Here is a 68,910-nt window from a genome sequence, read left to right as displayed (position 1 = left end):
TCCAGTCTCTCGCAATCTATTAAATGTCAACATAAACACTCTTCGGTTTGGCACTCTTCTGTTTGGAAATCGTCGTGCATATTCTCGCACCGCCTTTAAAGCATTACCGTTGCAGAAACCGTATACAAAAACCATATCAGCATATTCACTATTAGAATACGTACGCGGCATATTGCAAAAGACAAAATTCATCTACTGTTAAAGGCTTTCAAAGAGCGACTGACAAATTCATAACAGAAAGTGGAAAATGTAATCAAATATGTCGGTGCTAGATATGGCAAGAAATGTAAACATTTTTTTTCGATTTCTCTGAAACGGAGCAAAAACGAGCATATGTCTATAGGACTTTTTTTCTTAGTTTTTTACTCCTCTACACGCTCCCGAAGTTTTGCCATTTAATTTGGAAACACCCTGTATATGTGGAATAAGTGATATAAATAAAAATGTTTTAAATAGAAAAGTAATAATACTTTTTTTATTTTATTAAAATAATAACAGCTTTTTTATTTTAATGTCTAAAATAATAAAGAAATGTAATATTACTTTTGTTTTTTTGTAAAAGGTACAGAAGTTAGTTAATGTTTAGCAGTTATATTTAAAAGTATAGTATGGCAATCATGTATTACGTAAATATTGTAAATATTGGATTTAACAATCCAATATTTAACAGCAGAGAAAATTAGTGTACGTGACTGGAAAAAAGGTTGTAAAATGCGACTAGGATTATAAAGATTAAATTAGCGGTGGCCAAAGAACCATTCGAGCTGCACTCCTCGACGTTATCAAGAAGCTCTTTATAGGCAACCACTGTCGTCTTCGTCGACGATGTAGAAACCAAGCCGGCCGAGGAATCTTTGAAGAGAAGATCTTTTTCCCCGTTGAATGGTCCGTAAATATGAATTGATCTTCGAGCGTTTACACGATATCCTAGCCAGTCTTCCAGCTTTAATAAAGCTAGAATAGTATTCGTCCTAGAGATTTCATTATCATCTTTCTTATCACCAACAACCTAAGAACATTACAGTTTATTCGATTTGTGCAAAAAAATATTGTTATTAATGCATATACTATTTGCATATAATATTTTTGATATCTCAAACTGATATTTTTGTTTTTGTCCTATATTAATATATTTTTTATTAATTTTGTATCTCTACATATATCTTTCGTATTCAATTAACGATAAAATTATACATATATAATAATTATTAAATCAATAATACTAAGAATTTTTAACAGAGATATTTGATTTCTCGATTTTTACATTAAAAATTGATTAAATAATATAAATTTTATAAAAAGTTACATAATTTTCTTTCATTAGATTTTTTAAATATTATATAAATGATCTTCAAAAAAATTATTTACCTCGCTATCAATTGTTACCGATAATGCACAATTTTCGTCAACATTAAATCCTGATTGTTCGGCCAAACTTCCATTTTTGCACAGAATACGGTATGTGTTTAATTCGGTAACGTTGTCTATGTAATAATAATTTAATAATTATTGATTATTAAATGAAAATTTTAAGAATAATGCATAGCATCGTTTAAATTTAGTAAAAATGTTTTCTATAATTACGAATGAAAAACTGCAAAAATAAGTATTACAAAATTAAATTTGAAGAAAACTATTTGCATTAATATTAAAAAAATTGATGTATTAAAAGCATTCTGTAAAATGATCTTTGAAATTAAAAGAATCGGTTATAAATGTTTTCTTAAGCTTCAATATATTTATAATAATACTATATTGCTTTTTATTACTGGGAATATTTGTCGTCTCAATAAATGCTATGTCGCCAGCTTCATCAGTTAGGCATCGTAAGGCTCCTTCGTCACGGTAATAACGATTAGTTTGATTCACTGCACAGGACGGATTATTTTGATTTTTACAAGCCGAGCAAAGTTTAGACGCTACGTCCGAAGGGATGGCAGTGCTCGAGTGGTCGGAATCTTCTATTCCAGGGGCACAAGCACCCGAAAACAGTTCGGACACCAATAATGAATAGTCACAGGATTTAGATGAGATGATATTGCTTCTTCTAGCAGCATTGATGAAACTCAACCAACTAAGTCCGCCGTATTCAGGGAAACATGCCTTTTTGCCATTTAAATCTTGGAAGTTCTTTATGAGATAATTATCATCTTTAGGCTCACGTATCACAGCGAGTGTCACACTATTCTTAGTCACTTCAGTTTCGCTGTACAGAATCGTTGACAAATTATAAACTCTGCAAGCAAATTAAAGAAACGTCAAGTAATGCCATAATTTCACGTACATATATATTCTTTTTCCCCAAAATTTCGTTGATACTTTAAATTTTCCGCTTACTTTCGTGCCAGGTAACCATAGTTGGAATCAATGACGATTATATCTGTTCGATTTTCTTTTATATCGTGGAAACATTGAAATGTGGAATTTGACATGATACAAGAAATGCTCGGTGCCACACCGAGAGCTTTCGCTGCTTTCGCCACCCACTTACACTTATTAGTCTCCGAATCGCCAATCGTGCACCAACGAATGTACTTGCCGCAGGTTTTAATATTTTCAACATCGATTTCTCTTCCCTGCAAGTAATTAGCTATAGTCGTTTTTACCATATCTACACCTTTGTTATCCTCTTGTATAATTCGGCTTAAACTAATTTTCCAGTTTTCTTTCGGATTATGTATCCAGTCCAATAACTGTGGCTTAAGAGAGTCTGCGACTTCTCTGAAAAAAGCGAATAATAATCAAGACACATTACAGGCGGATTATTTCAAAAAGAGACCTTGTGTGGTTTTCAGAATATATTTTCGAAAAATGTGAAAGAAAAGCTTTTTCTCATTTATCTTCACTACTATTCGCTTACTTTCTAGCTGCGACGACGCTCCACGGTTGTTGGAGCCACGTGCAAGCATATGAAGTGGATAAAGGAAGAATATTGCCATCTGGACATAAAAACTGGTACGATTCATTTCCCTGGAACATACAAAAAATAATTAATATAATACCATATAATAAATCAATATAAATAATTAATAATTGCTATACATGATGTTTCTATGAATTGCAATTGTAACTGTTGTTTTAAATAAAAATGAAACATCCTACTTACTTTGAGATAATCCTGAACGTATTGAAGTGCTACGTATGCCACTTTACCACGACCTTGAGTTAGACATTGCAAAGCTCCGAAATGTCCGTGGTTTTCCTTACTATTATAACTACAAGCCGTCGTGTTGTCACAAAGAGCACATAATTCTGGATATTTCTTCTCTGAGAAATATTATATTATTATTAATTATATATCTTTTAGAAACAGTGCAATTTTTATTCTTGAACTTGTGAAATCTTCAAAATAACTTTAAGTTGTTTTTTTTTTTTTTAAGTAGAGGTTTATAACAGGTAATTGATAGAATTGCATGTGATATAAAAAAATAAGTTTATTTTAACATAAAGAATTTTACTTAGTTCTTGATCGATGGACTTATCAGAAGCCCATTCGCCTGGTCTACAAGCTTTTCCAAAGAAATTCTTGAGATTTATGACCTCATTTTCAATAACGGTTACATTATCTCGGCACTGCAGAGGATTCACTGACAATGTGTTTTCAAAATACTTGAGAATATAATCACTCAGCTTTTGAGAGTGACTAAAACCAGGATGGCAAAATCCATTATCTTTCAAATGTTCAAGACGTTGGCGAGGAGTTCGCTGTATGAACGTTTTATTTATGGGGATCACTGCTACCATTTGGAATTCAAACTCATCTGTGGAAATTAAATTATGTTTATATATTTATTTTTATTGTTATACATACCTATAACCAAAGAATTTAAGAAAATATTGTGTTTATTTTAATATTTATTTTAACATTAAATTTAATACTTATTTAATACTCAATAACAAAATATCATTTTTAAGAACGATTTAGAACTTAGTGATTTTTAATTAATTTGGTTTTTAATTAATTTCAGAGAAGACTGTTAATGATAATTCATAGTTCCAAGAAAGTTATACTTTAAAAACATTTAAGCAATACGTTTTAATTAATTTATTATTAGTATTTTGTGTGTGTTTGACTCTAAATTATTAATTTTTAACTTGATAAAACTTCGTGTATTAATCTTTGATAATTTCATATTTATTACTAATCCTGATTTTTTTATTCATTATAAATCAAATTCAATTTTCAATCATATGTCTAATTGGCGTTACAATAAGTACTAATTTCATCGTATACATTTTTTTTAAAGTTTTCTACTACCTAATTGTTTGTTCCTATGCTTCAGTTGAATAATAGGTTCGATGTCAGATGGATAAAATTGATTTATTAACAACAATTCTTCTGCATTGAAAACACCAAAATCGGCTTCGCCTTCAGCTAAGCGAATAGCGCACTCGGAGCTGTCCGACACGCTCAAACACGACACTACAGAATTTCCTCGTTGCACAGCGTAGCACGAACTATTGCTCACCACATCACTGGGTGCGCAAAATTTGTCTGAAAAATTGTGAATCGATCGATATATAAACTCAGTTATCAGATTGATTAATACTTTGACGCTCTAGAAATGTCCGTTTATATATTAAAAGAAAAAAAGAAGAGAGAGAAAAATAATTTAATTAGATATAAATATATAATTTAATTAAATAATTTATGAAGATTAATAAGAATGAAATGATTGTCAAAATACTCTTTACTTTCTAATCTTTTTTATTCTAAATACTGAATACATTTTTATCAATAATTTTATTAAGTTTAGTTCAAGCTCTCTTTAATCGAGGTAATTCCTAAAGTGTTATCATAATCTTGATGTTTGATTTTATATGTTTGCACTGCATCAAAGTCTAATTTTGTCCATTTATGTATCAGGAGTCACAAAAACTTAATAAGATTTCCGAGAAGATTTATATGTTATGAAAAGATGATAGGATGACAATATATTTATAATATAAAATAATATTTTACATTGGTAAGATGTTACGTTAATTGCAATCAAATAATTTGATCATTCTCAAGATATCTGTTTATTTGATCCTTGATAATAATACAAAAAATAAGCGTTATCATAAATTGCTGAACTTCTCAAAAGTAAAGTTGAATGTTAATACATTTTAGTTAGATGAAAATGTCCGTTAATACAATAATATAAATTTTTCTCTTTCTAATATAAAGATTGAAAAATTCTTCTTTAGGACTGCGTTTAGAAACTTCACCCAGATCATGTTTAACATTCAATAAGCGGTAAAGACAAAATAAACTTGAATAGATGAACGTATTTCAGAATTTGTTCAGAATCACTGTTTGTTTATTAAAATTTGCATTTAAATATGAATTATTATACAAAATACCAAAAATTTATTACAACTTTTGTATAAATGGATGGTTTTATTAAAATATAATAAATAGATAATTTTTTTATATAAAATAAATTCACTTACATTTGATCTCTTGCGCACGTGCAGCTGCAACGAGCAAAATTACCCAAACGAGATTCCTCATTGCTGATCTGGAGACAATATCCAGCGAGAGTTTAATACGAACTGGAGCGATTGAATCGTTGGAGCGATTAAGTGTTTTTCAACATGGACAGCAAAGAGGAACTAGGTGTGCCTCTTCTCACGAACCGAACGATAAGAAACCTCCGATAGCGAACGCACACGCCCTATGCAGTATACATACATACGTCGATATATTATCATTATTTCTGTAACCATGTTGTCCTAGCCTTTGAGGATCAGATCATTGGTGCAAATCATCGATTGTGGAAACAGCGCGGCATTTATCACAAGTCTACTTCAAATGGTTTGTAGGAATATTAAATAACGTCACCAATGAAATTCTACATATAATTGTGAAATCTATACATAATTTTATAATAAGTACAACATAAATGTATTAATACGTTATGATATATGTGTAATTAAATATATAATTGTAACATAAACATGAATAAATTAAATAAATTTTGAGTTCGGACTCTTACGTTATATTAAACGTTATTTAAGAGATAGTTACGTAGATGCATATATTATATATACGTGATTGAAATTATTGCTCTGTTTGTTTTTATGATCAATTTTTAGGATCTATTATCATGGTTTACATTTTCGGAAGTTGTCTTTAATATTCTTTAATTACATCATGACGAATAATGTTGAGTCGTCAATGACGAGTATATTCCAAGATAAGCAATGTATTACTCGCTTATCAGATGATAGATTTCCGCGAAAGTATCAGCCAACTGATGACTAAACATCAATGATGAATATCAATTCCCTTAGATTTCCAATACAAAAAATACAAGTATATATTGTTAAAAATACAAGTATATATTGAGTCTGTAGTCTTAAGATTTACTTGTTCTGAGAAGTATAATCTGTAGCCAACAATTGTTGGTACTGGTAAACGAATTTTTAACAGCCAAGTAGATATTGTAGGACTTTATTTGATCAATAAATAAAAGATGGTCATCAAAATCTGAGATATACACAACAACGATAACAAAATTTTGAAGGATTTAGAGCGTTAATTAAATTTACAATTTCTAAGATTTATTTAGAATATTAAAAAAAGTCATATTTAAAATAAATTATAAGCTTATTCTATTCTAATTTCGAATCCTTCTATCGATTTACTTTACTTTTATCATTCGAGAATAAAGATAAAGAAAATAACGTAATCATATTTTCGTACATTAGAAACATAAAACAGCATAATGCTTTATTGCAGCTTGCACTTTTTTGTCTTTGGTAATAGTGAAACAGCATTCATACGGTATTCTATTGTGTCCAAACGAACAAAATATGCAATTTTTCATGCTGCTATGAAAATTATGCACGTACGAGTGTCAGAATAATTTGTCAGATAATTACGAGTATATATTAAACCGAAGGCTATGTATTTTCGCTTAAGTCCGTATTGAGAAGAGCAATCTTAATTTTTAGAAATAGTGATTACTCTTTAGGGATGATCGCATTAATTACAACGATTCTCGGTACGTTTGCACATAATAAAGTGCATGCATAATAAAGGACCGTAATGGTTGCGTATTATATTGAGGATATTTAATCTCGTATTAAAGAGTACATTGATATTGTGAACGTATGGTGCGTGGTGATGTAATCGTGACGGAGTCATTAATATACGCGAGTTTGCAGGATTTAGTAGGATACACGTTACCGCAGAAGAGAATAGCCAAGTGTATTCATCATTGACATTTATTTGCGTGGACGGCACCGTAATGCCATTAGCGAATGTTTGCGATGGTATCCCTCATTGTCCGGACTCGTCGGACGAAGTCGGAACACTTTGCCGTCATGTTGTGTAAGAAGATATTTTCCGTTAACTTTCCCTATTAGTCACTAAACCAGAAGTATCGCAAAAAAAACCGGATATTTTCCAACTAAAGATAAAACAGTTAAAGTACTGATAAGACTTTTTTTTACTTTACTATGCCTATCTCTATCATATTCGAGAAAGGTCTTAAACACATTTTACGTATTTGACTTTTTGTTACAACGTTGTGGCATTTTTTTGACTAAAATACTTTTAATATCTCAGAAAAAATGCATTTGCGGATTTAAATGTGCATTTCCGCTTCCACTCATGTGCGCCAGCATGCATGAATCACGTTTATGTTATCAGTGTATTCTGTTAATTGAAAAAAATTTCAGATAACATGTACGTTGCAGACGACTTTTAGATATTTTTTAAACATAAGACACCTAAGAAACATCTTTCAGATATCTTAAGCAACATAAATGTTATCTGGGAATGCAATTAATAGAATATGCTGTAATAATTTGAGAACAATAATATATATGCAATAATTTGAACAATCGTTATGAAATGTTAAATATTATTAAATCTTTTTTGCAGGTGTCCCACTTATATGTACAGATGCAATTACGGTGCCTGCGTGAGTCGTACGGTGCGATGCAACGGTCTGGTGGATTGTATGGACGCTAGCGATGAAATCGCTTGTGACCGAGGCGTTAATGATATTTGTTCCGACAGAGATTTCCAATGTTCTACTGTTTATCAAGAGTGCGTACCTTTCGTCGAGGTGTGCAATGGTCTGTAATTATCACATTAATTTAATCACATTAATTGTTAAGTTGTTCTGATATAAAATTATGCAATATAATGTAATATTTTACTTTTTGTACTTGAAAATTTTATCTTTATGTTCTCCCTGCTTTCTATCAGGCTACAAAGATTGTTCGGACGGGAGCGATGAGAATGCGACAATTTGTCGCGAATATACATGTCCCGAGCATACGTTCCGTTGTTCGTACGGAGGTTGCGTTCACCAGGAAGTGGTTTGCGACGGCGTGAAGGATTGTGTCGACGGCACCGACGAAGACTCGAGCATGTGCGCGACTGTCAATTGTGAGGGTCACGAATGTTTGCAATACGAATGCCGGTTGGTTAATTGATTTATTTCTTGTTGATTAAAAAATTAAAATTCGGATAGTTTATTTCCTATTTTTGCAGAGATCAAGAATTCACATGCGAGAATAGACGGCAGTGTCTACCGATGACTAAAGTGTGCGATGGTACTCGACACTGCGCAGACGCGTCTGATGAAAGTGCAAAACTGTGCGAAGCACATGAGTACGTATATTAAGAATAACTCGAGACCTGGATTGAATAATTTCTCTGTAATTTAATTTTATGATTAAAAGATTTTATATTAATTCTAAGAGATTAATTATTTTATTAAAAATTGATTTTTTTAAGTGAATATTCGTTATTTTATTCAAATAACGAGAATTTCTCTGCAAAGTATCTATTTCCAATATTTCCAGAATATGAAAACTATAATACTTTTCGTATCGACTGCATATTAATTAATAGAGGTCATTAATAACTAGAAAGGTCCTTTCAGAACCACACAAAAAAATTTGTGTCAAGTAATTCTAATCAAAGTAGATTTTCAGTCACAAGAAAACAATAATCATTGAAATAAATACGAAAAAATCAGGCCATAGGAGTCACACGCAAGTTATTAGTAAAGCGGAATTATTCACAGACAATTTTAACCTAGAACGTTTCGACTCTCGGTTTGAGTCATCTTCAGCTAATCATAGTTAAAAATTATTTAAACTAAAACGATTTCACGCATTGCAACAGTATAACATCGCCAACATCTGAAGCCCATCGGACAATGTTCAACAATTCAATAATCATTGAATTTTTGTCCTAAAAACAATTAAAATAAAGGGCATTTACCACGAGCGCTCGATGTCTAATGACGAATCTTCTTCCAAAGTCAATACTTAAAAATACATTCAATTATAATTTCTAACATAATCATCAACTATACATAGACGTTTCGACCTCATATCGGGCCATCATCAGTATATAACTAAAATTAACATACAATCCTATATGAGAGTACACAAAGAAAATTGGAAACAGTAACATGTCACCCACTGATGAGATTAAATACTCTAAGTTCTACTTATACACAGAATCTAGAAATTATGTGTGCAAGTACAACAATTAGATAACATCGGTTAACATGAAAAATTGTATGTGAAAAGGAAAAAAAAACAACGGATTATATGAACATGTAAAGAAAAGAAGATACTCGACATTTAATTGTAATAGGATTGTATGTTAATTTTAATTAACTGATTAATATACTGATGATGGCCCGATATGAGGTCGAAACGTCTATGTATAGTTGATGATTATGTTAGAAATTATAATTGAATGTATTTTTAAGTATTGACTTCGGAAGAAGATTCGCCATTAGATATCGAGCGCTCGTGGTAAATGTCCTTTATTTTAATTGTTTTTAAAAATTTGACCACGTATTGACAATTAATGTTTTGTCCTAAAATTCAAAATAATTTTAAAACTTAATGTAATAGATCAATTTAGCTCGTGGCATTGCTTTTTATGACCGAAAATCTATAAGAAATACCTGAGTTACTTGACACAATTTTTTTGTGCTCTTTAGTAGTCGTTATTTTTTATCTACAGATGTTCTGAAAATTGGTTTCGTTGCGCTTATGGCGGATGCATTCGGCCGGAGTTGAAGTGTAATTCTCAACTTAATTGTCACGACTGGAGCGACGAGGATGAGTCGTTGTGCGGGATAACGCTGCCCGAAGGTGCCTGTCGATTGCCCGCCGCAAAAGCGGGGACCCATTACAGCGTGAGCGGATGCTCCAGATGTCGACCGGGAGAAGTCGCTCCCGAGCTCACTCGTCTTGATTATGTCTGCGACGTCGAAGGCTCCTTGCAAGGTGCCAGTGAAATTTACTGTCAAAATAACCGATGGTTTCCCAATGTTCCGAGTTGTACCTTCAGTAAGTAACGTTCATTCTGCGATCGGAACGAGATTTGTCTTTTTATCTATCATATAAATTATTTTTTTACGATCGATCGCGCATATAATATATTCTAGAGAATGAGACGGAAGGAATAACGTGTCCAGCGCCGTCTGAGGCGCATGATGCGATTAGACGATGCGAGGCCATGTGGGGTCCTCACAAAGGGTGGCTGTCTTGTGATCGGGCCCTCCCGGTCGGCACGAGAGTTTTTCTTGAATGTCCAGCATTTTATGAGCGTCACAAAGGATCTTCCAGTGCCATGTGTCTTCACGACGGCACGTGGAGCCAATCACTTTTGAGTTGTGCTCCTATCTGTGGGATGAGAGACTCCACAGGTTTGGACAGGTTGCTTACTTTCAATGAATTAATATTAACACTAATTAAATATGTGTAATCATTTATAAATATTTTTTTTATAGCAAGTATTATATTTTTAAAATTAATAAACCATTGTTCAACGTTTTTGTTAAAATTGTTGTATTTAGAGCAAATGCACAAGTATTTTTAGAGGTAGTCTATAATGAAGATAGTAAGCCATAAGCTGTAAAAAATTGGTCAATCATAGTCCATTATTTTTTCAACATTCAATTGTGATTAGTTAGTTTCTTACGGCTTACGAGTTACTATTTTTATTATAGTCGGCTCTTTTGGAGTTATTAATGTGTCCTCTATTTTTAATCGTTATAATGTAAATAATTTTCTTATCAATATATAATATAAAATATAATATAATATAAATATAATATAATATTATATGCATTTTATGAAACACGCGGTAATCTAAACTTTTAAATTTGCAATTTAAGAAATGTTAATATTTTTAGCGGCAGCACTGATTGTAAAGGGTTGGAGCGTTGAGAGGGAAGAGACACTACCGTGGCAAGCTACTCTTTTCTCGCACGAGGATGGTCAGTGGAGATTCTTTTGCGGCGGCACGTTGATAGCAGAACACGTTGTGTTAACTGCTGGTCACTGCGTTTGGAAGACTGCTGCAGATACGATACGTGTCGCTTTCGGAATTCTTTCGAGTGACTTAAATCAAATAGGAGAAAACGCGCAAGTAATCGACGTGGAAAGCATTGAGCTGCAGAACGCGTATCAAGATCACGAGAGTAACTATGGCTCGGACATTGCGTTGCTGATTTTGAAAAAAGCTGTGATTATTAACACAGTTGTCGGACCAGCTTGCGTTCCTTGGGATTCCGACGCGATATTATTGGAATATCAGCGAAACAGTGGGCTTGGATTAGTTGCCGGTAAGTTTAAATTTTACATTAAAAATTTAAAATTAGAGAGTAAAGATATTGAAAAAATTAAATATTTTTGATTAAAAATATCGCTCATAATTTTTTTATTTAATATATTCAATAAATTATTTATGTACAAATTATTCACGTAACGCATTTCTTTTAAAAGAATAGTAATTAATTCTATAAGTTTAAAGCTCACTAATTAAAGATAAAAAGATCTATGTTGCTAACTGTGATTGGCAACAATTAATAAATGGATTTTTTAAACAGTTCCTGGAACTTGAGACATTTTTCAGGCATGGGGCTAACGGAGAACGACACATTTAGTTCAGTCTTGAGGGTAACTACAGTGAAAATCATTTCCGACGACGAGTGTCGTAAAAATCAAAATAGGGATTTTCGAAAATATTTGACTTACACTTCCTTTTGCGCCGGATGGGCGAATGGTACTGGAGTATGCAATGGAGACAGCGGTGGAGGTTTGGTGCTTCAGCGACCGAATTCCAGTGTCTGGGAAATTCACGGAGTCGTTTCTGTGAGCCCACGGAAACTGGGTACTAGCGTATGTGATCCAAACTTCTATACTGTTTTCACAAAGGTATAATAATATAAATGTACTTACAAATGATGAATATGTTAAGTCCCATCTGTAATATATAATTTGGTTATCTGCAAGTAATCCTTGTAAAATCTGCAATGCATTTTATTATATCTTCTATAATATTTTTCACGCACAATAAGTATATTAATTATTAATTATATTAATTTAACATTTATTACATTAATAAATTATGTTATTTATAATATTAATAATTTACATAATTTATATAATTTAAATTATTATAATTTACATAATTTATAATTTAAATTATTATTAGATTATATATTATTTTGTTTAATGTTGCTATAAAGGTTTCTATGTACGTCAATTGGATTCATGAAATTATTGCGAGCATATCTACAACCGGCTTATCTGATTTTGATCAACAACCAAACAGAGATAACATTATTATTTAAGCGATCATAAACTAAATTGATTTCAATTATAATACATATTTAAATAAAATTAAGTTATAAATGTTTGTTATATAATATATAACATATCTTAAAGTATACATACTACAAATACTGTATATGTATGCGTAGGCGTTAATTTAAAAAATTAGATTACTTATAAATCATTGATATCAGCACATCGTTTATTCATTAAATTATCACATCGAAAAATTAAATGCCGTTTCTATTAGTATTATCCACATGGTGGAAAGAATTCAGGTGTATTATGTTTAAATGTTTGGATAGAGAGTTAAAATTCCAAATTAATTTTGTTTATCATAGGATACTAAATATCTAACATAAAGATTGTAATTTTATTTCATCAAAAATATTAATTTAAATTATTTTATCAGTATTACTTTGTGCCAAACTTTTGCATTTCGAGAAGAGAGAGAGAGAGAGAGAGAGAGAGTAGAGAGAGAGAGAGAGAGAGAGAGGAATAACATTACGTTATTTTAAATAAATAAATTGAGAAAATTTAAAATGAAAAAGTAAAATGTTCGAATAAATTTATATTATAAAGAATTAAATATTTCATTTAGAATATAATCTTGATACGTATTTGTGGCGTACAATGCACTTTTGTTTACGTAAGATCGCCGACCTGTGCCGCGATGAGATTACTGTACGTGTTATCATTCACACTATGCTCAAACAAGAAGTTAGTATGTATAACGCTCAGGGTTTTTATTTTTCGAAATACGATTGCTAATAATTCAGTTCGCATGTATAATTAACTTTTGAGATTAATCATATGTAAGCATATCGTGGCAACAACAATGACGTATTGAAGCAAACATCTCGCACTACTTATATTTATTTGAAATAGAATGCGTACGCAACAGAATATAAAAATTACAAATTACTATTTTATTGCGATCAGTATCATCTTTTTAACTTGGTGCTTAGAATTCAACAAATCTCGCATTAGATTGTGAATTTGAATATAATTTATCTACTACTTTTTCCGGATTAAAAATGCGCAGAACCGTACGAAATTTATATCGAGAGACATCTATTTATCGAAAAAGTCGGAATAGATTCCGATCGGAATTATTCAACTATTTTCTATGTTTCTATTGTGTTTTCTAGGGAAAACGGAATAATTCCGATCGCGCGGAATTCATTTCGATATGTTCCATGATAGGTACCCTGATTTCCTTCCACCATATGTATCCTTTTTTTATTTCTTTTCCTCGAAAACAAAAGAATATTTTCTCTCGAACAGCAGAAATGAATAGCATGAATATTGACAATATGTCAAATCAGTAATATAAAATTTATAATTTTGAAAATATTAATTAAAGACGTGCATGTTTAAATAATTGATTTACCTGATCGGTGAACATCTTTTTAGTATAAGTATTACAATTCCGTGTTTTAAATCAATATGATGAATCTTTCAACGACTACCGTAAGTATAATAAAATTAAAACGAACAATATGTTTTAGCTAGATATACTAAAACATACAAAATAGAAAAATACGGATTTATAAACACGATCAACTTTAATATAAATTAGTTTTTTTAAGAAAAAATAAAATACCTTTTAAAAATTGATAAACTTTAATGTATTCGTACAATATTTCTATCTAATGCCATTTTCTGAAAATATTATTATATTATGTTTTAATTTGTATGTTAATATTACATCACAAAGTCGACTATTTCGATGCAAAAGGGACAGAAAATACAGATAGTACCCACTATAGATGAGTCAGCAACAGGTATAAGATACAATGACGTATACATCTCACCGAGTCATATAAAATTCAACGAAACCTTCGAAGGAATTACGCATCGACAGCGTATTACTATCAAGAATGTCGGGTATAAACCAGCGGTTATCAGAATCTGCCCGCTAAATTCTATAGTAAATATGCTTAATATGCGTTATAGTAAGTCATAATTAAGAATTTTAAGAAGTAAGAGAAATTCTCAATGATTATCATTTCTCGAAAGGCTTTTCAAGTAAAAACTTTGAAAAGTGGAATACGGGTGAGTCCTGGATTAAGTATAACAACATACGTGACTTACACGTTCAAAAGAACGTCTATATCGCGTGCAATAATTCCGATCGAGATCAATGGAAAGATTTTCGATTATCACGTGATATCTACCTTAGCCACCGAATATATCAGCATTGAACCGAAGTCAGTTGACTTTGGCACTATCGACATTGGCTATTCATCCGGTTTAAAAATAGTAACAATCCGTAACGAAGGAAACAAAAGTACCAGGTATTTGTGATATTTATAGAATTTTTTTGGACGTTAGAAATAAAACTGCATTAAAAAAAGGTAATATACACTTTTTTATTTTTATTAGAAAAATATTTTCATGCTGAGATTTCGGTTTTAACTTCTTTATTGTATAAAAAACATAATAATTTTATAATTTTAGATTATGAAAATAATTTTTATATAAATTTCTACATAAAATATGGATTAACTCTAATAAGATTTTTCGTGTAATTTATATTTTACTTAAATGAGAAATAAGCTTAAATATAAAATAAAGAAAGTTTGATATAAGATAAATCGATAAAAATTTTAAATTATCCAGATTCTTGATCGATCTCGGGCGAAATGACCTAGACTTAATGATAAAACCTCTTCGTGGAAGAATCAAACCACAAAAAGAAGTAATACTTCAAATTAAATTAATGGGCATAAACAAAGGCATCTTTTATAGCGAATTTTGGTAAGATATATTTTGCTATTCGTCATCGTAATTTTCGTCGTAAGAAAGATTCGTATAAACTTTTCCATTAGGATTAAGTCTACTCCAAATATACGCGTTCCCATCAAAGTGCGTGTAATCGTGCCAAAATTGGTAGTTTATCATTCGAATACGACTGGAGATTTTACCCTCATCGATTTTCCACCTACGGTAGAAAATACTTGTAGGTACGACACTTTTGTCCTGCGTAATCTTTCGTCTCGAGCATCCAGTTATGTTGTCCTTGGTGAAATTGGTAACGAAGTAAAATGTATTCCGGTACGAAACAATTGTTACAAAAAAATTAGAAATTTTAGCCAGTAGCGGATTATCGAAAGCAATGTTTAGAAGTTTAAGATGTAAAATAATGTTGGCACTCTACTTAAAATATTTGTGTTTAAAATTTATAGAAGATTATTTAAGTAGAAATGATAATAAATTTAATAAATTTGAGCAATTAAAATTATTATAAGAGTTCCTATTTAGAATTATTAAACATTTTGTTACAATATTAACAGATAAAAGAAACATATTGAACACAGGAAATTAAAGCTAGCGTAATTAAATTGGAATCTTTGAAATATATGTAAATCTTATATGATTAATTAATTTATACTCCGCCACTGACTTATGTTCTCAATCAATCTGACATAATGAGTAAGTTTTACTGAAATTATTTTTATAGGATATCGATCGCAAGCAACATCCGACTTATAGTATCTTTGAAATTCATCCCTTTGAAGGGCGAATAGATCCGTTTCAAGGTATCATCTTTGAAGTAAAGTAAGTCTAATTATCTCATTGTTGTATATTGAATAAAAGCTATAAAAGGAATAAATATTCCACACATACATTAAAAATAATATCTATATTAATATATAATTCTAGATTTTCACCAATAAATGTATTATCGCAACGGAGAAAAGAACAAGAGCGAAAACAGTGGAGAAAATGTGAAAATAAATATCCAAATCAGAAGAATACAGATTTCATGCAATTTATTAGAATAGTCAGGGTACATTGTATCGAATCGGAAAATATTACCAGTGTGTCTCTTTTAGTTTATTTTGCATCGAAGTCAACTGAACAAATCTTTATTTAAATAATGTTTCTACAGGGATTGATCCTATAAAAGATATTTCAATGGATAATTCATCATCACAAAAAATTTACATACGTGAGTAATTTTTTTATACAATTTAACATCTTATAAAGTTTTATTAATATAGCTCCATATGTTCATTTTATACATAAATAACATCTTTAGATCATATTTCTTGGACTTTTTGAATAACTTCTCAGATAATTATGTAATAAAACTAGTAATCAATTATTTTGTTATACATTTTAACAGAAGAATCAACGATGGAAATTTCATCCGTGTTAATGCCCTACACATTAAGTACTGAGTCAGAAATCTATGACATAGTAAAGCTTTGTCTTTATGGTGAAGTGGAAGCGATACAAGTACATTTTGAACCTGATATTCTCTATTTTGGAGACCTAATTGTAGGTCAGATATCGAAGCGCGTGCTTCGTTTGACAAATCCTTCTGCCGTTGTACCGATATATCTAGAATGTGCGCCGAATGCAGCTATACGCTGCTATCCGAAGTGGATGAAACTCATGCCAAAAATGTCGATCGAAGTTCTTGTTAAAATTTGCGGCAAAGAAAGCAGTAATTATTACTGCTTTTCTATTTTGTTAACATGTTGACTCATTTGTGTCCTCGAATCTCGATGAGTTGATCGAGCAAGACTCTAACTTATGAATTTATTTTTACAGTTGAACCTTCCTTCAAATTGTTCTTCAATGTCGCAGCAGATTCTCACGATTCGACTGCATCAGGACGATGTTTCTGTAGAATAAAAGTTGGAAGTTACTTTATCGTATGCACGGTGAATATTATTTTCAAGTCCAAAAAGGGACTTCTAAGTAAGCCTATGTTAAATAATTCAATCAATCAAAATTTGAATTCTCCAATATTTTTAAAATTAAATCGCTTTTTTAATAAAGGTAAAAGAAGTTTGCCAACAAAAATAGTAGACGACGACGAGGAAATTACGAAACGCCTTCTAAGTTTACCCAAATGGAAGCTGTTATATAAAGACTATTCGCAAATGTGTAAATTTACAGGAAACGTAAAATCTCCGCTCAAGAAATCGATTTTCGCAACCAAGACAGCTGTACTGATACCTTTATCGCCTTTACAAATATATAAAGTCCACATTTATCCAACCACTTTCGTCTTTGGAATGGTAAGTAATCCAAAATTTAATATAGAGACTCATAAAATTGATCAGATGTTTTAAAAATCACTAAAAAATTGCTTGGACACTTATTATTTTAGAAAGAGGTCTTACTTTTTTGCTAGAGATAATGTATAAGTCATAAACACTTATTTTTAATGTCTGCTTTCTCTCTCTCTCTTTCTCTCTTTTTCATTTATTCTTTCTTATTACATAAAAAGTTTTCGTAAAGACTTTCATATAAAATTTAAAAGAGTATAATCGATTTCGTGAATTATGAACGAACAAGAGTAATGATTCTAATAGAAGCTCGTTAAATTATTTTAATCATGGACATTGAGTGATTGGGGTAGGTAGCATCGAATAGTTTCAACTATCGTCGTTTGGTTGCAAAGAATACGAACGACATTCCAGTGATGATACAATTAGTAGCTATGTCAACCAAGAGTATCTACTTTCCGGAAGGTGATTCAATGATTTTACAACCAGGCTCGATGATGACAAAGTTAGTCGAGTATTTTGCGGACGAAGTTTGCGGCAAGTTTAATGGAAATATCAATTATGTGATTAATCATAATCACTCTTTCGAGCTCAATATTACTGCTTGCATTGTTCGCAAACAATTGTGTATCGATAAAAGAGAGATTGAATTTGGGAAAGAATGGTCGAGAGGAGAAGTTTATCAACCAATAGCTTCTATTATTCAAATTATAAATAAATTGAACGCGAAAATACGCTTCAGGTAAAATGTATTTCTTTTTGCGTGTAAACAACAATAATTTAAATGATATTTAACAAAAAAATTGTTTCAAAATAATTGAAAGAATTATTATATAAAAAGTTACTGATAATTAACAAGAACAAATATTTGAGAAAGTAAAATAGCAGTTTATTAAAGTGTAGAGTAAATAAATAGCTATAGATTTCTTAGATAGATTGTTGGTTTAATAGTAATGTATGGAGTTTATACATACGATATGACATTTCCCTGAATAAATATCTCAATAATAATGGGAGATTTTTAAGATGTTTAACTCTAAAGAATAATTTAATCGTTTTTAAGTGCTTATATATAATAAATCTTGTAGAATAATTCGAATAGTTAAAATGCAATGTAAAATGACAAATTGTCAGGTGGGAAGTATCAGCGATGTCTGGATTCTATATAGAACCGAAATCGGGTTCCGTGCGGGGTAACGCTACTTTATACGCTTACGTGTATTACGAATACGATAACATGAAGGATAATTACGCTCAAGCGATAATGATGTGCGAGAGTGGAAGTCGTGTGTGTCTGCAACTTAACGCACCGCGATTTGTGCCGAAGGTTGAATTCGTGAATGGTAACGCGAATCTCGGGCAAATATCCCTCAATCTGCCAACAAAAGTGACCGCAGTTCTCCAAAATTTTGAATTTAACGAGGTGACATACGAGGTAGATAGTGCTTCATTGATACGCGGTTGCAACGTTAATCCACTGCGAGGGAAAATATCTCCGCGCGGTATCGCAATTCTTGAGGTAAGCTATCTATCAATCGTAATAATATTTCGTAATATACAAACAATATTCATTACCGCTTGTTAGGTATACCTTACATTCGACGTTTGCTGTCGCTTTACTACCGTAATTGCCGTTACGATTCAAGGGTGCCTACAGTTACTGTATAGGATAAATGGCAATGTGTCATTTCCGCGATTGAAACTTGTGCCTCAACGAATAGACATAAGACGCCTTAGCATCGATGCTTTTCAAACTCACCAGATAACAGCCATGAACGTTGGGACAACGTTATTGAAACTCCAGGTTTTGTTGGAAGAGTATCCCGAGTTTCGCGTCTCTCTGTCGGCAAATGACCAGAGTTCGGAAATAGGTATGGATTCGGCAATATAAAAATAATGAAATAAAAAAGTATCTTCTATAAACGATTAGAAATGATGAGAGATGGTAAAAAATAGGAAATAGTTAAGCGGATTCGAAATATCCTAAAATGAAGCAAAGAATATCTCCAACGAAAGAATAACAATTACATCCAATTAGAATTTTTTTACAATTAGCCCTAATCTATTATACAATAGGTATAGTAAGATTTTATAGCTTTTTGCTTAAAGCTCTGAGCTGTGACGTTAATTGGCTTTAACTTTTAAATTTTACAATTAAAATCTGATCAGCCTGTTTAAAGCTTAAGGATTACGGCAACATCAGAAAATTTTTATTGAAAACGTCACAATTTAAAGTTTAAAGCAAAAAGCTAAAGAATTCCTAAGACTATAACTGTAGATCGCGGCTTAAGAAACACAGATTTATAACTTTAATAACTTGAATAGTAACTCGAAAAATTATGAATTTTATTTAATAAATTGGATAATTTAACTGCGATTTATATATTTAATAAACAAAAAGGTACGAAAGGGATATCCATCATCCCAGGTACAAGTCAAAACTTCTATTTGCACTTTCTACCAGTCGATTTGGCCAGTTACGCTTTCTATCTGCCGATTGTGATAAATGAGCTGCTTGGTCCAGTATCGATGTTAAATCCCAAGAGCATTCGCCCAGCAGAATTTTTGAAATCGCATGAGGCTTATTATATGCATTTATCGGGTTTTGCCATGACGACGTTACCTGATAAACTGCCAACTGTATCTATCGATTGTACCGTGGCTGGCCGCGTTATTTTCTTCAGCAAACTTTTGTTTCGATTCAACGCTTTGACTAACGAAGTAAGATTTTACATCGATGAAATAAAAAAAGAGTACAAAAAATAGAAACACAAATAGTAGTATAAAAAGATTCATGTAGAAATGTACTAAAAAAACATGCAGAAAAAATTTCTATGTAACGAGATAAAATATTTTTATTTTTGTACATAGATAGTAAAAATTTTATATTAAGCTATTTTATGTTACACGATTAAAAATTTCTACATCTAATTAAGGCATTTCAAGTTCATCTTTTTACTTTTAGGTATCTGAAGAGTTGTTTATAGAGAATCGAGTGACGGTGAGGGAAATAGTAATGTCGATAAATATCGAGGAATTTAACAAAGTTGATTGCCCGTTCACCATAAAATGGTCTCACGGTGCAGAGATCAGAAGAACAACAGATGCGATCGAGTGTACCTTACATCCTGGCGGTAACGTTTCCTTTATTCTCGAGTTCAAGCCGAGAAAACGCGGCAGTTTTAGTGCAGAGGCACCAATATACATTCGCGGTGAACTCGACGACGGTGTCTTCAATAAATTACGTCTCGACGGCGAGTTTCCCACCAGTTCGATCGACGTTGAGCCAACGGAGATATATTTTACGCCTGTTCCTCTCGACACGGCGATAGAGGAAAAGTTTAGGATCCGAGCAAAGCACTTTGATAACACGGCATTTATACGGTTGAACTTTTTGAGGACGCCGCGATGCAGCGGCGATTACAAAAACGAGTTGTTGCGCGTTGACTTTCCAAACGGTAACGTCGTCTCTCCTCAATCGTGAGTTGGAGTATTTTTTCTTGTTATTTATATCATTAAAAATATTAATAAATGATTATAATTTAATAATATTTAGAAAATATTAGCATATCACTGTAAAAAATAAAATGTTAATTTTAACTTAAAGACATTTAGTGCACTTTCTGAGACATACAAAAATGTTAATTTTAACATTTTTGCATGTCTCAGAAAGTCCACTAAATGTCTTTAAGTTAAAATTAACATTTTATTTTTTACAGTGTAGAATTACTTTTTTCTATTTATCAATTAACAAAAAGCAACATTCTATACGTAAACATATTTAAAATTATTTTTTGTTTGTAAGGTATGTGGAACTGGAAGCAAGAGTAACGTTTAAGAGCGATCAACCAGTATCGCTTTGCTTAACAATTGAATTTTCGGACGATAATCAACTTGCTGTGTGTTTTTTAACGGTATATGCAACAGCGGATAATAATTTGTTAACGACGTACATGTATTCTATAAAATCCCGCTTTGATAAGACATATGCCAAATATTTAGAAAAACATATCTCAAATCCATCAATATCATCGCAGAGCCTAACAAAGAACGGTGACATTGAACAAATTCCTGATATCCGTAGAGTATGTTTTTATTTTTTTACTTTTCGATTTGTCGTATAAAATATTTCAGAATAGGAAATGATTATTGATATAATTTCATTAAATTCAGATTTTTAAATAAATGAATAAAATTCAATTGTCAATTCTGTCATAAATTAATAAAAATAGGTAAAACCTGTTTTGTGTGGCATTGAAAATTTAATTTATCAAAACATATATCAATCCTATTCTAATTTTTATTCTTCAGAATTGAGGGATATAATTATAGCTTTGTTTAAAATCAGTTACTGTATATTTAACTTATATGTGTATATTTAATATATAATTTAAATTTATTTAAATCTCTAGAGCGAAATATTTGAATCGAAACTCAGTATTATGTCGAAATTATATTGGGACAAAAAAATGAATGATAGCGAAGTAGATATATATAACAAGAATACGCAAGTGAATGGAAAACGAATGCTGGATAAACGAATACCGATTCACAAGAGATCTTCTGCGTTTTCTGTTGCTTTTGGAGCGAGGAATCACAGATACTCTGAAAGATTATTGCTTTCTAGCTGTCCCGCCAACGATCGAAAGGAGTAAGTTTGAAAAAAATAAGAAATCACCATTATTTATTAAAAAACTTAAAACGAGTGGAATTAAAGCTAAATTGAAACAGAATTGAAGATAAATTTATATATGAGAATAGAAGAGTTTAAAATGATTTTAAATTGTTTTTCCTTAAATTTAAATTTAACATAAAGCAGATCCTTTTACTTTAATGAAAATTAAGGTAATTAGTTGATAATTAATTTTAGCACACAAACGATTATTATGAAAAAAATATAAGTTTATACAATAAAATATAATGATTTTACTGTTTAACTTAGAATCAGAGAATTTTTTGTATCCTTTCTAATTTTAAGGATTTTTTTAATATTTAGAAACCATCAACTTAACAGTTAATTAAAATTATGTAGAAGTGAATAATTTATTGTACAAATATTATAAGATGTAACGCACTTGTGTTACAAATATTTGCATGTATTTATTTTTGCCAGTGATTGCGAGAAACATGTGGAGAAAATAATAACGATTATGGAAGAATGGATGTATTCGGGCCCATTGAAATTTCGTTTTTATCCAAACATTTCTTATGGCATTACGGCAGCTTTTTCGTATTTCCGTATAAAGAAACGATCTTACGTGGGAAATTCTAAACAGGAAAGTGGTGCAATTATGCTGTCATTTATCAATATCCTCGAATCAATCGTAGGACCAAACATTCATACTTACTTGGGAGAATTGTAATATTGTAATACTCATGCATTTATACATATGTGCTTCTTTTCAAGTACATTACTGTTTTTTCATTCAAGATCAAAGCAACTGTTACCTGAAAATGACATCGAAAGAATAAATTATGTTCTTCAGTTGTATAACAAGATACTGGACTTTCTTCTGTCTCAAGGAGCATATTTAGTTCACGTTTCGTCACAATTTCTCCTAAATTATGATGATTATCTAATTAGCATTGACATCGTACAGAGCAATGTTAGTTATAAGTTACGAGTTATAATTTATTTTTTTTAGAATGATAATAAAAAATTTAGAGGAACCATAATATTTTTGTACATATAGAAAAAAAAGTTTTTAGCTAAACTACAACTCCATAAAGATCTATATATTGGTTAATTTTTATATTAGGTACAGACACGAAGAAAAAATTTAAATACAAGTTGTGTATCATGTGAACGGTTGTCGCGACAATTATTCGAATTGCGAAATAAACAATATTGGTTGGATGTGACTTTGCAAACGTATAAATGTCTCGTGCTCCATGGAATACACGAGTATAAATACTGGATGTCGCCGCGTCCTTCGAGGAGATCCACAGAGTATCGGGAATCGATAGTATCGTCTACATCGAGGTTCGTTATTGCGTTACGTAATTTTACAATTGCATCTCTAATTGGATATACCTTTCTCAGCTTGCCGAGGCAATATGAACTTCACAAGAGAGCCATTGAGAGTATTGCAAATTCGCCAAGCGGCGAACTCGCTTCCGATGACCGTTGTTCTGAAGAAAAGTTTTTGCTAGCTTGGCTACGATACCATTACGAACAACAACGCGTACGAGATTGGATGACCGATCGTCTTGTAATTTTGAATCCGCAAGAAAAACAGGATGTGGCCGAATATCGAGCGATTCAAAATTTTCATCATGATTTATCTGACAGCCTTGTACTAATTGCGGTTACCGCAGCCTATTGCCCCTTTCTCATCGACGAGTGCTTTAGCAATTTGTACATTTGTGCGAGAAACAAACAAGAGGTAATTATTAAGCATTTGACTTTAGCTAAAAAAAAAAATCGTATATTAGATTATACATTGAAAATTGAAACGATATCAAAATTGTGTGCGTTAAAATTCGAGTTTCAATTAGGGCAATGTGAATTAATATAAGATTGTTGTTATACAAGCATAAAATATTAATATTTTATATGAGTCATAGGATGAGATCTTTTGTCTAACAATATATGTTTGTGAATTTTATTATTCGGCATTAAAATGTAGTCTTATGCCAAATCTATATAAATATCAAGGCAGTTTTGTATTTCTTGTTAGTATATATAGGATAATACCGTTAATGAATACAAAATAATTTTGAACTGAATACAGTAAATAGTTATTATTGGAAGACAGATTTAACAAACATTACTAATTTTTATAAGCATATATTTTTTTCTATAAATTTATGCAAATTATTATAATTGTAGAAAAAGATGTAGTGAGAAAAACACGATATTAATTGACATTCTCAATGACTTAATAATCTTTGAGCCTTTAATGTTATTTTCAATCTTTTATCATTGTACAATCCTATTTATTGCGAACAATGCAAACTACATAATTTTCGTAATATCGTCTAGATGCTGCATAACGCTATTTGCCTGGTCACTGCTTGGAGGAAAATACGACTTGGCTTCATTATTACGCCGATGCAACTGGTTAATCCGAATCAAGTGCAAATATTAATGCTGATCGTCCATCTTTTCCAAGTTTTACCGACGTACGTCCCTTGTGCCAAGGTTTGTAAAAAAAAAATCATAGTATCACGCTTTATAATACTTATTTTTTCTTTCTCATTACATTATAATATTTTATAATATTTTTACTTTTTAAATGAAAACTTTAATCCAAAAACACATCTCATATATTAGATAGGTACGTGTCCCCTATAGCAAAGGGTCACACTCATGTTACAATAGAGTCGCAATAATCAGGAAGAAAATATGTCACTGTAAAATTGTCATAACAAAATAACACATGTTATAAAGACATTCTCACATCACCATGTTATTGCTGTGACATCACATATTTGTGATAAAGCGGACATTCGCACGTCACCATGTCGTAACCATAATTGTTGTGATGTAACTATGACGTTTTTTGCTATGGGGGAGGGGGTATAACATCCCAAGTAGAACATGAAGTCATAATTATGTATAATGGTATCACAGAACGTCATCATTTGACCTAAAAAATGACTTATAAGTGACGAATGAGGTCATGATGATGTCTTCATGACTTCTGTGTTCTACTTGGAATATTACTTCACTTTTACAGATCAAATTTAACTGTCCACTATCCCAAATCGTTACGAAGCAAATAAGTATTTCAAATCCGACGAATAATATTGTAAATTACTTATTGTTGCTCGTAAACGATGTCAATCACTTTTTTACTATCCTGAAGCCCGTGTCGATCTTACGTTTAAACGCGCACGGTAGCGGCCAAGTACAAATACAGTTTCATGCTAAGAAAATACAGAAAAATAGAGGTAAAACATAAACTTATTTTAAATTATCTTTGCTTATCCGGATTATGTAGGATATTTTATTTAATTTGACAAAATGATTTGAAGTATCTCTGTTACTTTTGATATTTAAATCAAATAAAATTTATGCAAATTGTTTAAAATAAGATCTTTCTTACGTGTCATATCGATTTTTTTAATTCATCAATAGCATATTTGGTGTTTTGCGGACGGACTATTGGACCACATTTTGGAAGAAATCAGACTATCATCTTGGAGGGTCGTATCGATAATCTTGGAATTGCGAGCAAATATACTATACGCAGCAAACTGTACCAGGTTGTTGAGACAAATCTGAAAATTAATATACCCTATCAAAATGCAGCAGAATATGATATATGGATGACGGATGAACGGCCGAGTCACCCTTGTAAGAAAAAATATAATCTTTTTTGTCATTGAAGGCTTTTACGGCTGACTATCGTAAAAAAAAGACGTGGAAAATTTATCAAAGGTTTTCTACACTGAAAAAAATGCAAATTTTACATGGAAATTACATGCATTTTTTTCAGTGTAGTATAAATATCTATCAAAAGCTACTTTTTTAAATTTAAACTCGTGAAACATTTAATGTGCTAAACTATTTGTTTGCTTTATTTAAAAAAAAAAAAAACGCTATATATTAGCAATAATATTCGGATTATTCCTAAAAAAAAGTTCATTATTTTTAATTTTATAGTAAATTATACATGCGCAGATATTTATACATACGACATAATCGTAACTCGAATATTTTTAGCGACTCTAAAAATGACACGATGGAGCGAATTGCGAGCAAGAAAAATACCAAGAAGACTTTTCTTGAATCAAGAATCAATAGTCGTCGCCGAGGGTGCATCAGAGGCACATTTATCAATCAGTGTGGCGTGCATCGCACCTAAGCAACGAACATTTTGGTTGATTTTCCAAGCGAAAACGGGTGACTTTATTATTCAAGTAAGCACTTGATAAGTACGAGGAATTGTTTTACGGCACACTATACGAAGTTGTCTATAAATGACGCAAAATATGGAGAAAATGTATTTAGACTCTGAGAAAATGGCATTGATATATCTTATAAAATTAGACATTTCTTATTTATCGAAACAGATAAATTCGGTTTGGCAAACGTCAGTCAATGATCGTATAGTTGTTCAGTGGACAGCTCAAGGAGAATGCGTTTGCTCAAATCAACGAAGCGGCGTAAGAGACACTTGTCCGTTTAATGTTAGCGTACCTATACCATCTTGTAACGTTCAGCTTCGGAGATGTGTAACTGAAATGTTTAAAAAAACTCTCGAACCGCGGGAACGTCTATTCTGGTCCAAATACTCGAGTATGTCAGATTACATTTACATAACATCGAAAAATATTATAATATAACATCCAAATATATATAACATCTAAAAATCTTGTTTACCGAATCTTATTAATCTTATTAATCTATTTATAACTCTTTAATATATTTATTTTGCAGGACAAATAATTGTCATTTATTTCTTGTTTTTTTTCTCAGATTTTATTTGTTGCTTTTAGATACCTATATCGAGCTACGATTAATAAAGTGGTTGATGGGAAGTGACATTGATTCTGCAGCTCTGGAATTTGTGCATGTTTTTAACACCACAGTGACATATAAAGTTACGATTTCGGATAAATCAAGTCCTCTTATTCTACCAGAATGTTTCACTATACAAGGCAAGTAAGATTCAGGACATAAATTTATTTACTATTTACATAGAATAATTCATTTGAAAGGGCACTCTCTCTCTGAAAAAGAATTTATTTTCACTATTTCCTTCGAAAATACAGAAATATTATTAGCTATTATTTTAACCATAAACTCTTTAGATAATTTAGAATTAATATTTATGTAATTAAAATGTTCTCAACACTTTTTGAATTATAAATGATTAAAAGAGAGAATTCAAGAATTAAATTTTAGAAATGCAAGAAAATAGGATATAATTTTATTTTTCATTTAATTAAGAAGCATTTTTCTCGTATCTCTCTCATATAAAATAAATTAATTCTTTTCTTTATCAGTTTATCATTTCTTTATCTTTTTTCTGCATCCAATAGTATAATTTTAAGATATATCTTTTTTTCATTCCCTATATATATAAATATGCATATTCAAACAAATGATAATATTAATTCTCTGATATAAAAAATATAATTATAATAAGTTTGGTTCTGCAGCGCTAATTCCTAAGAGCTAAACTTATTATAATTATATTTTAAATATATATATATATATACATGTACATATTTCAATCTACATGTATCTTATGTAATGTATCGTATGTAAATTGTTGTATCTTCTATGTTTCCAATTGAAGGTCAATTTTTTATAATGTATGTATGTCTAGATGTGAGACCATCTAACCAACAAGTTCCAATGATCGTACATATTTTACCAACGACTCTTCCATTACATGAAGCGACGCTCACTTTTACGTCTTTAGATGATAAAGAACTTCGAGTATACATTATCGACTGCTTACGATCCTGAAGTTATCATTACTACGTAATTACGCATCAAGTAAGTGTAAAGATAAATAATTCGATTATAAATTTTGTTTTTACTTTCTATTTCGGTGTTAAGAATATAGAAACGCTTTGGTAACAAATAAAAAATGTAGAACGGTAGTCATAATAATCATAACGTTTGATTTTTAATACGCATTTATTATCAATATATTCGGTCGTATACCTGTTTAAGTATACAGTTTAAATATACAGGTCGTATACAGATTTAATTAAAAAATTACATAAGTTTCTTCATTCGATAAAATTTCTTCAATTTTTTTGAAGATTATCTCATGATTTAATTTTTGCTGGATTGCTTTTAATTAATCATGGCAGTAAATGATTAATCGTATAATAGAGACATAATACATATAATATACAATAATGTGAACTAATGAAGATGTAACTAAACGCTTACATTTCATTAAAAAATTCGGATTATAATAGATAGTAGTAGTAGACTTTTATGTCAAGCCAAATATATGACATATTTGATATATGTAATTTAATTAACTTATCAGAGTTGTTCTTTTTGTCATCATTTGAGTTATAATTAAATAAAATCAGATAAATACACATCAAATAATCATATTTCATATTTAGTAAAACAATGACGATAATTCTTGACTAATTTTTTTAATTATGAAAAAGATATATAAAGAGATAAATAATATGTGAAAAATATCTAATATCATAATTTAAAATAAATATATAAGAAATCATGAAGGAAGCAATAAATAACATTTGAATTAACGTCAAAGAATTTGTAAAAAAAATTGAATTTATACATTTAAAAATGTTCTAGCTAAAATTATCTAATTTTCGCGTATACAGGGTGTTTGGAAATCAAAATACTACAAGAAAGTTTTCGAAAAATTAAGTAAAACAATTATTTGTAAATTTATATTATAAATAGTAGTTTTTGAGATATAAGAGTTTAAATATAGTCAATTACAGACAACGTTTAAGAATCGGCGATAAGAAAACTCATTTACATTTCAATTGGGAGTAGATATATCTGTATTCTACCATGTATTGTTTTGTCGAAGAAATATTTTGTCACAAAACTTGTATTGAATGTTTTATAAAGCTATGAAGCCTACTAAAGAGCCAAATTTTGCAATTTGAACCTTGAAATATTATAAATAAGATTATCTGCACTTCAGCTACACTACAATACAGATCGAATGAGATTAAAAATGCCTATTTTGCGTTTTTGTTTAAAAAGTCACTCTTTAGCAAGATGTAGGCAATTCTCTTGATTATAAATATCATAATTATATTATAATTTTCTTAATATTTTAGCCGTAATTGGGACAAAAGAAATTTGTCTTCGACAGAAGTCTTCATCAAAATTTTAACAATAACTTTTTGACTTAATTTTCGAGCTCTTTTGCTATAGAAGTTTTTTCTCTGCATATCCGCATTTGTTGTAGATGGAATCTGACAAAATGTTTAAAACAAATCTATATAAACCAGTCCTTCATTGACTTCTCAATAACGTTTCCGAAATATTAAGGCAAATTTTGCCTCTCGTCGCATCATTCTTCCTAGAAATAGGCGAATAGCATGACGAATCGAGTTCATTTATTTTCAACTAAAGAGTCTAAAGGGAGAGCGGCGCCAATAGAATCATCTAACTCTTTCTATAATTGGCTGGAGTAATAAACAGGCTTTCTGCTTAGTTTATCTGAAATAATTTTTGCTCATGTGATTAAATGGCGACTCTCTTCTACATAGACTCTCTGTGCTCAACAAGATCAGGTACCTGCTCAAGTGCGATTATAACTTGAATATTTCCAATTATCCGTATTTACATATTATATAATGAAAAAAATCATTAAAACGTATCATTTTTTTTCCAGAAAATTCGATAAGATTTGGCAAACTGAGAAAACAAATATTTGAAGAGACTAAAAAATTTGAACAAAGCATCGGATAATTAAAAATGTCAAATGCTCCTAATGTATTTATAATTTGAATATCCCTAATTACTATTTGTTATAGTAAAGGAGCAGCACCAAAACACACTGTATATGAGCATTGATACAAGTGCGTTTCTCTCTCTAAAAAATTTACTTTAATAACAATCAATCTATTGTTTAAATTTAAAACGATTAGACAATACGTATGTCAAACTTTTCTTTTGAGCATATATGCTGTTGACTTTAAGAGATAATCATAGGACATCTCTTCATCTATGTGAGGCCTCCTCCTAATAGATGCATCATCTTCTACATTGTCTGTCAAGAAAATATAATCGCCATACATAAAGAAGATAAAATTTTGATACATACATGTGTATGATATATTAATTAATTATCTTACCAAGATCGGCGTACTTGGATTTACAAAACGCTCTGCGACCACCAAAAGATAGAGTATATTCAGGTAAAGATGGATTATCATTACCATGCTCCACGGCTTCATAAGCATCGTTGTTGTATAAAAAAGTGATAAAACCGTAGTTTTCGCTAAAATAATATCGCAGATTGTAGAAATTGTAGGAATTGTAGTATGAGGATAATATAATTTAAAAAAAAATAATGAAGTGTGAATATAAGTGAAGATACATACCCATGTTCACGAAAATGTACACTGATATCTTCAACAGGTCCAAAAATTTCAAATCTTTTACGTAGATCAGATTTGGTAATTCCTTCGTCTATACGTCCTACATATACCACTCTTCGTTCTTCTATTTCTCTTTGCTTTTTTCTGTTGTGCCAATCATCGTAAGTTTCGGAATAAGAACCTAATGGTGATCCACTAGAGACAAATTATAAAAATGATGAAAGGCTATATATTGACAAGATTTTATTAAACATATACGGTTATGTATGATGGTTATTCTTAACATTGAAATGAAATCAATTGAAAAATTTATTTTCCAAATATAAGTTCTTCATTTTCTCCTAATTTTTGTAAAATGTATATATTTCTATATATACTTTATATTAAATTATAACATAATTATATATAAAACTATTTAATTATACATATAATTATAATCTTAATACAACACAACAATTGTGGAAATAAAATCTTCAATTGGCAATTAGAACGCTATTTAGAATTGGGTATAATGTAATAAATTGTATAGTAAGAAATTCGTTAAATGAATATTCGTTTCAATGTCAATAGAAATCGCATCTTTATATCTCGAAAAATATGTTTTACCTATAACATCTATTGGCATGGCGATTGGCGAAGGAATGTCTCTCATATTTATCATAACTTTTTTCGCGTCTCTCATATTTATCATAACTTCTTTCGCGTCTCTCATATTTATCGTAACTTCTTTCACGATCCCTACTATCCTTTCGTTGATTAGACCATTTATTTCTTCGAAGATTTGAAGTCGAGGGAGACCTATTGGCATAATTTTTATGAGAATTTTAAACATTTTTATTCAAATTGATTTCGTTTACAAATTAGTGTATTATCAATTTTATTTATTATACGTATAATTCTGATTGGAATGAATTAGTTATATACCTTGATCGTTTAGAATAAAACCGTTCAGAAGATCTAGATCTGGATCTGGATCTAGATCTAGATCGGATGTCGGATCGAGATCTAGAACGTGAATACGAATGCTTTGATCTCATTGAAATAGATGTGGGAGACGACCAACTGCTAGTTGAGGTGACAGAGCTGCGTCGCGTGCGATGACTTATTGTTCGTCGGCTACTACGTCGATCTACTCGAGATCTACTCCTACTCCTACTCCTACTTCTACTTCTACTGCTACTCCTGTTTTTGCTTCTGCTTCTGCTTCTGCTTGTGCTTGTGCTCCTTCTACGTGTACTAACACTTCTGCTTCTGTTCCTATTTCTTGTCCTGCTCTTACTTCTACTTCTCCTTCTGCTTCGATTTTCACTTTTGCTTCTACTTCTTCTTCTGTCTCTACTCCTACTTCTACTTCTACTCCTGCTACTGCTACTGCTTTCGCTTGTCGTACTCCTGCTTCTACTTTTTGATCTAGATCGACTCAAACTGTGAGAAACTCTTTCGCAGGATTTCTGTTTTTTATTCTTTGTACTTTTCTCCCTATTGTGATATTGTACAAATTATTATAATATAATTAGAATGCAAAAGTTTTCGCAATTAAGATTTCACGATGACTTCTTTCAAGAAAGAGGAAGGACCAAAAATATTTTAAGGATTAAATATTTAAAACTGACCAGGATCTTTTCGAAAGATCTTTTCTAAAACGTATGTGTAATTATTGTCGTAATATCATCATATTGAATCATTATTTTTAATATAAACAAATTATAAAGCAATCTTTTTACTAAATTATTTGCATTATTGTGGTTTATTTTTGACATATGAAACATTCGAATAAGAAGATTCATCATGAAATCCGATAAATTTTAAGATTAATAATAATAATATTTAATACCTTACCTTTTTGTGTTTTTCACCATAATTTTCCCATCTTCCTCCTCAACATCTACTGATTTTAAATATTCAAAAATATTTTCGTCCGTTTCCGTTTGTACATCGCGAGTAGGTGGTTTTGGCTTATTTTTTTCTTCTTGTATATCTGATTCCTTTTTCCAACATGGCATAATTTCTCTCTCACACCAAAACGTATCCTTTATTTCTTGATCAGATCTAAGTAATGGTTTCATAGTTGAAGCATGATAAATATCCACTAGTATAGTTCGAGATGATTCTTTCATTATCATGGGTTTATCATTACGAGATTTATCGTTCAGTATTCTTTTTCGATATTCTAATACACTAATTTTGACACGAGATGTCTTGTCTTCTTCATGTGGTAGCGTGTCTTGAGTATTTTGTACAATTATATTTTGTACTTCATTATTTGAATTATTCATAGTGGTTACCATATTTTCATTAGAATTATTTATCGAGAATTGTGATTGTGATGCGTTTGGTGGATTCTTCAATACGGAAATATATTGCGTTTTAAAACTTGTTTGTACAATATTCGTTTTAGGTAATACATGTTTCTGTGATTGCAGGATGATTTTTCTAGCTAAAGGTGAACGAATAGAAAGAAGAAGAGGTTTGACGGTTGGAGATGCGTTTGAAATATTTATATTTCTAACAGATGAATTATTTAAATCGTGGGAGTATTTGAGAGAAATCTCTTTTTGACAGTCTTTATGATCATTTTCGAGCCAATTATCTTTGATTTCATTTTGTAAGACTGCTGGTTTTCCATTACCGTCACACACATTAGCCAATTCCAAATGATATTGTTCATTTGAACTGTCAGTATTATGTCTTTCGTGTTGGTTCCAATTCTCATTTTGGCTCGATTTTAATGCAGATGTATGTTTTGTAGTTTCTAGTATACATAAGTATATTTTAGGTCCAGTTTTTCATTACTTGGTTAACTTGTGGTTAGGCTTAATCTAATGTTTTATCCAATGGGCTTCATCTGTGATAGGATCATAGATGAAGCTTATTGGGTGAAATATAAGATTAAGCTTAATCACAAGTTGACCAGATAATAAAAAATCGAGCGATGTCATTAATTAGGATAGTTTTTTTATTTTCATTACACTTATATCCATCGTACTTACTGTTGCTATTGGTACGAAAGCTCTTGGTACGAAAGTTGTCATTATTGCAATAATCGTGATCCAACTGTACCAAAGTTCTACTAATAGTTCTACTCTTAGCATCATTCAATATCTAAAAAGTGTTATAATTAATGGTGGATTATTTTACATCAAACATTTTGCAATAATAGTCGATATGTGAAAAATAGATGCGCGCACATACATATTCAAATCATGTCACAATAAGGAAAGGATTCTACTTACTGTAGAGTCTATCTTCAAAATCTTGTTACAGGAAGCTCCGTCTTGCATTCGTGTACTCTTACGTTTACTACTTTGTACATTTAGCGTAGCAGTTTTCGGACTAGTTTTTCTACGTTCTGATAGCTAAAATTCAACAAAATAATCATAATTAGGTCATAATTATACTAACCCACTTAAATATTAAAATATTTATTAAAATAATATTTATTAAAAAATAACCTTTGTTTTATTGATTATTTTTTTAGGTAAGATTGAGGTCTGTTGATTGGAAGCTTGAGAAACGGATTTCTCCGATATGTTAGCCCTGCACTCTTGAGTCACTTGACATGTTTTGTTTGATCTCATGTCATATGTATGATCATTTTTAACGATCGATTTATTGCATGGACTTGGATTCTCGCAAGCCTCGAATTTTTCCAACAAACTCTTTGCATCGTGTGCTTCCAGTACTAATAAAAAATAAATCTTAGTAAAATGTTATAATATTAATGTTTACTTAATAGTTTGATATGAATCTAAAATGATTTAATTACTTGGTATTTCATCTCGTGGTATCGTTTCAACATCTACACAATCTTCTTGCTCCTCTGCCTTAACTTTTTTAATTGTTATTGTATTTTTAATTGCTATTATATCTTCTTTCGTTTTCTTTTTCCCTTTTGCATTTTGATTTTTTGTCTTGGTATTTGCTTTATTTTTATTTTTTACATAAGACAATACAGGCAGAGTGTTATTTGTTGGAAACTGAAATATTTCGTCCTTTATTTCTTGTTCAGTAAAATTGTCTTCTTCAATCTTTACTTCCGTTTTTACGGTATTATCAAATATTTCAGATGTAGCTCCTTTTAAAATATTAAAGAGAAACGTTTTATGTTTTATCAAAATTGACAAAAGTTGACAAAAAAAATTTAACAATCATTGATTACAAACCAGTTTCTTGTTTTTCTTCCTTTAATATTATTTCACAAGGCTTTTTATTTATTTCAATCATATCTTCATATATATATATGTTCTTGGTAGGTGTCGTTATGTAGTCCTCATAAGATGATAATGACTGCAGATTGGAGAAAAGCATTTTATTATTATATTGTATAATTCTTAAACAATAGAATTCATATACAGTATTCATTAATTACAAAGAAAAACTTCCAACCTGTAGCGAGTTTGCAAACAGATCTTCAACAAGCCTAGTTGCTTCGCTACTAAAAAAAAATAATTAAATGTATTTACATGTTGTACATTTATCACAATTATCATATATATATATATATCTTGAATAAAAATGGTATACTTACTTTTCTCCAATATTACAAATGGAATTGTACACTGCGTTAAAATTTTCTGCTGAAATATTCTCAACCATATCCATCAGCCGTGAACTCTGAAATTTTTTATAATGCAAATAAATGTTTATTAATAAAGAAATAATCATATTTTTTTATTAATTAAAAATATTAATTAATATTTTCATTAATAAATATTTATTTGCATAATAAATATTAATAAATTTTTTAATTTTTTTTCTCATATATTTAGCTGTATATCAATTGACATTTTTGTAAATACATCTTTATGTTTAATTATAGTTTTAAGAAGTAAATGTTTTTGCATTTTTGATAAAACAATTATAATTTTTATTATAAAATTTTTTTAAATTAAATCATAGTCCATTCATTCCTAAAGAGATTTAAGAAACTAAAGACCGGTACTTTCAAAGAAAAACGAATCTAAAAATAAAAAATATGATTTTACTGGAAAAAGATTTTGTTATTATTTGACATTACAATCTTTCACATCTTTCACAACGATTTATTTTCCTTTTCATCATATATGTATAATGTATATATATATATATAGTATATATATATTTAATTGTTAATAACTTTTTGACTAAAAATGTGCAAACGAAAAATCAACTTGTTTCGAAATATGCAAACGATAATATAGCGATTGAAACTAAATAAATTTAATTTGTTCGTGGTTGGCAGACTAATGTGAAATTACCCACTTCAAAATTGTTTTTTCAGTAACTTTTTTACCAGAAGTATGCAAACGAAAATTCGAAATCAAGGTGTCCAGCAAAATCTGGCTACTCAATTCAAGAATAATTTCAGGAAAAATCCTATAATTTTTACAAGATTTATTCATCGATTAATTTTCATCGGTTCGCGCAATATTATATGGTTTGTATTCAAGCCAAGATTCTATATAAATGAATTAAAACTCTAACAAATTTAGAATATTATTTATATTGTTTTATAAATAATATCAAATGAACATTCATCACAAACGATAATTTCTCTATTATATTCTATTTTATAACAGTAGATAATAAATCCAAATTTTTTTATTAAATTATAGTTTGTGTTGAATGTTTGTTTGATATTATTTATGAGACAGTAAATAATATTGGTCCAAATTTGTTTTCATTTTAAAATGTGTTATATAGAATCCTGATTTGAATTCAAAACACATATAATATTGTGCGAATCACAATAAAAATTAATTAAGTAATGAAAATTAATCGACATGGAAAAGTAAGGGTTTTCTGGGATACATTAAATTCCAGGATTCAAGGACATTTAAGGATGGACACTTTGAAAGAATTAAATTTCTTTTTAAGAATTTAAAATTATATTGCGATATATATATAGTTGATAGTACACAATTCCATGAATTAAATTAAGTTGAGACACAAAAATAATTTCGTATTTCTATTATATCTCAGCATAGTTTTAATTCAGAGAATTATGTCACATGATTTTAATTTACTAATAAGAATCGAAATTCTCTTTAGACAGTTTTTAAGAGTTTTACATTAGACGAAATTTATTTTACGCTATTAAAAAGTAAAACGGTTTGCTTTAAACATATAATCGATTTAACATATTTTTATTCAAATTATAATTAGTTTAGAAACTCTCGTTTTAAATTTCTCAAAAATAACAAAATAAGTTACTAAGATCCGATTGCACCAACGTTACTTTTTTTTTTTAAGTGAAGCTTAAAATTTCCCTTTCTTTTTTTAAAGCTGAGAGAGAGAGAGAGAGAGAGAGAGAGAGAGAGAGAGAGAGAGCCAGAAAGGAAGAGAGTTTTGAATCTCGCTTAAAGTTAAAGTAATATTGGTGCAATCGAGCCTAAGTGGTTAGAATTCAGAATTGACACGCAGGTATAAGACCTTTGTGTTTTTTTGTCTCTTTGACCATTACGGTGGATTTTCCAAAGTTTTGAATATAACCGACATTGTGTACAGAGGGTACAGAGTGACAATGGAAATTGAGCATTTCTATTGTAAAAGAAAGGAAAATTTTGCAAACGCTTCTTTTTTAAACACATGGTCAGTCAATATAATTTGCAGCAAAACGCGCGCGTTCTTAAAAACATAATCTATATAAAAAATATTACATAGATAAGCCTATACCTTGCAACCTACCAATCTTTTATTCACATTTTAAAAATAAATTTTACGTTATTGTCTATTTAAAAGTATATACGTACTTTTTTTTATCAAGATTTACTTAAACACAATATTAAAATTAGAATACACAACAACAAGGATCGCTTATACGAATCAACTAACAATAAGTACGAGAAACGCCATTCAAACTTCAAAGTAAGATATTGGAATAAAACATGTATATTTAAATAATTTTTGTCTCTCAGATATTAGATTGCGCGCCAATTTTATACTTTTGGTTTTGCATCAAACTGAAATAATAATGTATTCCTTCCAAATTAAATTAAATCTTCAATTTAATGCCACAGGCATCTTAAATCTTACTTAAATACAATTTTAATATTATATTTTTTAGAAGAAGTTTACAAATATTAATATATTTTTTGACCTTTCAGATGTATATAACTTCTTAAAAAATATTTCAGAAAATTATTATTGAATGAATAGCAAAAATAGTACTCACATAATAGAAATCATTTTTAAAAGTTTTAATGTTTAGCACATGAATTAAGGTTAATGAAGTGAAGTTTTACAAAAGAATCTACAAATGAATAAAAAAGAATGGACACCTAGAAATTTTATCTATGTTTACGCATTCTTTTTCATTTTATGCTTTTGTAAACTTTACAATTTTTCATGATATTTATTGTCAAATAAAATAAGAACTTTATTTAGGTATCTCACAATTGCTTTCCAAACGTTTTTCCTTTTATGTTCTAGATTTTAATAACTTTCACCGAGAACCTTCATTATTACTGAAATCTTTAAAAGTATGTTTTTAATTATATCTAGATACTATTTAGATAAGAAGAAACCTGAATGATCTTATATACTTCATTGAATTCATCCCGATAGTGATTATTTAACACACAGACCTAAAGAAATAACATTTCTTTTTATAAATAATTTAAAATGTTATAAATAATTTTAAATAAGCAATCAAAGAAATTACGGGCAAAGTATATAATTAAGATAATTTTTATTTTATCAATAGAATATTGTATTTTTTTTATCTTAATAAGTGTTGATATATAAAACAGTGTTTTTAAAAATTATTCAAACTCTTAGCGAGTATAAAAATTTAAAAATGATGAAAAAATATTTTTATCATAATATTATTTAACAGAGATTCTTTTCTCATTTCAAATTAGAAAATTTCAAAACATGTTAGAGTGTTAAAAAAAAAAAGAAAAGTGATTGAATATGTAGTCCTCGTGTTAAATAAAGTAGGCAATGCAACGCAACTTTCGCAAATTTCGAACAAAAGTTTCTTAATTGTCATTATTAAGTTTATTTCCGATCTTATCTCAATGTTTAGGAAAGTTTAAAAGTTTAACCAGAAGTTAAAAAGAAGAATATATACCTAACTATACATAAAGTATTAATGAAAATGCTAAAATAATCGTCAATAAATGATACTTTATTTAGTCCGCTTCTTTCAATGTAAAATGAATTTTAATTTCGACTTACTTTTTATCTTTTTCTAATTCTAAGAAAAAGATAAACAGTAAATTAAATTAAGATTAAAGTTAATCTACATTGGTAGCAATGGATATTAATCAACAAAGAATATGTTTTATCAAGATTATATTGAATAAATGTTAAGATTTGTTAAAATCTTAACAGTTAAAATATATAAATAAATAATTTATTGTTTCCCCCCCGACATGCAACAAAATTATATGCAAAAACATTATGCTAAAATAAATGAATGTCCATTAAAATTAAAGTGTAGTAATAAATGAATATGGAAACAAATTTCCTATTTTCCGGAAAAAAAAAAAATTTTTTTAAATGATTTAAAAAATTATCTGAAAATTATTTTAAAATGTAATAATTATTTTTAAAAATATAGTAATTATTTTCAAAGAAGACTAAAAAAATTTATTATAAATAACATTATAACAGCTTTTTTGCAAAATGTAACAATTTTTTTTCAAAAACATAGTAATTATAAAAAACGTAGCAGTTATTTTCAAACATATAGTAATTAAAAAAAATTAACAATTACTTTCAAAAATATAATAATTCTTTTCAAGAAAGACTCCTGTTACGAATAACGTTATAGCTTTTTTTGCAAGATTGTTCCGCCACAGACGGTATTTAGAACAAGAAACTAGCTCCATTTCTTGAGTAAGATCAAAATTATTATGATAGACGAAATCATTTTTTTTTCTTGACGTTATCACTGGACATTCATAAGCGCGTTGTTCAAGTATGTAAATATATAAGAAATTTACCTCGTCCTCAGCTAAGTATGGGTAATCGGGAAATAATTCCTTGGGAAATGTATCGTATTCATTTCCAATCGTACGATTTCCAGTTTCTATTGCAAAATTTCCAGCTTCCATCGTTCAAATCGTTGCTTGGCACTTGTCACTTCACGTTACCTGCGGTACAAACGATACACTGAAAAATACTAACTGAGCAAGCGGCTGACGCGAGCAACTTCGAACGCAATTGGCACGCTAAGCCACGCGGCTTTATTCTAGGTTATGTTATACCGAGGGGTAAGGGAGTGTGACGGGAACGCACGTGTGCGGCTCAGGGACTTGACATTCGACTTGAAACGCGCTTTACGTGGCTTTATGCGAACGATAGACGATCATGTACGGGCACACGGGATTACCCGAGGGTGGCGTGGATTTTGCAACGTGAATCGCGTCCACGTTGCGGTCAGTTCGCCGCGCCGACGAACCACTGTGCCGTGGCACGGATCGAACCAGCTGTGGCGGCAGAGATCGCCGATCGACCGCGATACCGTTATTCTATCGTCAAAACAGAAAATAAATTCGCAATGATGACACACACTGTGGCGAACTTGCACGACGCGACTGTCGAGAATTCAACGTCTCCGATAATATTCCGGATGGACGGAGGGAACGCGTGGCTGCTCCGAAGATACCTTCTTGAAGTCTGCACATGGAAATTGGAAGGAGAGCGTCTCTCTTTACGTCTGCACGGCGGAGAGAAAGAGAGACGCGTCGTATACGCACGCGTACACGCGCCCGTAGTAGGCGCGAACGTGTCTATGTATTCGCGGAATGAGTGAAAGGAGGAGAGACCGGAGAGAAAGAGAGAGAGAAAGAGAGAGAGGGAGACAGAGGAGCCGGCTAGCCATGCTTGCCCACGCCGCGTCAGACCACCACGCCTCCGGAGACCAGCGGCTGACGTTCCGCGAGAATGCTGTTCGATGTGATTACGTCGGATTATGCTTGGAACGTGATTTCGTGCCGGATTTCGATGCTTTCCTACGTCGTTCCGATTGATAAGTTAACACCACGCGGCAACGCGTGTCAGTAGCAAGCCCTACGAACCTCGTCGAGCGAAGGAGTCACGGTTATCTCAGCGGTATTTAGCAGGAACTCGACGCTCGAATAACACCACGTTCGCTTAATACACCGCAACGCAGCACGAGCCGACACTGATGTCCGCGGAAAATACTGCTGCTTGATACGACGAGCGAATTTCGATCGGTAGTTCCAACGGGAACACGCGTACACGTGACTACCACGTTCGCGACGACTAGTCTCGAGTCGGAGTCTCTCTACTACTACACGAACTTCGTTCACACCACAAGCGTACACCTCGGCGCACGTATAGTACGGTACTACTGCACGATGCACACTACTGTGACCGACGTCCGTACCACGCACAACTCTCACGAGTCTGATCTGGATTTCTGGAGTCTGCTAGCGCATTTCGTATTCGATGGTCACTCACACAATATTATACTCTTGTATTGTTGTGTGCGCACGCAGCTTGGAGCAGCTTGGAGCGAAGATTTTTCCCGCGAAGATGGGGTAGGTTTTCGAATCTGAGTTCCAATAGCATTCACGTTTCATTGAAATGAGTGAGACGAGTGAGACCCACATCGACTGGTAAACTTTTCTGATTGGTCACAAGTAATGTCCCACTGATGGCCATTCCTAAATTTTTACTGAAAAGAATGAATCCCGGCTGCCCATTTTGAACGGATGAATAAAATTGTCTAATCACGACCACTGAATGGTTACTTCCGTAAATGAATGATATTGTTGAATTTCTAAATAAAAAAAAAGAATTTGAATGGGAAACATTAAAAAAAAAGCACGAAGTTCTTTTATGATTAAGAAATGCATGAGAATAATATATATATAAAAATAATAATTTTTAATAAAGTTATATACTTTATAGGCGGTAATAAAATCTCTTAATTTTTTACATTCACTGACTTATGTCTTATGACTTGAATATTAATACATATTGCGAATGTAATGGAAAACTTTATCACTGTTTATTGCAAATGCAAAAGCATACCGCGATTATTTACAAACATGTCACAAATAATTAAAATATTAAAGTTAATAATAAATACATAAAATATAATAATTAAATAAATATATATATAAAAAAATATAAAATATAATAATTAAAATGTTAAAATTATTACAAAAATATATACTTCAAATTCTTTAACTAAAAAGTTTAGGATTATACGAAGATTATACTAATTATAAGGTTGGTTATTTTAAATAATTTAAATAACTTAGGAAAAATAATGTGACATGTTACAGTACTATTAATATATACCCCCCTAATATATATTATATATTGATAATAATTATCAATATTTACGAATAATATGTAAGAAATAATTAAAAATTTATATATAGATTCATAGTTTTCCAAGGATCGTTTTTTTTTATTGTATATAATACGAGTTCATTAAAGATGATTACATGGTTAATTTTACAAGTATTAAACAAATGCTGAAAGGAATATATATTATACGCGAAGAAATTCTGTGGAGTATTACCTGCATGTCTACCGACTTTCGTTTCTAACTGCAGCGGTAGTCCACAGGGTGCCGCTGGCAAACTGTAAGTTTCAAAAGCAAGCTATTTGAACAACAATTCCTAAAGTTAGATGTCGCCTACGGCAAAGTACGAACATTTGCCTGCGTTTATTAAAGCATATAGAGAAAATGAAATCAATTAATTGTTGAAAATTATATGAGGCTTGTAATTTTGCAATTTCGAAATTATTCGAATGACTATTATTTATTTAGATTTACTTGAATTATATTGTGTGCATAAACGTTGCTGAAATAATCACGAGATGGCATTATAAGGATTGTAACAGAGATTAAATGTGTAAATTCATATATATAGATATTTATTATACATATTTATTTTGTTACAAATTCGTACAGATTTTTTTCTGACGTATTTTTCTTGAAGATAAATTTTACAAATTTCAGCACTTTATGTTAATTAATTAAGCATAATCACATTGATTGTTGGCTTTATTTCGTAGCACGTGCTTCGTTCATTATTTATAAATAGGTATCTATAATATGCCGATAGATTAAATTAGTCACATATGTAATTAATGAAAGAATTGCTGTAATCTAAAGATATTTAATTGTCCTACGTTACTAGAATATCCTATATCTTGTGTTAACATGATTGTAGCATAATTACATATTTGCTCATTATTTGAGCAAATAAGTAATTATGCTACAATCACGTTATCTAATCAGTCTTTCAATGTAATTTAGTTCATAGATTAGATTCTGTTATCGCTATCTTTGGAATGCGTCGAACATTTAAAAAGTTTCAATCCTTAATTATTCCAGGAACTGCAATATTAAGTTCTCTCAAATGAATGTCTGGCTGTATATCGCTTGAAAGATCAAAGCGACTTTTGGTATAAAACTACGATGTACAATTTATAGTTAGTATATAACTGTTACACAATTGTTATGACGTTATATATGGCTTATAATAAATGTTGCAAAGTTTATAGTGTTTTATTAATACGTGCACACACAGTAGAAAATTAAAAAGTTTTACAAGCCGTTTATTATTTTGAAAACTGTTAGAGATAGCAATAGAATCTTTTTTCCTTTTGTGCTTTGTTTCGCGTTTTATAGCTTTAAAACTTTATGGCCTTTCACGTGTCGCCGCTGCCAGATTCCTTAGATGGAAGAGGGTAGGCAAGAATGCACACCCCTCGTTTTTTTGTTACCATAGCCATACTCACTTCATAAATCAGTTGTCCGTTTTCTAGCAAATAAAAATACTAAGTCTAAGAGTCAACGGAAAATGAATATTTTAAGAAGAATTTTTATGTCTTTCATTATACATTTTGTTATAAAATATGAATTTCCTAGTAAAGTAATTAAGTTTTGAAAGACCTTGATTTAATATTTTTCTTCGCAGACCGATAAAGAAATGATTGATGACTTATATTTTTTGCCAGGTATAATTATCGTTTTTTGAAATCTTACCTGAATGCATAGGTTTGAATATCTAGGTTTGAAGCTTTTATATTTTCTTGACATAATAAAAAGAAATTCTCAGGTATCCGTAGGTATTTTATCTTCGAAAATCCCCAAGGAAAAGAAAATACGAAGAGAAAATGCATTTGTCACAAGTATTAACCAGGTAATCCAGATCAAAGTACCGCAGCTGAAATCTTCAAATTCCATAAATGAATTTTCTTCTTTATTGTTATTTATTATTATTATATAACTCTGGCATTTATAAATTTACATAAACGATAAAGTAATTGTCATAAAATTTTTAAATGTGTATTACTTTTTGTATGTGTATTATAGTTTTATAGCGCATTTACTACAAAAGTTATTAAACGATATACTTTTTTATTTTTTTTTATATGTAATACAAATTTTTGTTCAATTAAATAAGAGAAATTTTATTTTTCGGTTAAATCAGATTTTAATATTTAAATATTTCTATGTAAATTTATATACATACCTGATTCTGCAAATTGCACATCGAAATCTTTTTCTTGAAACGCAATCATGAGCAGAAGAATAGTAATATCACATTTTAAATTAACAAGTAATTTAATAATTTTTGTTAATATACATCTTTATAAGAATATTAATAATCTGATATACAATGACAATCTTGAACCTACAAATAATTTATTGCGAAAAATATCGCTTCAACCAAGTTTTAAACCTTGATCTTCCGTATTCCGTGCGGGCGTCTTCACCATTCGACCACAGAAATAAATTCACACAGAAATATTTAAACACTAAGATCTGCTTCGACCGCGAAAAATAGGATTTCTCTTATTTAATTGAATTTATTCTCAGTCTGTTATAGATTTTTGTATTGTAATTTTTTATTTTACTGACAATGAGTAATATTTATTTTAAATGTTCAATTTTTTATATTATTATTTTATACAACTGCTGAAGACTATCGTAAAAATGCATGCGAAAAATACTAGTAACGTGATTGAATTTTTTATTTTGTGAAATGCTGTTATACACACATATACAAACACACAAGCGTTGTTGTGATACTTTCTTTTGTCTTCTTATTCAATTTTATATTTTAGATTTTTAATTAATATATATATATATACATACATAAATAAGGAAAATTAAGATTTTTTTATTGCATTTGCAATTTTTTAATTTATTTTTTTTTAAAAAGAAAACAAAATACTTTGATTTAGTGAAGCCTGATTAATAGTTACAATAAAAACAAAAACAAGCATATTATTACTGGAAATTTTGAACATAAAACAGCAGAAGTGCGATCGCGCTTCTTCTCAAACGATTAACCTTAACATGTAATGGAAAAAGAAGAAAATATTATATTGTTTAACTGTATCAGCGTGGAGATATTTTCTAAAGTTAATATTTCTATTTTTACAAAAAAAAAAATCAAGCTTAAATGTCATTCCTATGATATCGTTCCTATGATAAACAAACTTATTGTTTTAGGATTAATAATACATATATTGTTTTATGACAGTATGATATCAATATTTAATAAGGTTTAAAAATTATTAAATTAATAATGTAATTTTTTTATTGATAAGACTAGATTAATCCAAGAAACTGCATCATTGTTTTTATCGTGAATATTGCAAAATTTGCAAAAACCAGTATTGTAAATAAAAAAATTTCCATTTTATGGAAAAACATTAATATAAATGGAACATGCGGGTAATCGGTAAATATACGGGATCCAAGTGCATCTAACAACGTAGCAAGAGATATACATCACATATTGTTCGCACTGTGAGTACTGCGCTCACATTTCACGACGCATGTTTTAATCCGTTAGCATCAAGGATAGAAAGACGCAATCTTAAGCTACATGTGTATATACAAGTGTACATGTAACTGAACCGGGAACCAAATAGTTTCAACGGAGATCAACAACAAGCGCTATTTAGCAGAGAATATCGTATACATATGTGTTATATTCGCGTATTTATTATTGAACTTTTTGCTAATAAGTTTTATGTTTTTGTGCAACTGCACTCACGTATTTGCATTTTCAGAGATGTAAAAACAAAGGTAATATTGGCAAAAACAAAGGTATATTGATAAATAAAATTACACATAAAATTGTTCAGATAATTTTAATGTATAATAAATATAATATCTTAATAAAATATATTAATAAGATTAATTTAATACACATGATAATTTTGATCCTTTATTATATACGATGGGTCATTCATGTCCCGGATTAATTTTCATCACTTTTATAAATACTATTCAAAAATTATTAAGTAATTCTACATATATATAATATACATATATACTTAACATCTTAAGAAAACATTTGTAAAGTAATGTATTAAATAAAAGGAAAAGAGATAGGAATTGATTATTTAGTTTCTAGTATTTCAAAGAAAGGAAATACGCAGATCACAGGTGACCCAATCGTATATACTAAGGATTAAATAAAAGCGTATGTGTGCCGCGAGATATGTGAATATGATAAATGTGTATACAAATAGTATATTCTATTGTGAACAGAAAAATCACTCTCTTTTTGATAAATTTCCGTCAAAGTTAATCAAGGTCCAATAAATTAACAAATAACCGGATGACATATCATCCATATGGGGTTTAGACAATAAAAGGAAGACACTAATTGTTAATACATTATTGATTTAAGCATGCATGTCATCCAACAATAGACAGGCACCATAAATTATACCATTTACACTCGATGTGGAATCGTTGGAATTAGCGTGATATAAAATAAACAATTAAATCTATTATCTCGTTCTTATATTTAATTATGCCTCTTCAAACACGCGCATTCTTCGTTCAATCATTTTATTACGTCTACATTTTTGATGTACGAGATATTTTTTAAAACAGTAAATATGAGATATTTTTTTTCTTTCTCCGTAATTCTTACCACTTTTATCGTAGATAATTTATATAGATAATCGTAGGTTTGTTTTCTGTTCCTGCACGAGGATTGCACTAGAATTGAACTAGACTGAACTAGTGCAATCCAGAACTGACGAGTGTAAGCGTGCAGGCAAGGAATAAAAAACATTCTAGTGCAAGATAAAAGTGGCATCTTATATTGTTTACATGGAAGTATTAGATTCGTGTGATGAAAATAAAAGTATTAATGCAATTCCACTATTAAAAAAATTCTTAATTATAATAAAGATAATGTTATACAAAATATTTTTGCATGTAGGCTTATTATCATTTATATTTTTTTATCGTTTTATTACTCATAAACTCTCGCATTATTTGTACAAGATCTGTTTTCTACGGCTGAACTAGTACTTGTACTGCTACTTACACTAAGGCTGTTAAAGTTCTTGCACGGCTCATCTTTTTTCCTTTTCTCTCTATGCTGGAAAGAAAAAAAGAAAAGATGAACCGTAAAAAAGTTCAGCTAAAAATAACAGGCCTACTGATTTCAGACCTAGTGCAGCCAGTACAGTGAACTCGTGCACTGAGTTCTGTTGCACTGGAATAAAAAACAGCGTCACTAATGCCATTTTGGGGACAGAAAACGCTTTAGTGTACACTTTTTGTACAACCAGTGTAGAAACAGAAAACAAACTTCATATATTATATATCCTGTATGTCGACTGTTAGTAGCATAACAAAATTTTGGCTATCACTACACCCAGAGAAAGGTTTCTTCAATTCAAAGAAATGTTTTTTTGCTATACGGTTAAAGAAAAAATTTCTTTGATTTAAACGTAATTTCTTTGATTAAACATTATTTTTTTTAATTCAAATAAAAATATTTATTTGATTTAAAGAAATTATGTTTAATCAAAGAAATTACGTTTAAATCAAAGAAATTTTTTCTTTAACCGTATAGCAAAAAAACATTTCTTTGAATTGAAAAAATCTTTCTCTGAGTGTATAAAACAAATGGAAGAATTGTCCCATAATTTTCGTAATATGTTATACTTGGAATGTTCCAAAATTTGTAAATCAAAATGCCACAACAAGAAAGAATCTCGAAAAAATAAGTTAGTAAAAGTTATTCGGAACAGTGGAATATTCAGAAATGTTTCCTCTTTTGAATCTAACAGTTTTCAATTTTGGACTCAGCAAAAAATTAGAAAAAAATCACAAAGCTTAGATAATATATGTAGGGTCTAGTTACTTTAAATATATCAAACGTTTATGGAATATATTGCGAAATTCTATTTTTACACGTAAAAGATTGACTCAAACAAACTACCCAATAAACTCGAACGTCGGCCGATAGACCGAGAAATAACACGGTGAAGTAAATCGGCGAATTAAGTTTTCACAACTGAACGACCAGTGACCACGCGAAGGGTAAGTATTGGAAGAGTATGTATGTTTCGGCTTGCGCATGATTTCGTATTTATCGAGAATGCCATTTTCCAGACTTGCCGGTCTCGCCATAATCGTATTCGTTGCAACGACACTGTAAGAAGATTCGAACGACATGACGTCAACGATATTGCCTGATTGATATGGATCAAAAATTAAACGTGTACAACTTCCTTTTTTTTGTAAACTCGTTACACGAGTTAGAAAAGTATGATAACAAAATTTATAAAAAATAACGACTTATCGGTGTCAGATAGTTATATCGCGAAATTTCCGATGTTGAGATCGTTACACCGTAACGATCTCATGCTCGCAACAACAACGTTTGAAAACTCCTGTTCGGAGTAGAAAATCACCAACACTTTTATTATTTACTTTTTTCACGAACTTTTCCCGTTCTAGTGCCTTACGATTCTCCGGATGTGTCCTGGATATACGTCAGATATGCCGGATACACGATATATTCTCAATCTGCTGGTGGAACGACACACGATATCACATCAATGCCATCAGTGTTTCTTTAATTATTGATCGCCGCATTTTAGCTGTTAAGGGAGAATCGCGCTATCGCCGAACTATCGGAAAGTGACTTGATCATTACTTCCTCCAGAACGTGTGCGAGCGATACTATCTTCTCGATGCTTTTATCGGCGCTACTAACGACCACCGGAAGTGCCCGACTCTCCGTCCACCTGTGTTTTTGGCTTTTGATGGTCTATTTCCATGTAGCTGCATGCACACAACTAGACTGAACGCGACGACCGACGCATCACGGATTTACGATTACGTCATTACTTTAAAGATACGTCTCGCGGAGTAAAGAAAATAAAGCGCGGAAGGCAAATTGAATCGCCGTAAAACGCTCAGCTTGCTCGCTAATGATAAATGTTGTATACTAGCAAGATAGAAAAAAAGATACGGGGAAGGGGGTTGAAAGAAACAGATTACTATCTCTAATCATATTTTCTTTTATGGTACTATAATTTAATTTGGGCCTTGGCCTCCTCTAATTTCTGTCTTTATCCCTCTCCGTCAAGTGCCTTTTCCATCATCGTATAGTTTTTGCACCTCCTTTTACTGCCTTCTTATCTTCTTCGAGGTCTATAAATCTTCTTTTATTTCTTTAATCATTTAGAATTCTTTTAGGGTTTCTGTAATCGTAATCCTATATGTACATAATCTGAATAATAAGCTCGTCTGTTGTGAAACGACCCGGTAGCAACGTACCAAGCATATCGTAAATGAGGAGAAGATAGGAGGTATAAACTCCTGGTACTGTGTTCCATTTAGGAATAAAATTCAGAGTGAAGGAAAAGAAGGAGTAACCGTAAACCAGAAAGAATGTATGTAGAATTCATTTTGTTTGTGGAATAATCAGACGAGTCCAGAATGCTGAAATCTCGAAGCTTGAAATGATACACGTGCGCGCACATTCTACGAGAGAGAATGACTATATTGACCCTGAGCTTAGCAAGTTTGCCCTTTTCGGCGCGGTCGCTTCTGTTAATTTCATCTGTAGTGTTAGTGTCGTGACTTCGAGCAATCGGGGTACACACGCTACGATTTAGTGGTCGGCCCATTGGTAACATCGATCGCGCATCTGCTCAACATAGTTCGCCGGGCGGGGGTGGATGGGATAAGAGTGAGGGATGGAGCAAATGCGGACAGGTGGGGTAGGACTTTAAAGAAAAACGTTTGCATTAGCGTACCATCCGCACCGGGCAAATGCAATAAAGCGACGAAAGCTAAACTGTCGAATTGATCGAAGTTGGAGAAATTGTTTCGAAATAACGCGCAATTTCCCGACGAAACGGTGGTACGTATGTGCTACACCACGTCACTTTCCATTTTTGGCTATTTGCATTGTAAATAAAAAGTCACAACGAGTCAATCCACGCGTAAGGTTCCGCTTTTCGAATTTCGCTGGTCGACCTGCAAACCTGCTGGTCGAGCCGGGTTTTTTGTCTCGTAAAAGTGCAAGTTACGTTATATTATGTTACAATAATGGGGTCTCTCAATGAACCTTTTATGTGATATGGCATATGAGTTTGGAACCTTTTCCGGAAATAGAGGATCCAGATTAGAAACGCTTAGCTGACATACGAGACGAAATAATCGAATCAAAACGAAACGATGCCTATTATTTTTCCGACGTGGGATTGTTCCATAATTCATAAAGTTTGTCGCGGCTCTCTCTCTGTCGAGTGGGATCTTTATAAACGATAACTTCGTGCTTGCGTTTGCCTTCCGAACGGAATCGGGGCTCCGTATGTGTCACTCCAAGAGCAAGTTTGCAAATCGTCTCTTTTATCCCAGCACTCCGTGGGAGCAGATTTGTTCGCTTTTCCCATTCGAGAATCGTTTTCCCTTTATCACGATGCTCCAGCATACGCGATCGGGCGATAGGGAGATCATTTCTTTTCCGATCCTTTCGAATAAAACAGTTTTTTCCTCGCCGTCGACATTTCCACGATAAAGTGGCACGCCCTTTTTTTTCTCCGCAGTCGCTCCCTTTCATTTCTGAATTTTATCGCGGTCCGCAACGTATAAGCTGAGAAATCAATAGTAGCTGGAGACAAATATATTAGGTTTGTTACATCGTAGTTTAAAAGTTAAAGAAATCTCTCTTTCAAATTCTGTAGGTGTAGAAATAGAGAATTAAAAGAAATAAGAATGAAGGTAATTGCGAAATCATAGAACAAAACTACTGTATCTGTCATTATATTTCTCTCTCTTATCATTCAAACTAGAATAATCTTTTTTAAAATTCTTTTTCTTATATGACTAATTATATTTCGACCAATGCTTTTTTCAAATATAAGCTCTTTCTGAATTTTAATTATATTTGAAAAAGTCAGCCTTTTGTAATTTTCATAATTTTAATAAAATTATAAATAGTATTTAAATCAAATCATTAAATTATAATCCATGTATTTTTTAAGAGATTTAAAAATTGTTTAATAATTGATACCTTCCAAGAAAAAATATTCATAAAATCATGATTTTATAAGATATATATATATATATTTAAAGGTATCAATATTATTTGACGTCATAATCGCACACCTCATGTGTGTGTAATAATTTATTTTCCTTTTTCTGTATCTATTTTAAATTAATGATGTCTACAAGTAGACAATGTTATTAAATAATAGTAGTAGTAATAGCGATAGTGAAGGGGACTAAACCAGTTTTAATAAGTTCCCTAGGCCTAAGAAGTTTCTCTATGACTAAGATTACAAGAATAGCCTTCGTTTTCTAAATTCTTAAGCTTAAAAAATACGAAGTCCCAAGAGATCTGTATTTCTTGTAAACAAGTACACGATAGTAGCAATAAAATATGTAGGCTTTTCTATTTATATACCTTTCTATTTATAACTGGGCAATCCTTTTGTTCAGCCAGTCAGAGTTTATGTAGGTAGCGGTTATTGTTTTGTGAGAAGATCAATTCTAGTTTCATTTTGTCTCTATTCATTGCTAAGAATTGCTTTATTCTATTTGACAAGAGGTTTTATTAACATAGATGATAAATCAAATAAAGCCAATTTAAAACCAATTTTTTCTGCTTCTAAGTCATCCGCTTTTAACCGTTTAGGTCGCAAAAAGGTTACATGATTAATTTCTTTTCTAGACATTAAGCATTTAAACATCCAAAAATTATTTTACACGACTCAGAATGTGCGAAAAATAATTTATTAAAAAAATGTTTTTAATTTAATATATGGACCGTTTTCACTTGCCCGCTTAATGATCAGAAAAAAATAATTACAATTTAATTATGATTTTTTATTGTATGGTTTTTTGTGAATTAAAAAAGAATTTACTTTTATTTAATTGAGAAAAGTGCGGCTCTTATAGTACAGTAAGTATTCTATATCTAAGCGCCAAGATAGTGGAAGAAAGTAGCGAATGTGTAGTTAAAAAAAAAAGATTTCCTTGCAGATTTCTTACAGTCTTATCTCTAGATAATGCCATTGCTACGAAATTCTGTTACTTCGAATATTTTTACTAAAGTTGATCTTATATCTGATAACACTATATAATTTCAAGGGGGCTTTCTCAAAACCTTTTAATTTATAAGAACAAGGAGAGTTATATAGAATTCTGAAATATTAATATATATTTCATATTGAAAATGGGCAAAAATTTTGACTCTATAAACAATTGAGAAAATAAATTTCTTTTTTCTAATATAAATATTTTACAAGATTTCTCTAAACAGCAGTTATTAAAGGAATGTTGTACGTGCGCATTTTTTCAGTTTGAAATGAATTGACATTCTCAGAAATGCACCTCGTTATCTGCAAATCTGACGACATCATTGTCTTATCTTAATATAGATTTTCTGTGTTTTTATTGCAATCCATATATCTCATAGCGTAGATTGTAATAAAATAAACATTGAACACGTCACGTTGCACAAATCAATCAAGGTGCAATCGAATACGTATTTGTTGAGCATCAGGGCCGATTAAGTAGATCCGGAAATTATCTTTCAATGTAATCATTTGGATTCGAATTATCTTTGATAATTCGGATTATCTCGTCGCCATTATTGTATTATTATAGCAGTCTAATCGTGTCGATGTTCAGAGTTGTCGTCAATGCGGTCTTGAGGACAGACCGAGGATCAATCATCAGGAATAGGAATCACATTTACTATGGCAGAGTCTAAGAAAACGTCCCAGGTTAGTCATTTGCTTATATAAACATATCTTGATCAGCGACACGCTGTAATTAATTATTGCAGCAATTTCGCAATTCAGAAGAGCAAAGCAGGTCAGACTCTTGACCTCGTTTCTTATCATCTGGAATGATGATAAATACTTCCCAAGACACGAATTGTCTATAAATACTTTTCTATATTAATTTTCTATATGATAAAATACAATTATTTTCAATGTTATAAATAATTTGCAAGTGTATCTAAACTTGATCTTTTCGAAAACTTTCATATTAAATAAATTAAGTTTAATTAAATAAACTAAGTTTGGATATAAATAAATAGCTCTATTTCCTCGTACACTATTTTTGTACTTTTTTAAAATTATTTTTGAGAATTTTGTATATTTATCAGAAGAGAGATTAAAATGAACGTTTGTAGATATTTTTTATAGACACAAAAAAAAATATTAATGCTTATCTTTCTCACATTAATAAAACGAGATATGGAAGCTTTGCAAGGCAGATAGGAAAATATTTTAATCTTGTCACATTATAACGTTATTTCATTGTATTTTTCATAAATAAAGTAATAAAATTAAAATTAGTTATTAAAAAATGAATAAAATTTCTCGTTATATAATTATGTAATCTTATTTTTGGTCACTTTATTGATTAAATTAAATATTTTCGGTGTCAAACTTGAGATATAAATTTGAACTTATTCGCGTCTAATCTTATGCAAATATATTGAAGGTCGACTTGGTGTTGAGGTCCGCTTTTCTTTTCTCAATTCTTCTCGGTCGCTCAGCTCTTCTGTGTCCGCAGCGTGACGTCAGATCTTTTCATCGTCGATTTGGCGATAATTTATATGATGCAAATATAATATGCTCCTTGTGTGTTATTGGCAGGTGAAGAGGGTTTCTCTCGGAGTTGGCGGCGTTTTCGTGGAGCACAAGGACGATCTGAAGCGAGGCGCTTGGGCCAACCAGATCGAATTTATTCTATCCTGCATTGGGTATGCCGTTGGCATCGGCAATGTTTGGCGTTTCCCTTTCTTCATATATCGCAATGGCGGTGGTACGTACGCGCCTGTAACCGTGGCCCACGTGTGTATCTGTCCCATGGTATACATGGGAAATACGTGCTTCAGATGCAACCGTCGTATTATATGTCGTACAGAGACTGTTTCAGGTCACGATGAAATTGTGCAGGCATGTTAAATAAGTAAAAGAAAATGTTATATAAAAGTGTTATATAGGTCTATAAGTGCTTTATTACAAAACTATGATAAAGAATCAGAAGGAGACAAATTTTAATATTTCTACTTCTTTAATCAACTTATATTGAAGCTATTTTGAACAAGTTTTTGTAGATAATATTTATCCGAAGTGCTTTCTTACCTTTACTTGTAAAACATGATGGTACAGTTTAGCTACAGTTTGTTAAAACTTGGATCGCTCTGTATATCATATTGCGACGCGCATAGTATCTTCGTTCTTATATAGCGTCGAAAAATTATAGATACAAACTTTAAGAAACTGATACGTAAACTTTAAGATTGCGCGTCGGGGATTCAAAAATAGTCGCCGTAAATAAGGATCCGGAGAGATTTTTTTGAAGCTATAAAAGTGATTTAGAACGAATACTTTTTAATAAATTAATTTCGATATAAGTTATCAAATTTTTTAAAGTAGTGCTGCGTATCGCTTTAATACTTAAAGCTCTTGTAGGAAAAGAATTTTCAAGTAGTTGATTGATAATAGTAGAAGAAGCAATTAATTATATCAAGAAATAAAATAGATAAGTTCTCAACACGTAATAATGTTAAACTATAAAACAACTTTTATATGTATAACGATTAGTTGTAGTACTTTCAGTAGTAGAATTATATTTTCTTCGTTTAATGGAATATCAACAGCTATTATTATAATTATACTTATTGTATTTGATTTTAGTATTTTATATTAACTTTAGCGCATATTATTATACATAACTATGAAAACACAATCATCTTCAAATTGATGTGAAAAGCTATGATTGCGTAATTAATTGTTACAGGCGCTTTTTTGATACCCTTCATTCTCATGTTGATCACGATGGGTTTGCCTATATTCTTCTTAGAGCTTTGTATGGGTCAGTACACTGGACTGGGGCCTATAAAGGCTTTCAGCCGCATGACACCAGCTTTTCATGGCCTTGGTTATTGCACATTGGTCGTCATCTTCTTTGTGCTGATATATTACATGATAATAATCGCGTGGACACTATTTTACACTTTTATTTCTTTTTCATCAAAACTCGCTTGGGCGTACTGCGACAATGATTTCAACACGAACAGTAAGTAAAAATAAATCGATGTACTACACATTTAACTTATCGTCGTATTTAAACAAACAAAAATTTAACTAAACTTTAACTTTAAGGAGCTCGCAATTAATTGCTATCGTGACTAAACGTCTACTAGCATGAGATGGTCTTGGATACTTTTATTAGCTTTTGTGATTATTTACATTATTTAAGATTGCACAAAGAACAATTAATACAGATCTAATTAAAAAGAATTTTGATTGATTAAGGGACCAATTAATTAATTGGTTTTTTTACATAAAGGAATATAAATTAACATCACTTTTTACGCAACTTGGACTTTGATCAAATAGCTGAATAGTTGTAAGATATTCTTATAAAAAATGTTAGAAATTATAAAGCAAGAGTTAATTATTCTATCACAATCATTTGTTTTTGAGCTATGTGTTTAATGCTAATATCAATAGATTGTTACAGCAGCCTTCAAGCTGAAGAGTGCAAGACCACTAATTCAAGTTCTATATTTTACAATAAGACCTGCATGGCCATCGACACGGTCTGTTCCAGTTTAAATTACTCCAGTAATAATGATACTCACTGTTTATCTTCCTTGGAAAACGAAGCCGTAGCGTTCGAAGATCTCTATCAGCGGGTACTGTCATCCGAGGAGTATTTCAGGTACAGTATAGCTATCAGCGCTGCATCGTGTCGGGAGGATCGGTAACGAGCCTTTACGTCGCTGTCCAGCGTTGAGGATCGAGACAAAAATTGTTGAGGATCACGCCTACAAAGCATGTAATTGTCGATCGCGTCCAGAGACTACGTTCTTGGTCTGCGCGGAGCCACATGGGAAAACTTCGGCGGTATGCGATGGGAACTATTCGGATGCCTCACGCTGGCTTGGGTAGTGTGCTTCTTATGCCTGGTACGCGGTATCCAGACTATCGGCAAAGTTGTCTATGTCACCGCTCTCTTCCCTTACGTCGTTCTTACAATTCTTCTAGTACGCGGTAAGAAACAGAAAGAAGGCAGAAGCAAGGCCTTCTATAAGGCTTTCCCCTAAATATAAATATATATATTTTTATTTCAACTTAACTCAATGTTTTATTTTTATTTAAGTTTTAATCCATTAAAATATTAAAAGATACGCATATGCTCGCACGGCCAACGTATAAATTTTCATGAATAAAATCGATTAATAATAATAATTTTTAAGCTTTAATAAATTTAAAAGTAATATTATTATTGTGTAATATTAAATTTCTTTTGTGTTACAATGAATGTATTACAGTTCGAATACAATATAAGGATTCTTTACAATTTGAATAATTACAAATATTATTGTTTATATTTATAATATTGAGAATTATATTATATAAAATGGCCACTTATTTTAATCACGTAAAATATCTCCATTTACTTTTAAGAATAGGACAAAATGCAATTAAAGTTAGAGTATAGTAGAAATTTTTATGCCAAACAGATAGGCGCAATTTATGAAAAAACGGATATGTCCAGTTAATCACGGTTGTGTCACATCTGATATATTTGAATTGTGTCTCTCGCTTGGAGAATTGCCAAGATAGATCATTCGTATTACTACACACGACATTAATGTGAGAACAGATAGCTCTATCATGACTAAGGAAAATAATCGTAGGTGTCACCCTGGATGGTGCCAGTAATGGCATGTTGTGGTACATATATCCCGATTTTTCGAAACTGGAAAGCGCAAATGTGTGGGCAGACGCAGCCTCTCAAATCTTCTACTCGCTTGGCATCGGCTGTGGATCCCTGGTGACTCTCGCAAGTTACAGCAACTTCAGCAACAATTGCCACAGGTGCGATTATATTAAAACGAAACGTGTGCATCTCAGATATAAAAGGAAGAAAAAAAAGAGACTAGGTCGTTTGCGAACATAGGATACCTTAATAGCGAAGCAGAAAGAAAGAAGTAGTCCTTAAAAAGCAAAATGTCTGATTTTATACACGCCCATTCTATAGGACGGATGTACAAATTCGTCGCGCGTTTGATCGCACGAATAATAATTTATCATAAGACGTGTATTTAATTAACTACACTGACTAAGCACTTCAAGTGCCTATTAATCTTTTGGTTCATCGTTCGGCGACGTTTCAGTCTCTTTACGACACTACAATCGTTGCATATTTTATTTTAACTCGGAACTCGACGACGTCGTTTCGGTGACGGGCGGTGGCTGGGTATCGTCGCGACCAGCTGACGTAATTCCGAGACTGGCTCAACTATAAGATATAATAATAATAATAATAATAATAACGAATTTGTGAAGCTAAAGACAATCATTGTAGATAATTAAGCGCGCATAATAATCTAACTAATAAGAACGATTTGTAAACATGACGTCGTAACCGTAATAGTTTTCTACCTGCCTCTTTTAGATAATAATACCTCGTGATATTCTCGAATAACGTATGTGGTATCCTATACCTAAAAGACAAGCAAGACAAATCCTCTATATACACAGGATATAAGAAAAAATGAAGGATATGAGGGATACTTTGGGATTGTATTGAAGATTGGGAAAAACAAGAAAGAATTCGATACGGTTAGGTGGAATATTTGATTCTCTTATTTTAAGAAAGAGATGAACGTGCTTTTCCTAAAGCGACACATATTTATATTTTTTTTTCATCTGAGAGAATTAATCTATATTAACATATCATATGTATTCGTTGAACGTACAGTAATTTGAATTTTGTCTTTCTATTCTCAGAGACGCTGTTTTCGTCACCTGCACCAATCTATTCACATCTGTTTTCGCCGGCTTGGTGATATTTTCGATACTTGGATTTCTGGCCCAGAAAATGGGTATGCCGATCGACAAGGTGGTCCAGAGCGCAGAGGGGTTGGCTTTTGTCGCTTATCCAGAGGCGGTGGTGCAGATGCCGTGGTCGAATCTCTGGGCCATCCTGTTTTTCGTTATGCTCTTCACACTCGGTCTCGGTAGCCAGGTAAGCACGCGAGCTATTTACAGTTTATATCAAGAAAACACGGTCGTATCTCGCGTATACATATTGCATGATTTTTGATCTTACGAATTTCCTTTCGCGCCGCAGCGACAATAAACGCGAGTGAGAGATATTATCGTACGAACATTTAAAGGAGCTATAAAAGATTTTATTTTCATTTTCACGCAAAAACCACTTCCACTCTTCGTCACTTACGGTGATGAAAAAAAAATAATTATTAATGCGATGAGCTCGGCCGAGATAGGGGTAGTAGGAAGGTGAGGAAGAAGGAGAGGAAAGTGAGAGATATGAATTTCAATTTTCTTTCGCATAACGAGAAACATCGCCGTGTTAACTGCATTTGTTCCAACGAGTTGTATATTTATAAGATGGCCTGACTTTCGCCTTCTTGCACTTCGCGCGACTCTCTATATTTATAATAGTGTAATGGCAAAACAGTGGAACAAAATAATATGTGCTACATAAACAGTAATCATGCGGCTTGAATTTTTCGCGATGTAAAGGATCTTTATCTTTTTTATTATTTTAACTAACACATAAAAATTTATAAACATAAGTATAAAAAGAAAGATAAATATAATTTTATGTTAGAGCACATTACTTTTGATATAACAAGCGTAATAGCTAGTATTTTATTCCACTGTTCTAACAATTATAAAAAAAGCTTGTCGTATTGTATCTCGAGAAAGAGACTTTTACTATTACACTCTAAAACATTGCAAGATCGTATATAAACTTTCACGCTTTTACGCGATGTTATAAATATCAATTTTAACTTTACTAATCGCAATCAATTGTCAATTTTGTGTAGTACGACCTAATACGTCATGAAGTTAGAATCGTGATATACCGGTTTTTCCTCACATATGCTTTATGCACCTGTGCAAATAGATCTTTGCAGTTATATCGCGCCCGTTAAAAAGTTACGAAATTACAAAACAAACTCGCGTGAGATACGGTCATTGTGTACTATAGCTTCCATCGCTCATCGGCGTGGTTATATTTCGCGAAGATTTCTCACATCCGTCCTGGTGCTAAGAAGGCGCCATTCAGTCTTGAGAAACGGTCGGCGTATTTGTCAAAAGATGCCGCGGGCGTGAGAGGGATGCACCTCATCCCGGCGAGTAGCCGGACGGCGATCGTTTCGCGTTGCTTTTGCATCGCGAGACTCCCATCTTTTCACCTCGGGGCTCGTATATCACGGAAGGAATTATGGCTCGCCGTCTCAGAGTGAAATCCACACCTTCTTCCCCTCCTCTCGCGACGTCAGCCCCGCTCTCCTCTTCCGTTTTTCCAGCGGTTCGCCGATGATACCAAAGCGCAGCCACGAGCGAGCTGCGAGAGACCGTAAAATATGCCCCGTGAATATGCGAATACAATCGAGCGAGATACATTTGTTATGATGTAAATGGTGATTGAGAGAGCGGGCTCGGTTCGATTTCTTTTACTCCGCGTCTAAATTTAGACGCTTTCGGATTGAGAACGCGTACTTATTGCTACGAGAATAAGAGTAAATGGTATAAGAAAGAGGAGAGATATAGAAACAGAAAGTAGGAAAAGAAGAGAGGAAATGGCGATGCGCGCGAGGAGAAGTTGAAGAAGAAGGAAAATGCGCGGCCGCGCAGTCGTTACTTTTTACGATACAGTTCGCAGGCGTGCAGGCGATAAACACCGCCATACTGGACTGGCGTCCGGATTTGCGAAAATACGAGAGTTTCGTGGTACTGGCTATATGCGCTACCTGCTGGCTCCTGGCGATTCCGATGGTATTCGACGGTGGTATCTACCTGTTCAAGCTGATGGACTGGCATACCGCCTCTTGGGCGGTCCTATTGATCGGCTTCGCTGAACTCATTGTGGCTTCCTGGTTCTATGGATGTAACAGATTTCTAGCTAATCTCGCCGAAATGAAAATTAAATTCGGCTGTTTTCTTCATGGTTATTGGTGGCTCTGTTGGGTCGTCCTTGCACCCATTACTTGTCTAGTAAGTGCTTTTTACTTACTGTAATATTTTGCAGTTTTCGTACAGGATATCTACCGTAACATAAATTTCAAGTAGAAAGGGTCAGTAGAAAGAATTTCGACATGGATAAATCTTATTATTGATGATTTTGTTATTTTAATGTCAGATTTAAACATGTATAAGGGTAATATATTCGGGTATCATGCGAAAAAGATAGTCATATAGGTTGTAATTTCTTTTTATTGCTAAATAGTGCATTTTTGTAATCATTCTCAATTTATAATAATTTATGTGGGTATATTCGAAATAACAATATTGTAAATATTATGTAATAATATTTTTACTTTCGAATACCTATAAAGTTTGCACATGTTCACTAAAAGCTGCAGTAATATCGAATAAATTACAGTTACTTTGCCATAATCAACGTTATATACATAATAAAAGTACATAAATTGTAATATGATCTATAATTTGTATTTTCATTTTAATTATTTATTTATAAATACTATGTCTATCTTTTCATCATAGTTGCGTGCGCGCGCGTGTGTATATGTGTCCGTATTACTTGGCTGTGGGCCATCTTTCCTTAAAAGTCAAATTAAATGAACAATATATACCTACGATATAATATTTTGATGATATTAAATTTCTGTTAAGTGTTTTCTCTTTAGTTCGATATTTATTATTATTTTAAGCTTCAGTAAAGGGATATACTAAACACATTTATTAGAATATTAGAAAATAACACATATTAGAAAATAATAAAAATAAAAGAATGTTTTTTGCATTTTTGAAAAACTATGGCCATCTTACTCAAGTTACCTTATCTATTTGATGCAATGATTTATAGACGTATAATAAAAATTTAAAAAAAGATTTAATGTTGCTATTTTTATAAAATTCGATAAAAATTAACGTGCTAAATAATTTTAGTTGAACGTATTTAGAAGAATAGTCTAGCTTAACGTGATAGTTGGCATGTAGATATACTTATATACATGAAAATATTTTATTTTAAATGATAAATTTAATTCAGATAACGTTTAAATATTTCATCTGTTACGTAATCGATGTATTTATCAATAAAATATAGTTGAAATACATTCTTGAAATACATCCTGAATCAGCAACGAAATTATTAAAAAGATATTTATTATTAAATTTTGTGAAAATTAATAATTGAATCCTTTTATACCCTTTCGAAAATAGCATCATGCGAAACAATAAAACGTTCCTTCAGATAATATAAACCATGATTTTGCATCGTCTTAATTCTTCATTGTTATTGAAATACATTATTACTGTCCTTATCTTTACACGATCATGAATGAACTACACAACAATTAAAACTTTAAACGACAACTCCAATGTGTGTATATCGTTATGATACAATCGGTGGTAGTAACGAAAAGCAGACGATCACAGACGATGCTTAATCCTGTCGAGGTAAGGAGCCTACCTTTATTGACTGTAAACTTTGTGGAAAGTTCAGCGACATAGTGAGAGAGAATAAACCGTAAATTAGTCCCGACCTATCGCGTGGAGACGATTAATCGAATTTATATGGAAAGTAATGAAACTAAAGCTTTAGGTTATCGATCGCCAAGGAGCTTATTAAAAGTGAAGTAACGTGTAAGGTTCAGAAATATTTCGACAAATTTTTCAATTTGTACAAGCTGTTTTGTAATGAGTTTAAAAATGTTTAACAATTTTTTGGAAAAACCGTTTTAAATAGAAATATCTTTATTGTAGACTCTTTTAAATGACAAAATTATAAAAACTAGTGTTATTAGTAGATATAAATATAAATAAATTTACACGTACTTAAAATAAGCATTATCTGTTTTTTGTTATTACCGCTGATTGTATCATAGTGATATACATACATCGGTGTTGTTGTTAAAGTTTTAATTGTTGTGTAGTTTATTTACATAATGAATCGGTATAGGGATAAGGACCATAATAATTTATTTCAATAATAATGAGAAATCAAGGCGATACAAAATTAGGGTCTATATACATATGCAAATAGCAATTTGGTGTTTATATATATATTTATTAATTTAATAAATGATTATTTATTAATTAAATTAATTAATAAATATTCTTATGCATTTGCACAAATTATAATTATGTAATGGAAGTAAAATATCGAATGTTTGTAAATACAATTTAAAACTTAAATTAAAGATTTAAATTGCTGTTGATAAATAATTTGTGTGCTTAATACAATAAAAATTAAATAAGCAGAATTGAAAATTTAATTAAAATTAGCAGATTAAAAATTCGATATTTTGTTTTATTATAAACATTATATATTTTATTATTAGTTTATTTTTAATTTTTATGAATTAGAAAATGTAATGCAGATTAAATAATAAAATATATGTATTATTACTATAAATATTATTTATTTAATTTATTTATTAATTTGTTATTTTATTTTGAATTTTTATGAATTAAAAAATGTATTATACGGATTTTTTAATTTATTTTATTTATTGGACCTTCTAGGCAAGATTACCAGCTTTAGGTTCACAAAACTCAACGTCCCTTGGAGGCAAAGCGTCGTATTCCCTACGACCAAACTGCTTAATTAATCTGGCTGCCTGTCGAGGCGTGCCGAGCGAATTTTTATTTATAACCGCTGAAATTTTTCGCTCGCGCCGTCACGGGAATCGAAATATTTCCCTCGACGGCTGCCGAACGGTGCTCTGCGCGAAAGTTAGTTTTGATTAAAAATTCGAAATCTCCCTTAATTGATAATTGTGCTACGCTCTCGCGCACATATATCCACTGCAGCACAGAGTTTCAGCTGCTATATGAGAAATCAAACAGCCAACTAATTGGCGCTCTGCCTTTTATCCGCAGGGAGTCTTTGGATATCAACTGTACCAAACCGATTTTCGGGGAAATTACGGCGATTATATATTCCCTAACTGGGCGAGTGCTCTTGGAATTGGAATTGGACTAGCCACTTTGGTGCCAATGCCGATCTTCTTTATCTTACAAGCCTTGAAAGCGGAGGTGAGTCAATTGTTCACAAATAAAAGGTTTCAAAGTTCTGGGATTTAATCTGTAAAGGACACGTCTCTTTTAAGCACCCGCAAAGAATACCTGAGTATGAATTTATGTCTTTGCATCAGACATTTTTAACGTTTTATATCTTCTGAAAGTTAAAAATAAAATTAAAGTAAAATTATGTTTTCGAATGTAAAATTTTTTAACCAATCGAAATTGATAATATCGAATTTTCAAAAAACAAAACGTTATTTATTCAAAACTGCGTGTTAAGTAAAGAAATTTTGCTGGTGCAAATTTACATCCAGGTGTCACGAATTGAAAGACTTCAGTTTTTATTAACCTCTGCCTTTGGATTGGGGTGTTTCACCCCTTAAAAGTAAAAACGAGCACGTATAAAAAAATACGTGTCGCTTATTTTTGTCTGGAGAATAACATACTAAAAGCTCATTAAGAGACAGTTGGGTCCCTTTCCTTATAAGAAATACCCAATTCAGAAACCACCGCGCAGTGTATCTTGGAAGCTAATGTTGATGGTGAAAAAACAGAAACGCACGCATACCCACGCACGTAGGTACGGACATTCATCTTTGTATTGTTCATGTTATTGTACGCCATGTAACATTGACTCTTACATTGCAAAAGTTGCAGTTTTTAAGGTCATTATAATAGAAAAAGAAGTTTCTTGTTCAGTTATTATTTGTTCATCGGGAAATACAATATTTTGCTGCAAATTATATTCGAGTTCAGCACATCCAAATCTATAAAGATTGACGGATTTCATACGTTTTCATCACAGGCAAATTTTGGCCCTAAACTGCCATTGTTCTTTCGTTACCGCTCGTATGTGTGCAAAGCAAAAACAAACACAATAATAAAGGTCAATTCTTAAAAATGAGCAAACCTGGATGACAGATAAAATTAATTATTTATTTATTTATACATATAGAATCTCTATACTTTTTGACTTAACTTAGTCTTCAGCCGTGAATAAATTACAATTTATAAGTGCATGATGTAACAATGAGGGTTACTGTAAATTACTTTTATTTCCGCATGGATCACATCTTACCAATGATTTTATATATGCAAGGAGCGCAGCACAAATTCCGCACGTTTCTTTGTCGTTGATGCAGTTCCACAACACACCAGTTAAATTTGATGTCTATAACAACTATACCAATTCCACGGTTGATGACGAGAAATAGGTGGAGTCAATCGTGATTAAAATTGCAAGAGATAAATCCTCAGTCAGAAATGTTGTGGATATGCATCATTACCAAATTGTTAATTATAAAGTTAAAACGATGATAATGTAGTAATTTTGTTGTTAATTATAAAATTGCAATCGTTCTGGTTAACTTACTGGACATGAAGATAAGATGTGTCTAAAAATGACGGAGCGATAAAATTTTTGGTTGTTATATTCGTCATTGATCAAAGTCAAATGATACACACATCAGTGAAACGATACAAACATTAAATTATGTCTTGTTTATAATAAATAAGAACATTGGGATGAACTCAATGATCATTCAGTTGTTCTGTATCTAATAATGTCTAGATAATTAAAAGGGTACCTTTAAAGATTTCAATAATAATAAAAGTTCTCTGTAAAAGAGAGAGTTGTTAAACCTGGAAGATATAAAAGGAAAAAATTTGGAAAGCGCTAATACCTAAATTAAATTTTTATTTTATCTAAGTACTTCCAAAAGTTATAAAGCTTTACACAAAAACATGCAATAAAAAGAAATTCGTAAAAATAGACAAAATTCCTATTTTATCTAGGTACCGATTTTTTATTTTATTCCTTTGTATAAGACCTACAGCTTACATTTCATTAATCTTGACACTAAGCATAATTCAAACTTTCAATTATTTGTACATTATTTTTGTCGTTCATTGAACAATAATTTCCAGAAATGTCTTCTTATGCGCTATATACACTTGGAAGGTTAAAAAATGTATTAATATTTGTACATTTCTTCGACAAATATTAAAACTGTATTTAAATAATCTTCTTAACAAATAAATTAAGTAGGCAATAACATAAAATTTAAAAAATATAAAAAATGAAAGAAGTAGGCCTATGTGATATTCACTATACAACTTATATAATATATAATAATTCTCTTTCAACAATAAATTTTTAAGAATTTTATATTAGGCAAAATTTATTTTATGCTATTATAATAGAAAGTTAAACGGCTTGTCATGGGTTAAACGTATAAATTATTTTGAAAAATACTTTTATTCAAATTATAATTAGTCTAGAAAGTTTCATCTTAAAAGAATCAAAAATAACAAAATAAGTCAGGTAATCAAAATTCAGAATCGCAGGCCTGCAGGTATAAAACCTTTTATTCTCTTGTCTCTTTGACCGTTGTGTTTTTGCCACTTCATTTTCTCTTCTTCTTTACATAAATTGAGAAATTAATAAAGATCTTGTACAATTGGTGACAGTTATCTGTCTTAAGAAAATTTATGAGACTGCTTTTCTACTATTTTGTTGTATCTTTCGAATTTCTTACAGTCTGAAATATTATTTACTTTACCTAAATCATACAATTTTAAAGTGAAATAAATCTATCTTTATTCAATTTTACATGTAAAAGTATTTATTTATTTTTTGCTTATTTATTTTATTAACTAAATCCATATTAAGATTAGTAAGATACTCAATAATTCTTGGAAAGTTTCCTGATATCATTAAAATAAAAATAATATGCACATATATTTCTAAAAATTGAAAAAGTAATCGATTTTGATCATCAATTTTAAGATATGCATGGCATATTACGCATTTAGTCTTAAAAATAATTTATTTTCCGCAAAGACACATTTATCAAACAAGCGTGAAAGGCGTCGACTTTTCAGAGAAAAGTTTGAGTTGAGATTTCTTAATAATCAGTATTCTTCCTTGATACTTAATGACTTACCGGTTGGCCATTTTCAAGAAAAGGAGATTGTTTTATTAGGAGATTGGGCCATTAATTTTCGCTAATGAGAAGCGGCTGCGGGATCATTGGATCTCCCAACAATTTTGACCAACTTGTCTCATTTCCTATGTATGATCAATTAATCAGAGTAAAAACTTTCGCCATTACGCATCCGGCATAAAGAATGTTATAAATTATTCGTTTTTGGAATTATCAGTGACGGGTAAAATTCTTTAAAGTTCTTTTACTGAAGTCACTGAAGTTTATACTTAATTTGATATATGTGTACGTATTAAAAGAACTTTTTCTGTCGAAAATGTAAAAATTGTGATACGCTCGTGTGAGCCGATGTCGTTGCTCGTTATTGTATTCCGTTACGCTATTCCCGATATCTCGATTAGAACGAAAGTCTCCCAAAAGCTTATACGCGCCGTTGTCAACGCAGTTGCGGTTACGGGCCGATTTAGAAGTTGTGGCCCGCGCCGTAAAATCCCAAGAACTCGGGGAACGTCTTAATACAAGTTTTTTCACGGTACGTTGGTAATCGTACTTTGAAACGAAAAGTTTCTTCATGGTGAGGAAGAGAGCCTGCCACTCTCCATCGCTGCAGGCACAGGGCCGCCGCGCCGGAAGCCAGCGTGCAAATCGTGCGCATCGCACAAAGAGCGCAACCGTACAAAGAGAGAGTCGCCAATTGTGAGTTTTAACGAAATTGAAAATACACAAATTGACATATGTTTAAAAGAACATTTTACGGGATTAAATTTTTTGATTAAACTGACGACCTTCTACATATTCGGATTTTCTCCAACAAATGGAGCGTATCGCATTGTATAAATTGTTTTGCAAATAAATGCGTGAACATTGCGAATCCCTATATCGAATTTTTTCACATTTTTAGATTGCAAAATGTCAATTTTGTATCCCATAAAAATCTTGTTTTTTTTATACGCAAAAATTCAAGAGGTGCTAAAATAAAATTTTGCATGGACGCTTTTGTGACACGATAGAATATTATATGTAAGCTATTTTCTCTAAAATTAATAATATATATGGATAATATATTTTTTATTATCTTATTCGCAGGCAAGAAAGCATAAAAATTCTCAATATTTTTAAGAGAATAATTTATAATATTTAAAATTTTTACTTACATATCAATGGCGGCCCTGTTCGGACCGCACGTACTTCTATCCATTTCTACGAAGAGAGAGAAAGAGAGATGAGGAAGGCACACAGTCCTTTTTCTTGACCGCTTCCGCTTTCTGTTAGCCGATAAATTTAACATTACTCTTATCTCCTTTCCCGTTGTTTTCGGGCGTTCCGCGCACACTTCGAAAGTACTTGTGCGGTTTCGCACGAGGAGATATGACCTCGCGGGAACGTGCATGGCGCCAGCGGCACGTATCTCACCCATTATCGGATTCGCAACAATTTAATTTGTGCCCTTTTAATTGTTCGCAGAGCTTCCTGAGTTTATTTCGGCCCTCGCCATTATGGAGGGCAGCCGAGCAGGAGGATACACTGGATACCGATAGTGTCGGCACTGCAGTGGTCAATCCGATATACGATTCTTCGTACAGATTTTAAAATTTAATTATACTTGGTATACCCAATAAGTGATAATTTGAAAAAATACCTAGGGTGCCCTGGAAAAATTGTATACCTTTGGAGACAATAACTCATTCCGTTTTAGAAATAAGTTATTTTCACCTGTGAGAGTAAAATGTTAATAAATTAATATAGTGGAAAATATAGAACTAATAAATACTTTTTATATTGCGCAACGATATTTTCTGACGAAACTCTGGACTCGGTTTAATTTTCGTTTTCAGAATTATTTAATAGAGACATAAAGATATTTATATTTCAGTGTATAAAATATTTTTGATGCCCTATACTTATCAAAAACTTTTTCGATATATCAAATGTGTTTGTTAAAGCTATTTATACAAAAACTAAAAGAAAATAATTTATATATATATATATCTACATTCTTAGATATAAAAATATAATTAGTAATATTTTATTTTATAATTCTAAATATAATTATATCCTAATACAGTGAAAATAAAAGTTAATATTCCTAATATATGTATATTTAGTGTTCTTGATATTAGATATATGAAATAACAATCGCATTTTATGTAAAATTTTTAATTTAATACATATGTATTAAAGAATACGTAACATGTTTGTTTATATTTTTCAAAAATTTATGCTTCTGGATTTAATTGGTTTTTGTCTCCTCTCAAGTTTTTTAATTAATAATTTTTAATTAATATAATTTTACGGTGATTTTGCGATAATTTATTGCTTTCATTAAAATTTTCTTTCAGCGTAGTAAACAAAGAAATAATTTTTATATTATTTATATTTTTATACCGTATTTTTCGTCTATAAAATCGATTTTCAGAACAATTAAATATTTAGAACAACTAAATATAGCATATACGTTATACATTTGTAATAACAATATCTATAATTATATTATAAATATTAAGTATACAAAATCTAAAAAATGCAATTATTTGATAATTTGTGTAAAGAGAGATGCAGTTGCTCACAGTGTCGCTTGAATTAATAAAACAATGTTGGAAAAGCGAAGAGTATTTCGCTGCTTCGTACTGCCCTTTCTGCTAATTAATGTCAACGAACATGGGCTACTACTCGTGATTCCATGTCTCTGCACGTTGTAACATTAGACGAGGCGGCCGCTTATAAGCCGCCTTATAGGAACACGAGCGGACGCGACGAATACGCGCGTCTCTAATGAAAATTACGGTTGGCGTTGCGCCGTTGCCGTACGTGTATGCCGATCAATGCGAGGGATTTGACGCCGTCAGGCGCAGCGTTATAGCAATGTGGAAAATGCCGAAAAAAAACTCGCGAAATTTAAACATCAGAGTAATGCTTCAGCGGTAACGATTGCGGTTATCATCAGAAAACTCGAAAAGATAGAATTTCAGAACGTATTAATAATAGAACAATACGCGAGAATACTCGTGTGTGTGTGTGTGTGTGTGTGTGTGTGTGTGTGTGTGTGTGTGTGTGTG

General features: G+C 31.3%; 4 protein-coding genes across 5 annotated transcripts; 2 read left to right on the top strand and 2 right to left on the bottom strand.

Annotated features, from left to right (window-relative positions):
• Window positions 1-569: 569 nt before the first annotated feature.
• LOC108720356 (transferrin-like) lies at window positions 570-5,645 on the bottom strand. The gene is made up of 9 exons (XM_018444326.1): window positions 5,437-5,645; window positions 4,259-4,495; window positions 3,459-3,761; window positions 3,107-3,267; window positions 2,861-2,970; window positions 2,338-2,721; window positions 1,770-2,236; window positions 1,369-1,484; window positions 570-1,009 (listed from the first exon to the last, which is right to left on the bottom strand). Exons 1-9 carry the CDS (start codon window positions 5,495-5,497, stop codon window positions 680-682), a joined length of 2,169 nt encoding a protein of 722 aa, XP_018299828.1. The 5' UTR covers window positions 5,498-5,645; the 3' UTR covers window positions 570-679.
• A 1,280-nt stretch (window positions 5,646-6,925) lies between these two features.
• On the top strand, window positions 6,926-27,238 carry LOC108720357 (uncharacterized). Its single transcript, XM_018444327.1, has 23 exons — window positions 6,926-6,992; window positions 7,156-7,321; window positions 7,877-8,073; window positions 8,207-8,423; window positions 8,495-8,614; window positions 9,992-10,320; window positions 10,419-10,679; window positions 11,169-11,600; window positions 11,891-12,192; window positions 14,614-14,891; window positions 15,217-15,354; window positions 15,426-15,651; window positions 16,058-16,155; window positions 16,261-16,418; window positions 16,730-17,050; window positions 17,158-17,307; window positions 17,389-17,630; window positions 17,975-18,363; window positions 18,756-19,140; window positions 19,207-19,492; window positions 20,023-20,342; window positions 26,643-26,868; window positions 27,069-27,238. Exons 1-23 carry the CDS (start codon window positions 6,965-6,967, stop codon window positions 27,236-27,238), a joined length of 5,439 nt encoding a protein of 1,812 aa, XP_018299829.1. The 5' UTR covers window positions 6,926-6,964.
• Window positions 27,239-29,994: 2,756 nt separating this feature from the next.
• On the bottom strand, window positions 29,995-40,861 carry LOC108720235 (serine/arginine repetitive matrix protein 2). 2 transcript variants are annotated; one of them, XM_018444124.1, is made up of 15 exons: window positions 40,646-40,861; window positions 39,569-39,718; window positions 35,167-35,252; window positions 35,025-35,073; window positions 34,802-34,925; window positions 34,405-34,713; window positions 34,091-34,320; window positions 33,872-33,994; window positions 33,629-33,740; window positions 32,478-33,390; window positions 31,563-32,117; window positions 31,245-31,436; window positions 30,642-30,833; window positions 30,393-30,538; window positions 29,995-30,307 (listed from the first exon to the last, which is right to left on the bottom strand). In XM_018444124.1, the coding sequence occupies exons 2-15, from the start codon at window positions 39,677-39,679 to the stop codon at window positions 30,198-30,200; spliced, it is 3,252 nt and encodes a 1,083-aa protein (XP_018299626.1). In that variant the 5' UTR covers window positions 39,680-39,718; window positions 40,646-40,861; the 3' UTR covers window positions 29,995-30,197. The 2 variants fall into 2 exon arrangements, with proteins under 2 accessions (XP_018299626.1, XP_018299625.1); XM_018444123.1 differs by lacking the exon at window positions 40,646-40,861 and having other exon boundaries at window positions 39,569-40,226.
• An 11,669-nt stretch (window positions 40,862-52,530) lies between these two features.
• LOC108720405 (sodium- and chloride-dependent glycine transporter 1) lies at window positions 52,531-67,700 on the top strand. Its single transcript, XM_018444409.1, has 10 exons — window positions 52,531-52,631; window positions 53,517-53,685; window positions 54,667-54,945; window positions 55,383-55,593; window positions 55,732-55,925; window positions 56,576-56,756; window positions 57,672-57,909; window positions 59,574-59,912; window positions 62,766-62,921; window positions 67,319-67,700. Exons 1-10 carry the CDS (start codon window positions 52,605-52,607, stop codon window positions 67,442-67,444), a joined length of 1,920 nt encoding a protein of 639 aa, XP_018299911.1. The 5' UTR covers window positions 52,531-52,604; the 3' UTR covers window positions 67,445-67,700.
• The last annotated feature ends 1,210 nt before the right edge of the window (window positions 67,701-68,910 follow it).

The sequence above is a fragment of the Mycetomoellerius zeteki genome, unplaced genomic scaffold (genome assembly GCF_001594055.1).
Source record: "Mycetomoellerius zeteki isolate Tzet28-1 unplaced genomic scaffold, Tzet1.0 scaffold149, whole genome shotgun sequence".
Classification (NCBI taxonomy): Eukaryota; Metazoa; Arthropoda; class Insecta; order Hymenoptera; family Formicidae; genus Mycetomoellerius; species Mycetomoellerius zeteki.
The sequence above is the reverse complement of the archived record's forward strand: the minus strand, read 5'-3'. Positions and strand labels throughout refer to the sequence as shown.

What these genes read in the sequence shown, in the direction of transcription:
- LOC108720356 (XM_018444326.1), bottom strand. Translation starts at nt 5,497, where the DNA reads ATGAGGAATCTCGTTTGGGTAATTTTGCTCGTTGCAGCTGCACGTGCG. An exon ending in GTCCATCGATCAAGAACTAA is followed by an intron (nt 3,268 to 3,458) that starts GTAAAATTCTTT and finishes AATATTTCTCAG; the next exon opens with AGAAGAAATATCCAGAATTA. An exon ending in ACGTTCAGGATTATCTCAAA is followed by an intron (nt 2,971 to 3,106) that starts GTAAGTAGGATG and finishes TGTATGTTCCAG; the next exon opens with GGAAATGAATCGTACCAGTT.
- LOC108720357 (XM_018444327.1), top strand. Translation starts at nt 6,965, where the DNA reads ATGATCGCATTAATTACAACGATTCTCG. An exon ending in ATTAATTACAACGATTCTCG is followed by an intron (nt 6,993 to 7,155) that starts GTACGTTTGCAC and finishes GCGAGTTTGCAG; the next exon opens with GATTTAGTAGGATACACGTT. An exon ending in GTCCAAAAAGGGACTTCTAA is followed by an intron (nt 17,308 to 17,388) that starts GTAAGCCTATGT and finishes TTTTTAATAAAG; the next exon opens with GTAAAAGAAGTTTGCCAACA.
- LOC108720235 (XM_018444124.1), bottom strand. Translation starts at nt 39,679, where the DNA reads ATGGAAGCTGGAAATTTTGCAATAGAAACTGGAAATCGTACGATTGGA. An exon ending in CTTTCGTACCAATAGCAACA is followed by an intron (nt 33,391 to 33,628) that starts GTAAGTACGATG and finishes TATGTATACTAG; the next exon opens with AAACTACAAAACATACATCT. An exon ending in ATGGTGAAAAACACAAAAAG is followed by an intron (nt 32,118 to 32,477) that starts GTAAGGTATTAA and finishes ATATCACAATAG; the next exon opens with GGAGAAAAGTACAAAGAATA.
- LOC108720405 (XM_018444409.1), top strand. Translation starts at nt 52,605, where the DNA reads ATGGCAGAGTCTAAGAAAACGTCCCAG. An exon ending in CAATGATTTCAACACGAACA is followed by an intron (nt 54,946 to 55,382) that starts GTAAGTAAAAAT and finishes TAATATCAATAG; the next exon opens with ATTGTTACAGCAGCCTTCAA. An exon ending in CACTCGGTCTCGGTAGCCAG is followed by an intron (nt 57,910 to 59,573) that starts GTAAGCACGCGA and finishes TTTACGATACAG; the next exon opens with TTCGCAGGCGTGCAGGCGAT.